Below are 72089 nucleotides of genomic sequence, written 5' to 3'. Positions count from 1 at the left end.
AGCGGTCGAGCCATTTAGGGCGTGCTCGATTTACATGGTATGACCAATACATGTACGTGATGTAGTGATGCATATTGTTACACCTTTATCGACGTAGGTTGACACAGATGGTCTTCCCACACAAACAGACGGTTTCTATGGTATTAACATATGGTACAACACCAATTGACGTCTTAACCCTACAAAAGGTTACCGGGAATTCTTGTCAGATTTACTTTTTGATTTATCATCATCCTTTCGTATTTGTGTAGTAAAACATATAGCACCAGTTATTCATAAGATCCGAAAATATTGATTCAAGTTCTGTTCAAAGTTCGTTTTATTTTTCTCAGACTTAACAAAAACGAAGTCTTTTTTAAAGAGGTGACTTGAAAACTAACCATGCGTGTAAGAGTAAGGTACAGAAAATCTACCCCAGTGTGCCATAAAAACAGAACTGCCCCAGAAAATAAGGTGTAAATTATTCATATCCAATCTACCCTGGACACGGTAATGTTGAAGCTTCATCACTTCGTCTTACTGACATTAACAAGGAAAGCTCCAGTGCCGTGTTGATTTCATTATATACCTTCGGATCTTTTGGGACTGGAACTTTCAGTCTACTCCGGTCCGAATTCTCAGGTAGCCCTATATCTAGTACACGATGTTTCTGGTATAAATAATTAGCGAGAATTCTTTTGTCTAAATAAAGAAAAGAAACGTCAGTTCACCATTGTAACTTTACTTCTCAGCTGTCGGATATAGCAATACATCTTTTTGGTACTGGATTACGTTCGTTATTTGAATCTAAGGGACTGCAACATGGGGCTATAGATTTGCAATTGGTCTGTACTTTTTATGTACATGTATGCACGCAATTCTGTCCATCGTTTTGACATATAGAACTCTTTTGGTACTAAGGACTTTGGAAGTCACGTGATCGGTACCCTCCAATGCTTAGCTTTACGATGAATGTACACTGGAGACATATAAAAATCAAACAACAACAAAAAAAAAAAAAAAAAAAAAAAAAAAAACCAAAAACCAAAAACAAAACAAACATCTATTTATAGATTTTAACCACTGCAACATCCTCCTCCTTTTTGGAAAGCTCGGTGGCCAAGTACATGTAACATTCAAGTAATGTCTATGAAACTTTACCACAAGGATGCCAGTTCTAAGTTTACGCATATTGACAATTAACAGACAAAACAGGTAGTGACTGTAGGTCGGTTGTATTATTTAAGGTACTCCGACTTTCATCCACTTCATATCCCTGAATGTTGGTTGTTTAATTAAGGTACTCCGATATTCCTCCACCTCATATCATTGAGTTGGTTGTTTTAATTAAGGTACTCCGACGTTCAAGTTTCAGGTTTTTTTTATTTTCCAAATGCAATACAGCATATAGGTTTAACAAATACATAAATACACAATACAATAATCATTGTTATGTTTCAAGATGGCGGAGGATAAATCCGATATACTTCATAACAAATTTACCTATATATGGGCATGATATACTACTGCGGATTTATGAGAATTTTACTTTTTTTCTGTTGCTTGGATCAAATATTTCCCCAGCAAATTCGCCCACCTCATAATACTGAGGTCGGTTGTTTTAATTAAGGTACTCTGTCTTTCTTGCACCTCATAATCCTGGCACGTTCTTTTATGACCACGACGGATGATACAACAAAATAAACCCATTCTGTATAATATGATATTTTATAACACGCTGTTGTATAACGTATAGTTAGGAGACATGCCACTAAAGATTTGTAAACAGACTGAATATTTGTAAACAGTGGCCTATCATTTGTAAGATCAATAAATCGTGTACACAGGGTATAAATTATTGATTTATTGTTAGATATCTATGATATATAAATACCGCCAATAGAAGTAACAGGCATAGGTGTCCCCGATGTAATAAACTTAAGATCTCCAATATATCATAATTATTATGTGGGTCCGAAGATCGTAAACAGGGATATATGGTGAAGGGATTCATCAGGCAGCCACGGACTTTGATTACATAAAGATCAGTACACGAATATAAATATCGCGGAGAAATTTGGATTTTATGTATTAAATTGTCTTCTGTTTGATGCACAGGGGGCCAACTCAATGAAAATGGATGTTGTCATACATTTTTTTGTATTTGGAGGATGGACTGATGAGTATATATGACAGTCATGTGATTTTTTAAAAAAAATACGAGATTTGAAAAATTATTAAAAAATCGGGATATTTACTATAAATCAGTAAATATCCCGATTTTTTAATAATTTTTAATAGTATTTTTTCATTATCAAAAACAGGAGCAGACGATTTAGTGTATTTCACACCATTACCACCATTGAAAAGTTTGAGCTTTTAATTCTACGTCAAGTTAAAAATATGAAAAATAATTAATTGCATCCCGAAAAAATTCGAACGTTCTATGTCCTATATGGAATGAAGTACTGATTGCGCATGCACCAAAGGCAAAATGAAAATATTTAAAAAAAAAAAAAAAAAAATGTGTTAATTAGACATACATACACACGATTGAATACCAATTATTGTTCAAATAATGAATATCATTTATGCTGTGTCGGCGGTGGATCATCTTTAAGAAATCGTATGAAATATTACTATGATAAATGTCCTCCATCTCTGGGTTGCGAGTTTAAATCCTATGTGGGGCAGTTTCCATATAGTGACCGCTGGTTAGCGTCTTTTCTCTGGGTATTCCGGCTTTCCTTCACCATCATGACTTGTAATAGCACGTTAATCTAATCAAACCATAAAAAATCGGGACAGGACTATAAAGGTTACATCCGCTATCACAAGGAGATCAACCTCAACGTACTGCATCCTTCCAAAACACAGTTATCTTAACCCATCTAAAGAGAGCCCATTTTAAAACTTACGCTGATTTGTTTAAGCGATAAAGCCTGAATCCAAACCTTGACTAACTTTCAATGAGTACCAGATTCCATGCCTTTGTGTGCTATCTAAACACGTGCAAGTCAGGTCGGGTGGCGCTAGAACCCTAATATTGAATCCCTCTGCGAAACGAGTGAATTATACATACACATTCTACAGCCAATCAACGTAATAACTAAATGGGGCAGTTCTCCATGTTCTGAGTTGAGAGGGTAAATAATTGATTTTCGCGTGTGGTGATGTGATTTCACCAGCCATAAGGCTATGGCTATGTTGAATGATAGTAAGCCATCTGTTACAGAAAGAACCCAATCTGTTACAGCCTTCAGCATGTAAAAATCGAATAACATCAGTTATTAGCGACATTTTTTACGTATATTCTACCTGATGTATGGCTTGTTTCGGAGTGAAGTGAGATATTCGAGTATTTCTATTAAAGGTCGGTTCCTGCTTAGTTGCGCTTAATTTTCATTCCCCGCAAACATTTATCATTTTTGGATATTTTCATGGAATTTAAAAACGGTTAGATTTGCGTTAATACATAATTTACCGAGTGACTTGAAATTTATGTTGCAAAAAGTTGTAACCTCTTCAAATTATTTCAACCCCATAATAGATGCAAAATAATGAATTAATATTTAATTACTTACTGAAAATTACTTTAAAAATTGATAGTAAAACAAAAAAGCTCAAACAATAGACGACTAAGAAAGATACATATATACAAACACATATTTAAAATTTTGAGTGATTGACTAAATAAAAATAGACATGATGTCTTGTGTGTAATGCTAGGCGCCAATCATGACTTCTTTACGATTTCACCTACTCATTAAAATCTCCATAGGCATATATCTCGTTGCATATTAACATTTGATGACTTTCAGCTCATGTATATTCACCTTCATTTCATAAACCCACCGAACAGATGTAACGAAATCGGCCATGCGTATGCATTAACGCCAATTTTAGTTTTCTGAAAACTCTTTATGTGATATTGTTCAGGATCAAACTTTTTCTTTGGCGATATGACCTTTACCTCAACACCATGCTGTGACTTTGGCAGTATGAGGTTTTGCGTTGTCTTTCTGTAATATTCCGTCTCACTATGTGGTATTCTAGGGGTGGATATGACGACAGTGACAGTAACCACTGGACTATCGAGGATGGTTAACATCGTTAAGTGTGTTTAATGAGGTTGCAGTTTATAGTAATGAGTTCATTCGGTGAACAACATGCGCTAGCTTTCTTAAACTACGCGCTTACATTTCATACGAAACTTAATTCATTGACCCTATACCTATGTTGTATGATGTATGACAACAAAACGCAAAACCGTCACCTAGAAAATAACAAATTAGTTGTCCAAAAATATCTATAAAATGATCAGACCTACCTATGTATGTTAAATATTGACCGCTATACATTTAAAAGCCTAATAGACAAGACAACGATTCTTCGACTGAGAGCTCATTTTATCGCGATCTTCGTAAGTTATTCATTAGCAAAAACTACTGTAGCACCTGAGCTATGAAAGGTGTTGTTTGACCCCAACATTGAAGTGAGAGAATGGTAACTAGAGATCTAAGTGATAGCACAACTTTATAAATAAGTTAACACATTCGGCGTTCCTCTACCGGAATCAATGACTTGACGTAATACAGGGTACAGAGATGTTTGTTGTTTGTTTATCAAAAAGTTTACAAGACCAAACATATTTCGAATGTAAAAGGGACATTGAACTATTTTTATTTATTTATTTTCGACAGTTGTAAAACGACACATATCCTTTTGGGATAGGATGAAAATTGAAAAAAAATAACAAGCAGATAAAACAAAACTGATCCGCGTTCCTTGAACGTTACGTTCTCTGCAAATAGTATCCCTCTCTCCGTATGCATTTAAAGTTAACAAACGACGTTATTATTTTTCACAATAACATACCATATTATGTCAGAACCAAGGATATAAGACGAACACTTGTATATAGCAGGCCTGTTTTAGAAAAAAAAAATGATCCTACTTTTGAATTAAACAACATTACGCTGACACATACAATATACGTACCAAATGTAGATAAGCTGTCCTATTAGGTCACGTGATCACGTTGCTTTCGTTACCGTCGCTTTCATCAAAGAGAATGTACAGCATGGTTACCGTGTAAACTTCCGGTATCTTTTATGGCAGGATCTGACTCCGTGTTAAATGGACGCCATGACAGATAAGGATACAAACAAGACTATTATTTATCACTTTGTGTGATCATCTGGGTTGTCTCCCTTCGTTTCACAAGTTTTAACTAGATTGTGTGATGATTGTTTTACTTCACCCCATTCATCCCTAAAGACACATTTGGACTCTTCTTAAATTAAAGCTGGAACAGTTCATTATAATGACATAGGGTTAAGCAAGTTAACAGTTAATATATGCGTACCGTTAAAAGATTACTTTTCCGGTTAAACATTCAAATGTGCTTATAATTTGTAATCTTCGTTACGAAATTAATTTGTTTCGAAATTGACCATGTAGCTTCACAGTTGCGTTTGTAATTTATAGACTAAATGAATGGTATCTGTAGCTTAGCCTAATTGTCCCCGTGATGTCACCAAAAAGATCTAAAGGGAAGTTACAGCGGATAGTCTCGTTGCTATTTGCAAAAGTTACGTAATGGGGATAGACCTTCCGTTGGAAATGGGAGGGGGTACACGCTGGAGGAATGTTAGTGTCCTCTGTGACAGGGTGATGATACAAAGACCGATACGCCAATGTGCATTTAAGTGTGCAAATATTTGGGACCGATCAAGAGCATTTGCAGGCTGAAAAAATAATCTGACGTCTGGTCCAGATGAGACTTGACATATTAGATCGTGAGTTCAGTGTTTGAATATGTAAAAACAGTTTAGTTTGTTTAGTTTATCCATGAGTCACCTCATGTAAACTATCCATAATAGCATCACCTCACGTGAATATTGCAGATATATTTTTATATGTTTTTACATAGCACGTCACCGTCTAATATAGCTGCCCACTCAAACATAAATCTATATTTTACGAGTCGCTATCAAGATAAGAAATGTTTTATCATACAATTATCAATAGAGCTGTCAAATAATAAAATACTCCCTTATGTATTTTAATTCAATATTTGTCTGCACAAAAGACGTTTGATTACATCTGTAACGCTATTTTTGTTGCATCTTATAAGACATAGGTAATTGCAACATCTCATTGAAATTTCCGAAAATTTCTTTAAATATAAATTTTTGAATTTGTTCGAGAGAGGCCTTCCCTCTTTTACACTGTGGTTAACCACGTGTGACATACAGGTTATTTTAAAAGGAGATAAGCCGAAAACTGTACTATATGTGTGAGAGAATACAGCTACGAGGCCCGTTAAGGCCAGATTTTATTTTGTAAATCGACACCTATAAATTCAGTAAAGACCTTTGAGAAACAATACTAAAATGGTAAGATTATATTGTAAAATTAACTTATGTCAACTCATTTACGTCACAAAACTGTACATGTATGTCATCTTCAGAAAATTAGATTATTGAATGCCTGAGTTGATGAGTTGAGTTTGTTTGAAACAAAGAAACATAAAAAATAAAAATAAAAATAATATAAAAAAAAAAAATGAAATAATATATTAATAAGTAAAAAGTGCGACCTGTTTTGAAGGGTACGATGACTCATTGAAAACTCATTGAAAGTTGGCTCTTAACAATTTAAGAACAAAAACCTTAAGACCCTTTCCCAAATCGATTTGTACTTAGAACTACCTACCTCAACCGAGTTCTCCGCAGAACACCATTTATCAGTTTATATAATAAGACAACTCAGTGACACCTGTAGCAGTGATTTTGTCTTTAAATCAACATTTTTTGCCATCTATAACACGTGATTTAAATATTTTAGTCTATACTGTGTTACTGGTACGACAATCAAAGAAAAAAGTAGGTAAGAGATAAACGTTGATTTAACATGTTGACAAAATCCGTTAGCGTATGAATATTTGTCATTTTGAGGTTCAAAAGTTCTGTCTTAATCTGTTTTACGGACTCACTTTACGCTCATATAAGCAGTACTTCAGAATATTGAAGTAACGGTAACCTTTCTGATAGAGGCTATACACTAATCAGTCTTCCTTTCATACAGCATCTAACGTAGTTATGGACTCTGTGCTTACAAATGTATGACCGAATTGTTTGAACTTGATCATGTTTATACGTGAAACGAAAACGTTAAAATGTGTGGGCCATCGCTGATAAAGAGTGTCATTCTAATTGAGTTTTTAAAATAATTTATGTTATAAAAAGAATTTTTATAGTTTATGATTTTATCACTGTTCTTGATACTTTGCTTAACAAATTTACGTGATTGGTAATGGTACGGTGACCTTGTGTCAAATTTGTTTATCCATTACTCTTAGTACAAAATGTACATTTTGAGGACGCAAATTCAAAATAAATTCTGTACGTACGAGTATACTGTCGTCATATTTCTAACATAAGTTTCTGATTAGGAAATTTTCGTTTGTATAGTGACTACGTCCTATTAATGGTTAAGTTCCTAGTAGGAATGATCAGTGTCCAGCAAATGTTACATGCTAGGCGCAAACAAAGTAATACAAAGCTGAATATTTCTTGTAAGCAGAATTTCAGACATTAAGATTAATTTATTAATAGTTCAATTGATTTGGAATCTAAGAGCAGGTTTGAAATGCACATAATTTTGCATGTGTCGATATAGATTTATTCTTCGAAGTACAACACAAACTATATCATCGATATCAAAATAACTCGGAAGAAAATAAGAAAAAAGAAGTTAAAATGAGTTATAAAATATATCAGATATAAAAAAGTTCTTTTAACATGATAAAAGTCGATTTAATACATATTTTTTTATTTGAACATTTGTCTCGTGAAAGTAATCTTTTAATAGTAACCATCTTATTACAAATGTTTCTAAATGTTTAAAAGTTCATTTAACATGATAAAAGAAGATTTAAAACCTATTTTTTATTTGAACGTTAATCTCGTGACAGTAAATAATTTAATAGTTAACGATCTTATTACAAATTTTCTAAATTTAAGTGGCTTTTTCCGTTCTTTAATATGGTTATCTTCATCACAATCTAATTAATCAACATACCATATATCTGATAGGTTGTTTCTTGTATGTTACTTGGGTATAAACAGTACATTTTCCTCACTGATCCATGACTGTCAAAGTTACTATAATTAAAACTAACCGGTATTCTTACCGAAGGTATATATATAGCAATTTTCTTTAAGGTGAAAACGCGTATGGATAAAAGACATTTATTATAGATAAACATATTTCTTTTTTGTTTTGTTCAAAGTCTCGCCCTTTGATAAATTACATTTGCATGTAGTCGACCTATTGTAAATTCCTAACTCTGCGAGGCTATTTCATCAAATATGAATGGGGACTATTTGATTTACTAACATAATGAATTATACATGGAATGACCAAAGAATAACGAAATTATCGCATAACTGAAAAAAAACTGTTACTTCATACACATGTGGTTTGATCGATAAAATCATATATCGTGATAGATAATGTTCACCTAATAAATTATATACTTGATTAGGTTTTAGATTAGCCATGCGTCCTATTAACGATTATGGATAAGGTAGGTTTAGGTGGTGTAGTGAAACCAGAGTTTCCAGAAAAAAAACCTTCCACTAAAGCTATGTTTTAGTTTAGCAATACGTCCTATTCTCAATGATTAGGGACAAGACATGTTTAGATGGTGTAGTGAAACCGGAGTTTCCAGGAAAAAACCCACCTCAGACCTACAACCAATGCTTTATAACGGCTCCCACGTACAGATATTTCGAAACCTTGTACAACCAATGACAAAAAATGCAACAATATTTGTAGTCCGAACTGGGTCAACCTCGATATTCCAGGGGTTCATCTTTCACTGTCGTTATTTTCACCCATGGGCTAGCAAAGATGAAGGCTCTGTGTGCGACAACAAACAGTACTTGTTGGCATATTGATTGCTGTTCTGAAATGCCCTTGCTTTTGCTATGAGATTGTCTAGAGATGAATATAACGACGGTGACCCCTGGAATGTCAATGACATGTATACCGTATCATTAATGATTTATATTATATTGACATGGCACATGTTTCATGGATATAGAGGGAACATATGATCATGATTAAATGGCTATAATTGGTGATTGGATGTTGAATAGTTAAATTATGAATATATACTTACCAATCAAAATATTGTTCTTTTTTCCTTCACTGAAACGGAGACGATATTATAAATTGAATTCTTGAATAGTTAAATTGTAAAAAGACATAATGACCAACCAGCTACATTAATATTTAAAATGCAAAATTAAAAGACTTTTACCAACCAACATATTGCTATTTTCTTCCACAGAAGTTAAAAATCAATTATAAGTTTAGCAATAATGAAACATGTTATTAACCATTACATTTTGAAAACGAATACCACTTCATGTCCTAACAAGTCGTGAAATAATTTATTCTCATCATTGCACTAAACATTGCTATTTTACAATTATTTATAACAACTTTTAGGTTTTTTTTTGGTAAATAAACATTTCCACAATAATTTACCGTCTTTTCATTTCCCATTGAAATCTCTGTATTTTGTAATATGTATTCTGCAATATATGTCAGTCATTCCTGGAAGACCGACTTTTACTTGTATTTTGTATTATACATTATGTACATAGTAAATTTATAACATTGAATTGGCAGCCTTCCCTTTTCAGCATTAGGGCAATTGTATGTATATAATCGTATTATCATATATTGTATTTTTGCAAAAGGTATATGATTAATTATTAATATCAACAAGTACCAATATGTAGAACAAGCTATTGATCAAGCACACTGTACTAACATATACGTTTATGTACTACAATGTAAAATTTATGAATTCATAATTTCTCCCTCTTTTAGTCCATACCAGAGGGGTACATAATTCCATATAGAGCATAGTGCCATGTATTTGTAATATTTTTATCCTGAAGTAAAATAAGAAAAAACTTTTGTCTGCGCCTGTTTTTGATACCATTCGTCAGCGCTGTAGCATCTTTGAATTGTATGATTTAATTTAATTGGGATGCAACAAATACTTTCTACGACATGTTAGTATGTTTAATCTTGTATGCATGCGGAAATTGAAGTTCTCACAGATAAGTACATTCTCAGTAACTGTAACTAATATTCATTTGCTTTGAGATGTGTCTACCATAAATGTACATAGAAGTGTCCCATGCAGATGGGCGTCATTGTTTAATTTGTTTCTAGTGAGTAGGAATCGTGATGAATTTAAGTCATAAATGACTCAGCAATGTATGTATTTCCTTATATATGTTTCGTATTGTCCTTGTTTCCCTTTGAATTTTACCGATCTCATTTTGAATGTCGATAAAAAGTTATATACACTTCCAGTTGATATTTGAATAATTTTCCTACGTTACTTTTATGTGTAAAATACCGATATCATTGTTTTGCACCGTTTGATTTTGTGGCGAAATTTCGTTCAAAAATATTGATTAAAATTACTTGTTGAATTTACCGAACTTCCCTCGAAAACACTACCTTATCAGTATGCCACAATTTTGATCAATCCACAAAAAGGGTAAGGGAAGTTCGAAAAAAATGTGAAAAAATAGAAAAATAAAATAATCATGAAAAACTACAACAGATGTAGGGAAATATATATTGTGACACTCATTTATGACACGATGCTATATATTTTATGCGGTTTAAAGTTTTAACATGAAACCAGAAAAGTCGAGAGATCAAACATCCATTGCTATCATATTCAGTAAAATGATATTTTCCTCGAATCTTCCTCTCTTCTACTTTAAGGATGTACTCCTCTGAGAAGTCAAAATTTTCTTGTATTAAACTTTTTTTCTCATATAGATTTTGGGAAAGAGAAGTTCATACAATGAAAGAAAATGAAAGAAAAACATATGTCCGTGTGCTCGTTTTTGAGCTACTGTCACTCAAAGATACCTAGTTGACAAAATATTGGATTTTATGGGAATTTTGCCGTTTTGACCATATACACAAGAGATTAAAGCCATAATTTCCTCATGAGGTGTTTGATATGCATTAATGTTTGTAGAATTTATTTTCCAGTAGTCTTCTTTTAAAATATACCAGTTTTGATTCATAAGACTAATATGTTTTCTCAGAATAACAACATATGCTACCCCTACCCCTTAATTTTGAGCTACAAAATGCACCATTTTCAGCCATTTTTGCCAAATCTAACCCTTTATAGAAAAAGTTCTGGTATTAAACTTTTGTTTATATTTTGTATATCAATAGGGAAAGGGTTGTTCTTTCAAAATCAGGCAGAAAAATGGGGGGTCCGTGTGCTAACTTTTTTGCCCCACTTGAGTATTTGTTATTTTTCAGTATTTTAGAGTAAAAAATAAAAGTGCTCAAATTACCATTAAATGTAAAAATAAAGTGAAAAAAGTGAATCATTTCACATATTAATGCTCAATATTTTAATTATCACGAACCAAGTAAAGATTTACAGCAAAAATTAGCTCGATACAGCTAAAAAAGCTGGTGCAGTGATGATTTAAGTAAAAAACAATTTCAGTAAAAAATGGTAAAACTTTGGCTCTACTCAAAGCGAAAAAAGACAAAATTTCAAAATGGCCGCCAAATGGGCCATTTCTTAAAATCCCCGTATAAAAAAATCTGCTAAAGTTAGAACTGTAATTTTTTGACAAAATTTGCAACAGGCAACTTGCTACAGATATTGATAAATTGTATTTGAAAATCTCATAACCTCTTTGATTTTTGTCGAAACGAGACTTCAACGGGACTGAAACCTCAGAAGAATACATCCTTAAGATACGAAGGTGAAAGAAACGGGAAGGGCAATTTGTCAGAGTAAATATCGGGAAATGTTTGGATTTCTACTTTTTGCTACTTTTAGCTATAATTATAAAAATGGTTGTGGTGTAAGCGATCTATGTTGGCTGCCTCTGTTTCTAGTTAGTTGTATGTTGCTTCATTATTTGCGAGTTTAATGCTTTGGCGGATCCAGTTATTGCAGATGAAAAGATGATAAATTTATAATTTTGGCTCACTCTAAATTTAGGGCATTGTGGATATGCAGTTTGCGTTAAAATTTGCGTTATTAACAAATTCTAAAATACACTTCAATAACCTGGTTGTGAAACCATATTGGTTTTTGCAAAAATGATAGCTCGCAAAATTTGAAGTGGCTTATAAGGTACATGTAGTATGCTGAGGTATTTATGCGTGTGCCGACTATATCGTGTGTTACCACCTTTTTCTATTCCCAGCCTCCTCGTTACTCGACCATTCAACACTAACACTTGGTGAACAGAGTTTAACCCCGTCTCCCGATCTTTTGAGTGGTATGGCTATTACAGCAATTGTGACAGCTTCCACCCCAGTAGTTAGCTCTATAGACAAGGGAGTCAGTAGCCAGGCTATAGCCGGAACACTAACACCCACTGTAGATACTGTTAATCAGGAATCGTCGACAGCAGTTTCTAACGGAGAAGGGAAAACTGCGAGCATTGATCAGACGTTTTCTCCAAGTGGATTCAATGGAGATGCGACGAGTTCAGTTGGGAATAGTCAACTTTTTCTTTCATCTGATACCATTGTAGGAGGAAGTTCTAAATCAGAGAACAATTTTGTGTCGTCCACAACACGAAGTACTCTTAATAGTAATACTGCTTATCAAGCTGAAACGTCTATAAATGGAGGCGATTCCACATTCATGCTGACTGCGAGTCCAGGAAGTGACGTCATCCTACCTGTGGCGTCCTCTGTCTTCACTGCGTTTTCTTCTAATACTGTTTATGTGACTTTAGATCGTGTAACTCCACCACTGACTACTTTTACTGGCGGGCTTACATCTACTGCTTCTCTCGGGCCTTCATCTCCTGACAGCCAAATGTCGGGTTCATCAGTGTTAACATCTAATTCAAGCTACACTCTCTTGCAATCAAGCTTGACATACATAAGTAGTACCCCAAATATTATAAACTCTGACATACACATGAGCAGTACAATTAATCAACCATCATCAGTTTCGTCTACTATTTCAACGAAAGACTTGCCTTTACAAACAATTGCATCTTCTGAGTATTTGAGCAATTCTTTCATTCAAAGCTCTGCTACTCTTCCATTGTATTCTAGTCACCTTAATTCTGTTTTGACCACAGATCCAGTCATATCTGACGCTGCATCTAGTCTTTTTGTATATAATAGTTTCAGTATTATGCCGTCTTCATCGTATATAATGCAGACGTCAACCCCTATAGTGAGTCAAGGTGTAGCCTCGTCATATATAATGAAGTCATATTCGTCAGTGTTAGATGTGACATCAAATTCGGATGTGACTTCTCTGACTCCGACGATAACAATTAGTCCTACAAAAGCTTCTTCTATAGTACAATCTGGTTTTCAAACAACCGTGCCGATTGTCGTTGGCAGTAGTCGGGTAATGTCTGCTTTATCAAGTAATGCATTTTCGCTGAATATGTCAAGTGATTTCGTTGCTGACTCGAGCAAGTCTTTTTCCACACCTGCTTTCTCACCATCAGTTCTTACCTCGGATTTAACTATGTCAACTTTGCCAGTTTTACCGAATCCAACTTTAAATGTATCTTCTTCAATGGCTTCGACAAAGGTATATGCACCGTCTTCAAACCCCTCGGTTATCTCACATAGGACCACCACTGAAAGTGTATCGTCCAGTTTTGTGTCTAGTTTGATCGCCAGTGTACAATCACCATCAGGGACACAATCCATAATGACTTCAGGTGTCACTTTGGCGACATCTTACAGTCTGCCTCTGCCGTTCTCTCCATCCGTCGTAAGAACTTCTACATATTCGTCCTCGTCCTTATTTGTACCGTTAACCAACTTTACTGCTTCGCTATCTGTGTCCTTGCCTGGAACGATCGCTCCAACGATGACTTCAGCGATGACGAATTTAATTTCGGTATATAGTAGCGGCTCTATGGTGACAACTGTACCAAATTTGAATGCTACCGAGGGATCTACTGCTATGACGTCAATGTTGTCCTCACTTTACATGTCATCTCCTGGCCTAAACATCAGTACAGTTTCCGCAACACGTCCTAGCGACGTGCTGACGCCGACGTTATATCCGACACCAACGCCAGTTATGTCTCAACAATCACCAAGCATATCGTTACCAGTAATGCCGATAAGAAGCAGCATGAATATGCACTCTGTATATTCTACTATTCAAACCTCGTCAATCGTCAGTTTCTATACTCCAAGACCATCATTTGCAACCTCTGGCAATATGTCAGCAGCGATTACGCCAGCGTCTGTGATAGTTAGTAAAAGCGCGTCTTCAATGATGACAAGTGATTTTACGACGGCTGTGTCCTCAACAACTAACTACTACATGACACCGGTTTTGAATATTTCTTCTAGCTTTTCTAGTGTGCCACACAGTACTAACTTTTCGCCTATGCCTTTGCCTTCTACTAATGTAACTGGGTCATTGTCGACCATTAAAAGCAGTGTGATTTATCCTAGCTTTGCATATAGTACTGATGTATACCCTTCCACTACTTCGACAGCCTTGCTAGTTTCACAAACAACCCACAGTGCTATGATTAACCTGACACAAAGAGTGTCGTCAATAACTGGAACGATTTTACCTTCTGTACCATATTACACCTCCTCTCTGGATGCAAGCCTCAATACTAACTCATTCAACGCTACCATGACATTAACAAGTGATAATAGCATGAACTTGGCTTCAATGACTATCATGACATCATCACCAGTTCTGAATAGTAGTGTATTATTACCAACAGCGGTACAATCTACACCCACTGGGATACAGCCTTCGCCTACAGCGACACAACCTACGCCTACAGCGACACAACTTACGCCTACTTCAATACAGCCTTCGCCTACAGCGACACAACCTACGCCTACTTCAATACAGCCTTCGACCACCACAGAACCACTGACAAGCCTGAACTCTTCTACTGCTGTGAGCCCTTCCTCCGTGGTCATGGCCAATGCGTCTAGCGTCCTTGTTTCGAGTAGCAGCACGAGTGAAATGGCGCCTTCTATGACGTCACGAGTGGTTCCAGACCTTACATCTTCTTTTAGTCCGTCAGTGTCGTCTACTATATCCAATCAGACACAACCGTCATCAGTACCAGTGGTTACAGAACCAACGATGTTTACCACTCTTTTGTCAACGACTAGTATATCCATTTCGTTAAATATGACGTCGCCATCCATGTCATTGTCTTCATCTGAATATTTGCCCTCCGTCTTGCCAACCTCGAGTGATATTTCCTCACCAAATACTACTGCAATAATTTCGCCAACAAGTGCACATCTGATGTCATCATCTATGCCAATTAATGCGACGTCAACCACGTCGGCGCCAATCATGACGTCATTAGCAAATCAGACATTACCTTCTACTGTTACCATGCCGACCACGTCAGACACAACAATGCCGACGTCAGTAAGTGTCACTCCGACTCCAGCGTTGAATGTTACGACACAACCATCAATATCGACAACGCCACCTACAGTAGAGAATATTACGTCATCCAGTATGACGTTAGACAATGTTACCACCGTGAACGGGACCGACACTATGTCCGCGAATGCCACCACTGTGATGCCGACCAATGCCACAGATTCGATGTCTACGTCAGTGGCTCCGGTGACAACAACCACTGAACCTACCACCACCCAAACTACCACCACCCCTACTACCACTGAGCCACCCTCAACCACCAACTCATTCATGGTCACCTACTGGACTGTAACAGGTAAGTTAGGACACAGGTGTGTTATGTATTTGTTTTGCGCCCTTTTTGCTTTTCTGAAACCTACCAGCTAGCGTGTCGAGGAAATATACACGAATTTTTTGTAGAGAACTTAAGATTTTTAGGCATTATAAATGATATGATTAAGTATATTTTCTCCAAAAATTATTAATTCCATCGGCTTTAAATCGGGAATGTGAAAGCATTTCTTCCTGTTCTACGCGTGTGTTATTGCTCAGTTGGTAAACAAATGTTTGTGTTTTTTTTTTTTTTTTTTACTCGTGTGACCTAAACAATCCAGCACGCGGACGCAAAACAAATGAATCACAAAAGCGGCCTTTTCGTTTAAATCTTGCATCGATTTCACTATCAGTCTTAAATATTGTAAATGTGCATAACTAAATCAAGACGTCGTTTGAGTTAAACTTCCGTTACACTTGCCATCACTGGACATACTATGATTGATTGGCGAACAATTTCATATCGTGTTTCGGAAATGTAGTGTGACTTCCTGTACAGTACTGTACTGTCCAATAAATAACAAATAACACCGCAAAATTTAAGAATACAATTCAATTTAATCAACTATTTCATACATAAAGTAATATTTCTAAATTCGTAAGATTTCTTAAAATCAGAAAAAATGATATTTCCAATCGACTTGCAATAACTGAATTAAGATGTGTAACATCCATTTACTTATATTGATATGTATATGGAATACTTAAGCATCAATTCGAACATGTAAGTGTATTCCATTGACAAGATGATTGATATCGTGTAAGGGGAAGTAACCTGAACACGTTTTCCTTCTAATAATAACATTCACTCAGCTTCGAAAGTGTGTAACAGTCTCTAATATCATCGTTTTACTTCCTTTCAGTCATAAGAGTCCCCGTTGCGACAAACGTGAGTGGGGATGATTTTGTTACCGCAATGGAAACAGGTCTGGCAAAGCTGTACCTCATCGCGTACTCCAGGATAAGTGATATCGACGCTGGGTCCTTCGACAGTCGAAAGAAGCGAAAGAGGAGGAAACGTGCTGTTACGGATGGAGATATTACAGTCACGGTATGTGCTGCTGGAATAGTTTTTTTGTTTGGTGTTTTGGTTTTCGTATGAATATAAAACAACAGCAAAAAATTAATAAATAAAAAATAGGAAGTAAAAACTAAATAAACAAACCGATATTTTTTACATAAATGAATTATGGATATATCTACCATATGTTTTTAATAAACACAAAAGAAAGTCCCCACGAATTATATAAGGATGTGTATGAATTTTGAAGTAAAGTCAGGTTTTATAAAGTTAACAGTACCTGCTATAGCAACAAGTAAATATATAGCATGGCTATTTGATAAATAACAGCAAAAGATTCCGAACCCTATGGATTTTGTTCTGCAATATATAATTGGTTCGCATAATTTGCTAAAATTTAAAAGTTACACAACAATTTACAAGTCGACAGTAATACCTAAGTTTATCCGTGATGCTTACACACTTTTGACCAACTAGGTCAACGGCGCCTCAGAAATAATTTATACAGATAATAAAAATACCGCTTGTTTAACCAAGCGCTCGCTTTATAGCGCAAAAGAGCTGTACTGAAGTACAGTGTATATATTATTGCAGATATAGATTAATGCAATTCGGTGGTTAATACCGGATATAGCCTATGATACAATTTAGCACTGTACATTAATTAGTGCTTCAAAGACCGCGTGATAAGCGCTAAAATAAAACTACCACTAAAAAGGAAGTTTATAATATAATGAATACTTAATGATGATGTCTCACCTTTCTGATTGTTTCTCATCGACACAGATGCAGAATGTGAAACGTGACGAATCTGACCCGGAGTCTGTATCCATGATATATACTGTAGAAAAGGCAGAACAACCTGTTCCATCGGCTGCAAACGCAGAAAACATCAACTTAGTAAGCGACCAAGAAATGGCCATACAGCTACAGCACGTAGTCACGCAGAAGGCAAAACGTAAGTAATACTCTCATATCGCTCGAAGAAATAATCTTGGCAAACTGCTGTTTGAACGTATAATTTCAATACTTCAAACTAGGAAGATTCTTTCATTGCTTATGAATTTGAGATTCAGTTTTGATAAAGTTCACAGATAACACCTTTCGCGGATTCATAATGAATTGAATTACATTGCATCTTTCAATATTACAATATTAAGTAGTGATTCGCAGAGAGTAATTTTAAGATGGAGAATTGGTGCGTCGTTAAGATAGGAATACGCATTTGGTAGAGAAAACAATACAATGACACCGCTATCAGTCAACCATAACTAAATGAATATTTCACCTGGTGTCGGGAAGACTCAAGAACTGATGCTTTAGATATATAAGAATATATAATTATTTTTATTTTTATCTTTGAAACGACAAACTGGTTATTTTTAGCGTTGAATTGGGTTGCACCCGTCACGACAACAACTGTGGCGACTACAGCGCCAGTTGAGGAAAACAATACACAGGTATGGCTCATCGCTGTCGTCGCCGGAGGGGTGGCTATCCTCATCGTCATCGCTATCGTTGGACTGTGTATTGCAACAAAGAATAAGAAATCTGGTGTAGATGAAGAGGCAGAACCACGGTTGATGAACCTTAAAAATGCCCCATTGGATGATGTAAGTGGTACAGTCAATCATATCATGTTCTATCTGTAATACACAGAAAACTTATGTCATTTCTTTTTTATTCCATTATAATTGTGTTTTGTCGGGAAGTTTTATTAATATTTCTGATAATGTTTCAGAACAATTGTACAATGGTTAGCTTACAAGGGAACCCTATTGCAGCTGATTTACTATTTTTATCACTCACTGTTTCAAATTCCTTCTAAAATTAATAACATAATATGACTTTCAAGAGACGTAATATAATCCATTTACCAAAGAATACCCTTTATGTATGAATGAAAAACAACGAAAATAAAATAAATATGCTCTAAAATTCACGTTCGATGTATGTCCATATGGACCCCTCTGAAACATTTTTAATATTAAAACAGTGATGATTATTGATTTACTTATTTTGCTGATTGAGTACCGTATTTTGCACCATAAGTCGTGGGGGTGTTTCAGGTATTTAAAATAAAGCAGATGCAAAGAATATATATAGACATAAACTTGTTTTGAAATATACAATATACGATGTATCAAGACGTGTTAGGAGTAATATATATCATTTCATACAATGTACATCGTACAAAATGTGAATGCGAAAAAAAATAATATTGCATAATTATTTAAAGATTTAAATCCATAATTGAAAAAAAACCCTGCTGGACGTCCATTGGTTAATACGTGATAAATACTAGTAGATTATAAATCAGATACTGTAAGAGTTATCCCTCATTGACTACAATGTCAAACTATATTTCCTGAACAAGGGGAAATAACTCTTTTAGCTATACTCAATTCTGCAGGACACGGTTATCACAATTAACTTAAATTATTGTAGTAATAATTACGCATAGTTCTGTTCTCCAATCAGTTTTAAAATAATTTGAATTCGTTTTCTATTTCAATTCAATAACGATATTTTATATTTAGTCAAAGCGCACTTTAATAGCTTCATTAAGACTGTTTTTTTACTAAAATACCCAAATGCATTTGGTGAAAATAGCTGGTAGTCCCTTTTTCATAACAATTTTGCATGTAATTATTTGATGATTTCAGCTATGTCTGCAACAGGTACTCCAGTTGGGCTAATCAGACCTAACCGTACAGCGGCAAGTTGAGGCAATGCTATTCAAATCGATTTGAACCAGTGAAAAGTTTTGTAGGTGTTTAGAACATGCAATAGGTTGTCCGTAGTGGTGTCATCTGATCGATATTATAATAATCTAGTACCCAATTTCCATGTTCAATTCATTTTCGACTCTAGGACGAAGAGGACGTGGTTCGTAGTAATTCCAAATACTCTAGTATGGCAGACCAAGGTAGCTCATCAAACCTCAAGGTTCAGTCACCGAAAAAACAATCTTATGAGATCAATTCTGATACACGAAGTAAAGAGGAAGACGAACACCTATATGCTGAAGTAAAAAAGCCGAAGAAGCCGGATTTGGCCTCAAAGATAGGGAAATCAAAAGGGTAAGTCTAATATTTTAATTTAATTGTTTTTCATGCTTCAATACATGAATCAATGGCATTTTAGCATAGTTAACCGGTGATTCATTAAATTCGTCGTTTCTGTAGTTCTGTATAAATCACTTAAAGCTGACAATGCAAGTTAAAAAGCATGCATTTGAAATAAAAAAATAATGACTGACCTCGATAAACGATTCTTGAAATACAAGTATGCTTAATTTTTTTAATCTGAATTTAAAACGTTTTATCTCGCATTATCAGATTTAAAGATCTTCTCTGCTGAGATGTAAAACAACCCTATGACTACTGTAATCCTTATACGATTTGTTGAAATGGGTGTGATTTAAATCTTTTATACGTTGTAGGTAAGGGATATAATATTCAATAAAGTAATAGCCTTTTGCAAGATTTTGCTTCACTATCGGTAATTGTAGCTCTAAAATGATATGTTGTTAAGTCTTTAGAATCGATTTTGCATATTACGGACATGGACATATTGTAACCAAATATATCAACTGACAGTTTTTCAATGAACATTTCGTCATTAAATGTTTAAACCTAATGGAGACGTGTCAACCGAATGATATTACGGGGTAAGCGGGGTTTTTTTGCTTTATGGTGATTTAAAGTAGAATTCATCATTGAAAACAATTTGTTGATGTTAAATGAAATTAAATCAGATTGTTCTGTTGTTGCAGTTAATATTGACGATGACAAAAATGACCTTTACGATGAAAATCTTGACAATGAAAGCAATAATGGTGATGACGTTGAGGACAATGATAACGACGACAACGATATAGAGGTTATGTATGTATGCAGATTTCAAGTCATTTATTATCAAGTTATAACCACCAAGTATGTTTTACAGATTTTCACAAGATGGATTAGACTCTGAAAATATGGCTGAGGACGTGGAGTTAATAGGATCCCCGAAAAAGAAAAAGGGAGACAAGAGTAGACGTAAACATAAACGAAAAGGTAGGTTTGACGTTATATAATGACATTTCAGATTGTATATCAAGCTCTGTTGCTCCTCTAAAATGAATATAAAGATATCTTGTTAGTCAATCCTAATTATCGTGACCAACCACAAAGAGTAGTTTACAGAGGCGATTAGGTTGAAAGGGAAAGTAAAATCAAAGTTAACCATGAAAATATCCATGAATACTGTAAACCAACTCGTTTTCGCGCGAACCTAATTTCGCGTTGTCAAGCAAAACGTCTTTTTCGCGACAATTAAAATTCGCACACGAGGCCTCTTTGATTCTACTTTACCTGTACTAATTTTTATGACGACAATTAAAGTTCGCGATCGAGACCTCATTGATTCTACTTTACTTTATTTGATTTCTTTATGACGACAAATACAGTTCGAGATGGAGGCCTCTTTGATTCTACTTAACCTGTATTTGATTTGTTTTTACGACAATTAAAAATTCGCGATGGAGACCTGTATTTTTCAATGATTTCCTTTTTGACGACAATTTTAGTTCGCGATGGGGACCTTATTGATTTTACTTTACCTTTATTTGAAACTGTTTCTCGTAGATTTATTTTCGCGATTCTTCATTGTCCGTGATAAACGCGTAATTAAATCGCACGCGAAAATCAATTTGTTTACAGTATGTACATGTAATTATTAATAACCGCACACAAAAATCACTAAACATATCGCCTTATAGCTGTTGGGGTAAACCCTTATGGTTTCTGTATAATGATATAAATAAACGTTACTGGGAACCTTTAAATGGGAAAATGATATTTAAAGATGCCCCACCTCCGATAGAACTTAAGTACCTTATTCCATGTAGTACTACATTGTGCCACGGAATTTTTTCGAGATGCATTTTTAAAAAAATATTTTTATCTTGAAGTTAAAATAAAAGCTCGAACATTTCAATGGTGGTAATGATGTAGATAAGAACTTTTGTGTCTGAAGAAAAATACTTATTCGTCTACTCTTGCTTAAAAGAAAAAGAAAAAAAAACCGTTTGTCATCGACGGAGCATCTTTAAAATGATTTGTTTCTACAAAATCATCAATAAAATATTCACGTCAATTTTTACAGTTCTCCGTCGTGGTTTCGATGGTTGAACATTGATATTATTTTGTCTATGGAAACACTAACGAATCCTAGAAAAGCCTAGCTGATTTATATTTTTTGTAATATTCTGTATACTACATATATATGACTGTTAAGCACTTGTTCCTATAGATGGAGATATGGAGGATGACGAAGTGATTACAAAGACCATTCATCCTGCTAGTTTACTAGTTCCTCAATCACAACCGCTAACAGAAAATGCTTATTACTCCGCAGAGGTAAGGTACAATTACTATTACTAGTAAATAATGTCTTAACCGCAAGGCTTCTACACGATCTAAAATCTAATGTCTTTGGGATATTTCAATAGAGCTTGAGCTTAGTGTTTCTCAACAGTCAAATATGAGTGTATTGTCATGGAAATTAGGAGTGCAAAATCACTTACGTGTCTAGTCCATGGTAATAAAAAGTGTGAGAATTGAAAAAGATACACTAGAGCTAATAATTCATGAATATTATAAGTACAAAACATTTCAAAACGTTTATTGGAGTCCACAAAAAGAATGTTGCTGTAACATACAGCTGTTTTATGAGTCATTCCATAACCTGAATTTATACTAAAGATAATGTAGAAGGCTGAAAAAACATTACAAAGTATGCGTTTAAAAAGGGGGGCTAAGTTTCAAACAATTTCAAAGTTGTGTATCTTAATATCACGATAACGCAAACCATAAGAGTATTTTTAAATCATTAAACGTTCCAATTATAGTGTAATTTGCGGTGTGGTATTTATTTTATCATCACTGAAATTGTGTATGATGCGTGTAATTTTAGTTACAAACCATTTTGACGACTAAATTATCCAATGACTTGATGTAAAAAGAGGAAAGCACAGTGCAATTTTAGATTAATTCATTTAAATCAGAAGAGTTATTTGATTTGAAAATAGAACAGGATGGACAATATATTATGGCTTGTAAATCTCAATGTATATAAATGCTGTTTTGTTCCTCTTCCAGATACACTTGCAACGTGCGTTTTTGCTAAAAATCTGTTCGTATATTGTGAGCAATAATGAGCGCTATATATGAATTAGCGATTTAAAAACAGCGCGAAAAGCGCTAAAATAAACCTACCTCTAAAATAAGCGCGTTCACAATATGTATATCTGGAGAGAAATGTATGTTTATTTGTCTGTGTGTGTTATTGAATTATACATGTATATATTGTCTAAATATAGGAAGAAGATGAACTCAAAAAACGGAAAGCAGCAGAAAGAAAGAAAAATAAACAACGAATTCGCGAAAAGAAAAAGAAAGAAAAGCATAATGGTGAGATATAGAATTTTAACCGTTTGCTTATATAAGTTTTGAGCATTACGCAGTCACCACTGTTAGTTAATATCAAGAAATTAAATCGATCTGATAAAAAACGAGACATTAAAAGCGAAAAATTATATCGCCGTATGATAAGATGATACAGTGTAGATGGATTTTAAGCTGACGGACATATTTCATGTAATCTGTATTTCATTTACAGATAAAAGTGCTGATCAATTGATGGTGGAGTATTTAGCTGCTCAGGAGGAAATTGATGATGTGTTGGAAGCTCCGTCAAACAATAAGGATCTTCCTGATGTGTTCGTCCACAAGAAAAAGAGAGGGTGAGTAAACACTGATAGAACATATGCGTGTTAAAGGTGTAACAATGAGGAATTTAAGTTTGGGCAATTAAGAGCGAAATGATTGTTAAAGCAATAATAAGAAAAAAAAATAAAAGAAACGATGGGAAATATATTTTCAACAAGGATTACCTGAAAACATACGAAGGGAACAGGACAAAGTGGCAGGAAGTGGTAAGAGCCATTATTTCACAAGCATACAGATGCATATATATGTCAAATCCTAGCTAGTAGTGCGGCGACCGGACTGCCAATACGTTTAAATATTCAAATAAATATGATTGACGACATTCATACGCATGTTATCAGTAAATGACCGATATAAGTTATAATTAAAAGTTGTTATTTTACAGTTTCATCTGCATAGTGTAACGTTGTTGTTTCAGAAATATATAGAAAAAGGTTTATAACGAGTATATATTGCATATAAAAATGTGTTGCACACGAGTGAGTTATTTTAAAAATGACAGAAAACACTAGCTTTAGCGAGTTTCGTTTGCAACTTTTAAAAAATAACTTAAAAGGATTTTCTTAAAAATATCTCGAATGTGACATTGATTCCATATTTGAAACCCTCAAGTTGTGTGACATGTTTCTACCACAAAAACTATCTACAGGAAGGCCACATTCACATAAACTGTATTTGTCGACATATGCAAAGAGATGTAGTGATATCTTATTATAAAGCCAATATGCGAGATGCTAAGTACTGCCGTAGGTAGATGATGTTGTCTCTTGAACTCTGGCTGCTTTTTCTCTCACTTACTCTAGCTAGAATTGTGCCGAAAAAAATATGGTTTTCTCAATCAGAACCTGACTTGTGTATTATCAACCTTAAAGCAGGAGGTAAAAAACAAAGCCAAATCAAACATAATGATAACAAAATTAGTTGTTGACTGCTGAGAGTCGCTGGACCTGTTTGTATCAGTATTGATTTGGTTGTAGAGACTAGAAGGAACTATGTGAGAGATAAGGTGTCATTTAATACCTTTTTCCTATAAATCGTGTTTAATTATTCATCGCTACAGCTATCATTGTTTTTCTTTTATCCGGAAAAAATCAATTGTTTGTATCTTGTTTTTTCAGATCAAAGAGTAATTTGGAGGGCCATGACGTGAGTAACCAATACAAATAAGTTCATTAGTCATAAGATTCCTTAAAGTTCTGTATATGACAAATACATTTTGCATTTAGGCAATTTTCTGACAAATAAAAGCAAAAGCAAGCCTACGTTGGCCACTGTTTTGTCTTGACATAATAAGTTGATTGTAACACTTGTTTGTGTGGTACAATATGTTTGTAATTGTGATACATTTTTTTAATCCAGACTTAAAACCTAAATACTTGTATTTATTGTATAAACCAGTTTCGAAGTATATATGAAGGATAATCCAACCAGATGTATTAGTCCTCTGTCGTTGAAACCGAGTGGGGATAGTTTAAATATGTTGATAATCAAAACATAATGAATACATTTGAATGTAAAGGTAATCAGGTCGAGGTCACTATTGCTATTTAAAAAAACCATTGACAGCGCTCTTACAGATTCATTTTGTCATGAATTTTACCAAACGTTATATATGAGTAGATAATGAAAATACTTAGGGTAAATGTACATTTTCATGGTCATCGGTTTAAGCTACTCATTCTTTATAAAAGTATCTATGTTTAAAGTGTACACGGAACGGAAAATAATATTTAGATATGTTATTCTGTTTGATCTCCTGACAAGAATGTTGAAAACCGCATCAAAATCGGCCGCTTCAGTACCGAGATACAGCCCTCCGAAATGCTCGATTTTTACCTGTATATCGACTGCTAATCAGTGAATCGGCCGCTCACGCTGATTTGGGGAATAACCGGATGTGACGTCACGAGACAACGGCAGTGAGGTGTTTTGTAGTGGGGTTATAACACAAAGGGGGACGTATATATATTCCTGAAATCAGAGATTTAAATATAATATAATAAATATACTATTTAAATCTCTGCTGAAATGGGATTACGATAATTTTACAAATATATATATTAAGTATACAGTTATTATGACGATTTAATTATATATATGATGGGAAATATTGCAACTGAAATCAGGCTAAATTCGTAGATTAGCGGAAACATGTATAAGTTATTTATGTTTCTGGTATAAGCCAGATGTACCTTGTGTAAAACATTTAACTAGAGGTCTTATCTCAGTTTTAACAGCTTACTAAATTATCAAACCTTGAAATATTCAATTTTCATAATGTGATCTAAAAAGAGACGAGTTCGAAAAATGATGGTCTTATAATTATCCATTTGAATATGTTTCTATATAAAAAAAATTCTCTCTAGGCCTATGAGTTTCTACAGAAATATATATGTATATATGTTTCTGATTTCAAGATCCAGCATTACGAAAAGAAAATGTTTTAAATGTATTTCATAGTTCAATACACGTAGATATCATAGACATAAATTAGGAGGGGGAGTTAAAAAGATGGATATCCGAAATCTAACAACTACAGTGTATCAGAAATATGAAAATTCTGACAATGAGCATTATATTTGCATTGTTCTTTCTCGACATGCCATTTGTAAATAATTTTGTTGTTTTTGTTATAAAACTACATTTACGTGTAACCAGAACATATATACATGCAAAGACAAATGTATAATGAGTCTTTCTGAAATATATACTGTACATCTACTGATTGATACACTTGTTAAATGTTATGTTGAAACGGTATATTTTACTGTAAACCAGGGAATTATAAGTGTAAACAAATATTACATTATACAACAATTACATGATGGTCCATCGCTAACTTACCTGTGATCTTACTTTTGACACCTCACGCGAGCTAATCAACAAAGCGTGACAGGTCACTAAACACCTTTCTTACGTAATCTGGTTAGCCCCCCTCATTAGTCACGGTTGACCACGCGGTTTAGGTACTGCAGTATACCGGTTAGAGATTAACGCAGCACGACATTTGCTATTCGGAATTACAGTTCTGTTTTTGTTCCGAACTTGATATCTGCTACTTGGATTAGACTTGTCACATAGACATCTCCAGTCTCATTGTTTTTGTCTAACCCGTGCATGGTTTATTTTTCAATTAAAGACACTAATGAATGAACTTGAGCGAAATATCAACAAGTCGTCGAGTGTACTGTACGTGTATTATATGAAAGCTGAATGTATTTCGTAAAAAAAACAAATGGATTGATTTCAGATATAACGCAATTAGTAGATGCATTTACATATATAAAAAAATCTGTTTGGAATAATACCTTAATTCGTATGGGCAGGTTTTATAAAAAAAAAGTCAGAAATTTCTTAAGCGGGTTTGACCAGTAGACATTCAAAGACCCGAGTCGGGTTTTGGATAACATAATCAAGAATCCTTGATATAATATTCACATTATATGTGGTTCCAACCACCGCAGATATACAACGTACGTGGATTATTATGAACATTTTATTGTGTATAATTATGCAGTAATCACGTAGAGATGTTCATTTATCTAAGACAGGTACATCAATATACATGTATGCATGGTATATAAATCCCTGTTTTCAAGCGTTTTTCAAACTCATATCTGTGATTAAGGATAATATTAAATAGGTATCGGACATGAACACAGGTATTTGTGTCTCCAAAATCGATATTTACAAACAGATAGTTTATATTAGATAGCAGACATTAAAAATCGCCTCTCTATCTTATACGAGTAGAATAAGGTCCCGTTGTCCTCGTGACGTCACAGGTCAGGGGTCCCGAATCGGGGTCAATGGCTTGGGGCTTCAGGTGTGTTCTAGAGAAAAGTCGCATTATCTCTAATACCGAAATCGCTATGAAACTCGTACTTTCTCCATTCCAAATGTTATCCAAAGACGCATTTATCAAGCCTTATATACCAAACCATTCCGTGTACACTTTAACTCAGTCTATAAATGATTGGTTATTGTATGAATGAAAAATATACCGGCAGGGTTTATTATTATCACGTTTAAATTTTGGGCAGTTTCTGAAAATTGCAAATGCAAAAATAACATTCCATTTTATATTAAATGCAAATATATTTATTAAATTGTATGGATGTAATAACCTATTTTATGTTTCACATAGTACAGTATATGTAATATATATATATATATATTGATTATATTGATAAGCTAATGTTTTAATGATGGCCAATAATGAACAACTTTAATACATCCTATTTGATGCCTGCTTTAAATTTCTATAATTGATAAATTTTCCTACAGAATATGGCCTTGACTGCAAAGGAATCCTTAAACGTTGCACGCAGTAGAATGCACGAGCTTCTTGACGACGCTTTTTCGTTGATATCGCCATCCCAAACTAGTGTAATCCAAAATCAACCACCAGAGGATGAAGGGTAAGCTTATTTTCATTCATATATATTGATGTGTAGTGTCTATCTTACGTTACAATAGAATAAGAAGTTAAGACAATGGAAATTTACAATGTAGCAGAAAGCATGTGTTCATCGGGATATAAAGGGCATGTATTCAAGGATCGCCTACTGGTTAAAATTGCAGTTTTATTGTTAACGACTTCGGATTTTGTCTAATTAGGAACACTGTCTGCTCCGACTTATTTATATGATATTTTCCTTCATAGGTTATAACAATTAAAACGTGTATAATACGGAACCTGTCTACACCGGTCAAATATGCTGGGCCATGTGGACACTTGTTTATACATTATGTTAACGTTTAGTTAAGAAAAGACTGTTCGATTGTATTAACGAGTAAATCACGGTTGTAACAAACCTCTGGGGACAACAAAATTACTTTATTATGTATAGTTCGTTATATAAATATTACATATATCTTATATGAATTTCTGACGTGGAACTTACGACGCTATAACCATTAACGCGCTTTAAGCATGTTCGTTATAAACGTGTTTTTCTGTATTATTTCATGTATTGTGAAAAAAGATATTATTTCCATGCAGTTTTCATTCCCCAAGAACGAGTCCAAGGTCAAGATCACAATTGATGCTACTGAACCAAAGGTATACCCACAAGTATTGGGTTCAAGTTGCAATGCTTGCATGTTAGCTTAGAGGTGTCGCCCCATCCTATGCCTTGCACTAAGGAACTTAATGCCTTTAATTTGTTTTGTTAGATTCATTGATGAAATACTTCACGGGGTTAAAGCATTGGATGTCGAGTTTTCAAAGATGGAGCACTGAGAATGCAATATTTTCCTCCTGCTTTTGAAGTTGGTGCAGATATAAAAAATGCATGTTTGTTCTATCTTAAAATGTTTCTTCTTTCTTTCTAAATGTTACAATCATTACATACAGTACTTTGTTTGATGGATGGTGTTTTGATGTTGTGAGTTATGTTGCTTTCCATATTTTATTTATTTTCATTTATTTTATTAGCTTAGATGTACACAGCTAATTCAACAGATATTTGAAGCATGGTCCTCTTAAACCACAGATTTACTTTCAAAGTCTTTGATATGAAACTGTATACCGATTTTTTCTAATGTGAAATATTAATTTACATTCACGAAATTGACGATAGATAAGATCAGCGAATGCTCATTCTTATCAATATTTAAATGTAATTTTTATAATCGTCACGAGCTTGTTGAGACAGAAATCGCAAAAGAAATTTGATGTTACAGTATTGTATACAGTTTCTTTTTTTCAACACTTTGATAAAGGCAAATTCATTTTAGTTTTGCTTCTCGTACTTCTGGTATCAGAGTATCCATTTTCTTTGTCTCTTTTTCTGACTTAACTATTACTTTATATGACTTCAAGCAATGCTATTTCATTTTAATATTATGCAGTCGTACATTTAAATACTGTACGCATGTCTCTTTTTCTGACTTTACTATTATTTTATATGACTTCAAGCAATGCTATTTCATTTTAATATTATGCAGTCGTACATTTAAATACTGTACGCATGTCTCTTTTTCTGACTTTACTATTATTTTATATGACTTCAAGCAATGCTATTTCATTTTAATATTATGCAGTCGTACATTTAAATACTGTACGCATGTCTCTTTTTCTGACTTTACTATTATTTTATATGACTTCAAGCAATGCTTTTTTATTTTAATATTATGCTGTCGTACATTTAAATACTATACGCATGGGAATGTGAGCGAGAGAACAATACAATAATTACGAAGTTTATCGTAAATACTATATCCTTAATCATAATATACGGAATGAAATACCCACACTGTTATAATAATCATGGGATTTTCTAACCTTTCCAGTATAGTATTTTCGGCGAAGATATCGAAATTGATCTTTCTTTGACTTGTTATTTCCAAGTGTTGATGTATGTTGATGTATGTTTCAATATGCATCTTTAATGTTTAGATTAATTTTCAGTAATTCTCGTAGTGCATTACGTCTTGTATCGAAAAGAACATGAAAATAAAATAAACTATTCTTTTAAACTAAGATAATACCTTTTCTTGTCACAGGAACGCGAACAAAGTATATCCTGCTGATATCGACGCATTGACTATAGGGTAATCTGATTCTGTCCATTTCCCATGGGAAATTAATTCATCTTGAATTCAATTCAAAAACTTCAATATATATATTTTTTGAATACCTATAAATAACTAAAGGTTTCAATGTCTTCTGATCAATGTCTTACTGTTTTCATATTTTCACAAAAGAACATTATTATGTAAAGTATTTAGAATTCATTCAAAATCCATGATATTTTACATTTATTAGAGAGAGATACAACATCGACTTTTATAAGTATGGATTATGAATAAATCATTCGTGGTCTATTTATATATTTAAATCTTTTATATTCAACTTTGAATCAAGTCTCAGTATCATTTCTGTCTTTCAATGCCTTTTCACTATCTAACTTCTCAGGGACAAACAAGAGGATTTCGATTTATACGGGTAACTCTTGCATGACCCATCATTGCATGTGATGTTGTATCTACAAATGCATATAAGGAATTTTGTAATCTGGCAGCTATATATATATCAGTGACAAAATCATATGCATGATTGGATGAGTTGTCTTTTTATAAGAGTTGAGAGTAAAATGACACTGAATATTGCAAGGATTTTTTTAAATCAAAAGAAGATAATTTACATACTTTTAATTCATTCGAATAGTACTTTATCGATATTGATATATAATTGCATTTTCACATTTTTCACCCTAAAGAAATATGTGATTTTAAGGAAAAAAAAAGTAGTATTCCGTAAACTTAAAACCGGTATCCTGTTTTCCTCTTTACAAGACCCCACTCTGTCTATTGTACACAAATCACTATAATTGTTGTTTATTGTGTCCATTCATTCACCGTTAGTATACATACATTGTAAAATCTTTATTTTTATCTCAAATTCATATCTTTAAAAGAAACACTGCTAGTATATGATTTTACAATTAATGATATCATCACTTAGAATTTATAAAGGAGTGTTACCAAAACCCTAAACCTACAAAGTAAAATACGTCTTTGTATGCTTTGTTCACCAATGTCACTTTTCCATTATGAACTGAGTGTTATTTGATATCTTAAAACTTTTATATATTTTCATCTTTTTATTTGATATTTTCATATCATATATAAAACCTTTATATAAAGTCATATTGATTTTTCATTCGCATTACTTTATGTAAACCGACCACCTGTTTAATACGACCAGACAATTCGACTTATTTATACAGACTACATAGTCATATACGTCATTCGGGCGGTCGTTATAGCCAGGTTTCACTGTTGGTAGGTCATTTACATTTGAAAAAAGATAATTATGGTAAAATAAATAATTAGTAATGTAAAACATATTGTTACTATCTATTGTGCTATAATATGATTGCTCATTTGTTATTGTAAGCTTGATATCGGCGTTTGTGTACAGGTCACGAGGGGCTCATGTTTATAACGCCTGTTCCTGAGGTGCTACTTAACGAAACTTATGTTTGCTCTCACCAATGTATCATACTGGTTTCAGGTCTGAAGTCATACTTGTAGACTCGAGGGCACCAACACCTTATTCAGGGTAAACTCATCTATTCCCCAAATCAATTCACTCCTATTATAAGTTTCAGTTTGCACGTCGTACATGTATGTTCAAAATTTAGCAAAATCTGAATAATGTATTTGCGAATTTTCCATGGATGCAACTAGTTCAATTATATATATGACGATATTTTCGTCGTTCTTTATCTTTCTTATTCGCACATTAGCATTTAACACCAGCAAATATGTTTTATTTTTCGCAACTGCAAATCTTCCTTGATTTATAAAAATCATTTTTGTCATTGCATCAGGTAAATTCCATTTTGCTTGAAACCCATATTTTGCTGATGTAGATAGGTATCTATCAACGAAAACAAACTAATAATACGGGTATACAAATCAGCTAAGCTTCATGTATTGTTTGTGTAACCAACTATATCTATGCATATATCTTTCCGAATTTTGTAACTTTTCCACATGAACTAGTTTACATTTTTATCATAACAGTGTACTGTATGTTTTAAGCATGAACCTATAAAACTTACATCTACTCAGATTACGTGTATCTCTGTTTGCGTTTTCGATTACTCATTGTATTGCCTTATTTGGTGTTGTAACGCATTTTACGCAAATATCTTTCTTAAAGAAATGTTTTCTTGAAAAGGGGCATTTTTAGGTCACCTGAGACGAAGTCTCAAGTGACCTATTCTAATCACCTTTTGTCCGTCGTCGTCCGTCGTCCGTCGTGCGTCGTGCGTCGTCCGTCGTATGTCCGTAAACAATTTACATTTTCGACTTCTTCTCCAAAACTGCTGAAGCAATTTCAATGAAATTTTGCACAAACATTCTAAGGCATAAGGCCTATCAAAATTGTGAATTATATGGTCCCCACCCCCCAGGGGGCTGCCGGAGGGGCCAAAAAGGGTAAAATTTAGTAAAATTTCAAAAATCTTCTTCTCTACTCACAGATGTGGTAGAATCAAATACTATTCATAGATAGAAAGGTATTAAGGTCCTTTACAAAAATTGTGAATTATATGACCCTGGGGTCTCTAGTTTCCCCCTGGGGAGGGGGTTAAGTTTACTATAGTTTATATTGGGAAAACACATTTTTGTGCATTATTTGGTCATTTGTGATAGGAAATGAGTCAAATGTTGTCAGAATTATCAGTATGAGATGGCCATTTAATCCTATTAACAAATTTTCTATGACTGACCCCCAGGGGCCTTAGGGGTGGGGTCAAAAGGGGTCAAATAGGCTAAAACTTCAAAAATCTTCTTCTGAAATTCTGGAAATGGTAGAATCAAATTCTTTTCATAGATAGAAAGGTCTTAAGGTCCTTTACAAAAATTGTGAATTATATGACCCTGGGGTCTCTAGTTTCCCCCTGGGGAGGGGGTTAAGTTTACTATAGTTTATATAGGGAAAACACATTTTTGAGCATTATTTGGTCATTTGTAATAGGAAATGAGTCAAATGTTGTCAGAATTGTCAGTATGAGATGGCCATTAAATCCTATTAACAAATTTTCTATGACTGACCCCCAGGGGCCTTAGGGGCGGGGTCAAAAGGGGTTAAATAGGCTAAAACTTCAAAAATCTTCTTCTGAAATTCTGGAAAAGGTAGAATCAAATTCTTTTCATAGATAGAAAGGTCTTAAGGTCCTTTACAAAAATTGTGAATTATATGACCCTGGGGTATCACGTTTCCCCCTGGCCTGCGGAGGGGGTCAAGTTTACTATAGTTTATATAGGGAAAACACATTTATGAGCATTTTTTGCTCAATTTTCATTGGAAACGAGTCAAACTTGGTTTGAATTATTAGCCTGAGATAGCATTTTAACATCATATCCATATTGGTTCAGGCCGACCCCCTGGGGGCAGAGGGGCGGGGCCAAAAAAGGTCAAATAGGCTAAAACTTCAAAAAATATCCTTCTAAAATTCTGGAAATGGTAGAATCAAATACACGTTATAGATGAAAAGGTCTTAAAGTTTGTTTCGTAAAAATAGTAAATTATATGACCCTGGGGTCTCATGTTTCCCCTTGGGGAGGGGGTCAAGTTTACTATACCGGTATATGTCTTTAATTTGTTTCATTATTTGTTTCATTATATATTCTAACTCGGGTGACCGTTAAGGCCCATGGGCCTCTTGTTAAAAATAAAACTTCTTTGACTTTTGTCTTTAATTCTATCTTCCTTTTGGATCCGCGTAACAGGCACGACATCTTTCTAGCTCGATCATCGTCTCCCGTCTCTAGGTAAATAAATATTGATGTTGTGTTATGATTCACAAGTTCAAACCATATTCACACATTCACAATAAGTTATCTGCTATAATAAATTAAAAGAGATAATCCGAGAAAAATTATACAGAAAGGTTAGAAAACTGTGTAAAATGAAAAACTAATTTTTAGCATAATCAAATTATTACATGGCGATGCTTATAATGAGGATACCTCTGTTCTTTAGGCGATAAATAACGGCAGCCAAAAATGAAAATCAATCTTAAAGATGCTCCACCGCCGACAGACCATAAATGATATTCATTATTTGAACAATAATGTTTGTTTTATCGTGTATATATATGTCTAATCAACAAAAAATGATATAAAGTAATTGATTTTGCCTTTGGTGCATGCGCAATCAGTACTTTATTCCATATAGGATTTAGTGCCACGGAATTTTTTTCGGGATGCAATTAATTATTTTTCATATTTTTAACTTGAAGTAAAATTAGAAGCTCAAACTTTTCAATGTTGGTAACGGTGTGAGGAAGTAACTTTTGTAACTGAAGAAAAATACTAAATCGTCTGCTCCTAATTGTGATAGTGAAAAAATACGATTTGTCGGCGGTGTATATCATAATTAAGAATAAAGCATTTTTATGATAAGATCAATTCAGATACCTTAATCAAGCATAATTTGTATAACTACCTTGTTGTATGAATGAGATCAATTTCTTATTTACTCACCTTTTGCCTAATACGAAAAGTTACTTCTTACGAAAACTCATTTATTTCTAAAACCTGCTTATTTCTCGTTATTAGCACATACAACAGACAAAAATGTTGCCAACACATGTATGAATTGAAAAGATATCTCAGATATTATCCATGGGTACATTTCAATGCATGTAAATGAGACCGATAACTTACCTATTGCTTAGGCTTATTTACCAAAACTTCATCTATATGCACATGACGGTTGCCTTACATTGATGTAACCCACACCTAACTCCGTCTATCTTTTACATATATATGTGTCACATGTCACCTTAAACATCTACATCATGTTTTATCATATGCCTGTTATGATAAAGAGACTGTTCACATTCATGTTAACCAGAAAAGGAGCAATGTTTCCTGATACTACACATTTTACAATCTTCTTTCATAAAACGGATTCACGACATCACGAAACCATTATAATGCTCTCACTGTACATCTTATAACGTATGTATCTACTTGTATATTCATTCTTTGCTTTAGCTGTTGTGTGTCACCCATACATTTCTGCGTACCCTTCCTATTCACAGCTCCGAGTCCATCTCTGTTCCTGAAGACAATACTTCGATTGGGTAACATATTTATCTTCGCCCGGAATGAATTGTTCACTTAAAAATACGTAAAGCTGGCCATTTTCGCTGGAATAATATTTTTTGTGATTTCGCGGGACATTGCTTTTTGTTTGCTTAGGCGGGGAAAAATCTTCCACGAATTAATGAAATATCGTAAAGTCATACGTACTCGCCATATAGTGAATACGTTTATATACGTTTAATTAGTTTAGTTTTCAAATTTTAAACATGAAAATCCCGAAATTAAATCATGAAACTGCGAAAATATCCAGCGATGAGGTATCACTTATAAAAGACACAATTCTGTGGGAATGAAAGTGTAAAAGATTGAAATTTTATCACTGACACACATATTTGTTTCTCCTTTTAATTTTTTTCTGTTTATTGTTTTTAGATATTGTCTTATGTTTCAAAGTATCGATACCCTAATCAGAGAAACAACCGTTTTACAATTTTATGCTTTTAGTCCGTCAGGTGCACAAATTGTGAGGTTTCTACTCTATCAAAGGGAGACAACTCTCTTTTTAATCCGTCAATGTAAAAATGGTGTCGGTCCCCTCTATCATTGTGACCCTCTCTAATGTATACGACATATCACTGTTTCCTTGTATGAATAACAATAATTATCCATCATTACTTACATACACTGTACCTTTGTTATGAGCCAGGCAAAAGACGATACCGCAATACAGGGGTTTCGATATCGTAAAAATTACGCCATTCCGATGAATGTGACATCACGTTTAGGCTGGACTGAATGACGTTTCATTCACCTAAATGTTCGGGGTGAAGTTAAAAAACGGATTAGGCAATTCGTAGTAATCCATCAGTATGTCAGTAGTTGCAGGATAAAAGGATATAAACGTATCGCGTTTACGATTACATTGTAAATTATCTTTTAACATATAAAACACTTTTAAATCAGAAAAAAGTCTATATATGCCTTCTACGATTGGTATAATATTGCATCTATGTATATTAATGCAAACGAAAAGTAATTAAACGTCCGTATTTTATCGCATTTTACAACCCAAGCTTTGCGTAAATTCATAATTCTACATGTCTTGTCTATCTATGTTATTTTAACTTTATCAAAGCCTAAAATATAACATGCTTAAGAGTCGAGGAATAACGGAATGCTGCAAGTTGTTGGCAGTTACATTTAAAAAAGTGTTTGAAATTCCATCAAAAAAGCAAGTTGATGTGAGTGTTTACTCATGTTTTGTCTATCTGGCGATTATGATTGTTAATTTTAAGGACATGATCGATCAAAGTGGAACTTTATGACGCTTCTTTCTTTCAGATTCCAGACACGATACCGGTATTTAAACTTAATTTGCAATATATCGGCATCGGCATCATCTTGGCCGTGAGAGTCATGATAGTCGTTTCTAAATCTGATTTTCGTAATACTATATGTACCTGAGAATAACGTAGATTTCAAATGAATTACCAGTTAACATTGTTTTGTTTATTTTACAGTGGATGCCTATGCAATCAAGCATGTTATTTTTACAATTATTGAAATATATGCTTATCACAACTAACCATTTAATTGATTTATAGTATACTGTTAACTAGCTTTCGTTTGAATTAAGATCGCAGAGACAATCTTTCGCGAAATAAAAAATTGTATATTCACGAATACCTCGCACAAAGATGAATTCTGGTTTGCAGTACCATTAGGAATATGTATGAATAATTCAATTTTGCTTGTTACGAGTATTTTCATTGGCTTAAAAATTACTTTATTAGCCCATAAAGGAAAAAAAAATGACGTCGCCGTTTGTGACGTTGCTTCTGATTGGCCGAGATGACGGCGTTATGATTTCATAGACAGAAGAGTCCCGAAATGAATTTTGAGTATTAAAGAGATTATCTAAATCGAAAAATTGAATTATTAGGATTAATTTGAATAGATTTTTTATGTTATGGAGATATAACACAAAAATATGAGTGTACTCTCACATAAACCACTTCGCGATTTATTCAGAGTATACTAAATTTTTTGTGTTATATCTCCATAACATAAAAAATATATTCAAGTTAATCCTTAAGTTGGATTAGTGGGATGAATAAATGAAAAAAAAAAACAAAAAAAAAAAAAAACATTTACTCTATTGTATGACTCATTTGTTTTATTTGTTTTCAGCTTGGAACACATTGATACATTAAGGTCCTGGGTTTGTTTTTAGTTAGTTAATTGCAACCTGTCTTTGTATTCAGCTGAAATTAATGTTATTCAAGGCTTTGATATTTTTTCTAATAATATGATCATACAGTAAAACTAATGTGCTTTCCTTTTTTTCATTTCAGATCGTACGATGTCCGGGGTTCAAGTAAGTTAATATACCTTACTTGCACATACATTCAATATTTTAAAGAAAGATATGACTCAAATGGCATAATGTCTTAAATCCATAACATAATCAATTATAACTTTACTGTGGGGAAAAGTTATTAAAATTATCACAAAACGTATTATAATCAATAATGTCAGTACAATGTAATGATAAAAAACAATCCTTGAACTGTTATTTTTGTCATAGCTGTTCATTCGTATTAATAGATATATTATGGTTGGTTTGGAAATGAAAACATAAATATATAATGTATTTTATTGCGTTTCAGGTACAATGAAACACAGCCCTCTAAAGATGGAGTCATATAAGGGCGAACCCATACTACAGACGTGGAGCCCGTACCGCGCGGCCGACCAAGTAGCTCTGATATCTATGCCAAATAAGATGGTAAGTTGATAAGATAGTTTCAATAAGATAACTCACAAAAGGCGAATACTTTTACTGTGATGGATTAAGTGGGTTTATTAACGGAAAAGTGTTATATTAAAAATAATATGTACGATATAATCTTTTATACTTGTTGCGGACTCAATTTAGTAAGATAATATCTTAGCGATTTTTAAAATTGAAACACTTATAAAATTGACATTCTGTTAAGGATAGGAAGAAACAATTTAGTTCTAGGAGAATGGATCTTAGTTTATTCGTATCGGCGCAGTAAACTAATACACCAAGAGATGAAACCGATTATATTATTGGCTTACATTTAAATAATATAGAGAACCTGTTTTCGTTCAATATTATTTTGTTATATAAGGTGTGTTTGATCTGGTACAAAACAGTTAAGTTTTTCTGAGCAGAAGCCAACATCTGCTTAAATCGTTTATGCTGATAAATCTCGGAGTTACAGTGCCTTTGTGAGCTCATTAGCAATGCTAAGTTATTATATTATAAAATGCTAAAATGCTATGTGTATTGAAAAGTTTTAGCTCGGTGTAGGAGAAAAAAGACACGCATAAATGGTCTATACTTAATGGATTGTTTCCGACGTGATAATTATATTTATTATTACGGAAAAATTCATTGTTCCTTTATTGTATTGTAGCAAACAAACATTGGAAGAACTCCAAGCGGTAGAACTAAACGCCCAACTGCTGATTTAGTGGGTAAAAAATCCAAAGACAGTATTCCAAAGCCCGCATTCTTAAAATCTAGGGACCTAATGTCTACCAAAGGGAGCACAGTAGATCTGTCCTCAACCAAATCTCAAAACGGAGATTTGGCTAGTAGAGCAGGAAAGGGCAAATCTACATTATCAGAAGATGGCGATCAGGCTGCAGAAGAAACGACAGAGATCTTGCAACCGAACGATCAATTCGAGGACACAGAAATAAGCAGAGAAAACTCAATGTTGCCATCTATACGAGATAGGAAATTGGCGAAAGCAGCAAAGAAACGTGCCAAAAATGGTGGCGGCGGTGGGATGGAGATGAAAACATTGAACGGAAAGGTTGGACAGAAACATAAAGAACCTTTCAAGTCGGTGCCAAATGGTGAGGATGAAATGGACATTATCACGAGGAGTGTTCAAAGTGCCGTGACGCCTGCCTCTACTGTGAATTCTATAAGGAACGAACTCAAATCAGGGCTGCCTGATAAAAACGTAGTGACTAGTTTTAGTGGACCAGGCCGAAATAGTCGAGCGTCAGGATCATTAGTGGATATAGCTTAATGAAGATTATTTTTGGCCAGACGAAAACAATCGAGCGTTATTTGTAGAGTACATATTGCATAGAATTTCAGCCATGTTTTTATAATCTATTCCATGTTTTCAAAAAAGGAAAACATTATTTATACAAGAGACTACATTTATAGTTCACCAATATTGCATGTAACGATGTTTAAATGTGATGTATTGCAATCAATGACGTTCATACGTATGAGTTGTGAATATATTCGTCGAGTTAATATATATAACGTTCATAAATTCGAGTCTTAACCTCGTTCACTCGATATCATCGGGGCATGATAACACTCCATTTATTCGGGTATTTGAATTTACTTATATAAAATATCGATTATGTTCAGTTTAACGTGAAAAGTACAAGTTTGGACCAAACAAGAAATATTTATTTAATTATATATTAAATTCGAGTACGCGAGGTTCAACTATATCCATGGTAGGTGCCTATGTTAAAGATACTGGGTCGTCTATATTTTGGCCAATTATTTTTACAATACTATAATGATAATCAATTTGGTAGATAACATTTTACATATGTAACATACTTACAAGTCAGCTCAAGACAATTTGAAACAAACTTTAGGTATTTATGCAAGTGTTATTATGCAAGTGTTATTATCTTTTAACTTGCACTTAGGGAAGAAGAAATCAAATAAGTACATTTTTTTTTGTTTAGAGACTTTGTTTAAGTTTATCTATTTAATGTTTATATTAGTAATGTTAAAAGTAAACACATGCCATTTATCAAATCTGCTTGACGATGATCTAATCCCTTATCAAGACACAAAATAAACAAATAAAACATGTTATGAACAGTCACAAATGTAGTAAGACGTGAACAAATAAAAACGATATGGATAAACTATGGCAATATCGTAACGTATTGTTTTAATCCTCGGCTAAGATGAATATATTCATATATAGTTGTATTATTTTTATTGAAATAGCTAGATATACCTGTATGATTCTGTGATAATATTCTATTTTGTCAATACATAAATCAACGAACAAATCTTTGATATACAATTGTTACGATTAATATGTGTTTTCCTCCGCGATGCTTTGTTATACAAAACCAATTTTATGAATCAAACTTTTCAATGAAAGGAATACTTCTTGCCAGATTTAATTTTAAAATTATATGTAGTAAGATAAGGACGATATCCTAAAAAATCAGTATTAAATATTACGGTAATAAAACATGAAATGAGATAACTAGCACATTGGCAAATGGAGCCTTTGATATGTAACTGTTTAATTTCAAATTGTCTTAGCATATGTTGCTTTGGTTTATCACAAAACAATGTAATAAGATGTGTCACGGATTTTTATTCGGGACGCAATTGATTATTTTTAATATATTTATCATGAAGTAAAATTAGAAGCTCAAACTTTTCAATGGTGTAATGGTGTAAAGTAAATAACTTTTGTAACTGAAGAATAATACTACTTCGTCTGCACCTGTTTTTTAAAGAGACAAATACCATCTGTCAGCGGTGGAATATCATTAACTCCTAAATTAATGAAGTGCATCCATGTGTGATATCCGTTTCACAAAGTACTTTTTCCTTTTGTATCGATTACCTTTGGGTGATTTTCTGTTAGACGTAAAATATATTGCTCATTTAAATCATTGTTATACTACTATTGTTATACAATATTCCATGACAATTCCGTACTTGTTAATTAGTCGTTTTTGCATATTACAAAGTATTCATTGTGACGTCATTGTTTTGTGAGCGAAACTCGCATCGTTTTCTCTGAAAAGTATGACGTCGCGGTCGAAAACACATGACGTAACAATCAATGCTTACTTGTAAGGGCAGATTACTCTGCAATATGCAAGGAAAGAATACATTGTTATCGATGATAAGTTTGTGTTGTTACATTAGATATGTTCATAGCATGGTTACTTTGTTAAACGAAGTTTGTATGCGACATATTGAGCAATCAATTACAGACGTATCTAACCCTTGTATGTAGTTGTACAATCAATAACTGTAATTACAAATGTTAATTTATTCTAATTTATTGATATACTACAGTGTAACTTGTCTAAACTGGATGCCATCGGAGCAAGTATATTTGGCCGGTATATGCAGGTATCTGAATTGTATGGGTTTATATACTACAATTAAGAAGGGATGCGATGCATTATGAAGCTGATATTGACAGTGATCCGGATTAGACATTGACGGGTATTGGCAGGTTACACTGTAAATACCGTTATGCCACAAATCTTTATTTATTTGTGTATTTATTTTCTCGCAAATATTATAAATCCTTGCTGTTTTTGTAAACATGTAAACAACAATAACATTCTCAAAGTGCCGTTATTTTTAATGATTACTTTAAATTTCTTAAACGAGAGCTACAAAACAATTGTCCCATAACAATATGGCAAGACTCTATATATAGGAAAGATTTGAGCCTACTGATATGGCAAGACTTTATATATAGGAAAGATTTGAGCCTACTGAGCATGTAAGGCATTTTTCGTAATAAACGTCAAATACAAGTCTCGTTTACGGAAACTGCTGGTGATTTTCTTGAATCAAACAACGGTTAGATCTATAAATAAGCAAGTTTCTTGCCTAAAACGTTTCATTAACGTATGAAATAAGCTCAAAATTTAAAACATTTTGAAGACAGAAATTCTACAGAAAATTAAAAGGAACGTGTTAACATATCGCTCCATGATAAACCTTAAGAAACCACTAAAATAAGAAAACGCCAAAAGTATGAAAGTTTGAAAATGTTAATTAACGACGAATTTGTAAAATAATCATTTCAATGTCCATTATTATTTAATTTTGATGTTTATGCTCGATAATATTATTATTTATAGCCAATCATGATATTATGATAATTTGTTGATCATCTATAAGCATTACTTTTCTGTTTTCATTATGTAAGCATGATTTCACACAATGTTGTTAAATATGTCCATGGTTATAATTGACACATTTACTGAATGTTTTTTTTTCTACACAATATCTGAAGACAAGGCGGTACTTCTCGATATAAGTCAATATTTCAAATAAATCACAATTAACATAAAATTTGAGTTTGGATTTTATGTTACTTAATGATGGTCACCTTTTATGCTAAGAACACCACATGATGAACAATGGCCTATTAACTCATCAGCATAATAAAAACTCTATTGAATATAATGTAAAATTTCTCATGAAAGCATTTTTAAAATTTTGACCATTCATACATGACTAATAAATTCATAATATATATATATATAGAGGATCTTAAATGAGTGTTTCATATGACCTTTTTTGAAACGAGTCTAAGAAATATTTATTTATGTGAGCCTTTGCGAGACGAATTTTATAAAATCTTATGTGATATTAAAACAAATTTAAGATTTTTTTATCGAATAACTACAGCAAATTATATTTCAAAGAATCTTAATTTCAAAATTTGTTTAAGGTACCGACACCCTCGAAAGCTGACGTCACGTAATTTTTTAATGACGTCAAGTATGACGTCACAAGGAATTTCCAGCCAATGACAATCCCACCAGGGTATATTACTCGAGACAGGTGCATCCATGTTTCGCGGATTAAGTTACTAGCTAACAGGCGCATTATGTGATAAATACAAATGGGATAAATAAGAATTCGGCTTATTATTTTTATTAACAAAAAACAGCCCATCTAATGAGACTGTACATACTATCCTATGTCTTTGTTTTTAAATAATAAGAAAATAGGTAACAACGTATTGTAAACGAATCTTATTTTGTAACTGGTTTTAATAAAATTAAGAAATACTGGTAAGGGGACCATTCGATGATGCAAATATTTTCTCATTACCATGAAGCAAATTTCCCATAAAAGTATTATTGTACATTCCTTATGAAAAGTGAAATGCGTTATTGTTAAGAATCTTGATTGATAACATTGGAATCCCTGATCGTCTAGCTATACGATTAACTAGGTCGGATGTATACGCTATACCGATGATAGAGTCGGCTCCGGTAAGATTCGCAAATGCAACAGATATAGCTGCATGCAATTATATTGCTAGTTATATCTCCTTTGTAAACAAAAAGTACTTTTCAAACATCATCGTACAACTAAAAAGATAAAATATACCAGAGTGATTGGAATAGTTCTAGCCAGACAAACGGTACTTTACTTTCGCATATTCCGGTTCGGCCTACAATGTAACCCCAACAATGTGTAATGGCGGAGAGCGAGCTAGATTTCGTGTCGTGTACACTTATCACTGAAGTGGACATTTCACAGTGATAACACCTACAAAAACATTCATTGTATCAGATTAATCGATCGAGATACCAATTTTCTTCATGACCTAACTGTCCCTGTAAGAATTAAATAAAAAAAGGATATATTATAGATAAAAATTAGTTCAGCATTAAAATGCGACAAACAGTTGCTTGCGTCCACTATAACTTGTCAGAATACTATGGACAGAAACTTAGGCAGTAATGCTATACTACATAATGATGTGCGACTACTGTGTTTCTGACTGTGAATTGTATACAATATTAACAGCTGTAACACGTGTTCATCTAACTAATATATAACAAACAAGATCAGTTTTTTCTGACAAGACTATATTTCTAACAAGAGGCGCAAGGGCCTTAACGGTCATCTGAATATCATGGCAACAGTCATATAGGAAATTAATAAGATATGGTGTGATGGGGCCATCTTGGATTTCGGATCAACCCGAAAAATCAACATTAACAACACTTTATCGGGACCATGTCACGATAATTTCAGGCAAATTTTAGCGTATTGCACAAACAGAACTGGAGAAGAAGTTCAAAATGTGTTTTCAAGAAGGCGGTTGTGGCGGCCATCTCGGATTTCGGCTCGACCCGAAAAATAACAACACTTTGTCGGGACCATGTCGGGATAATTTCAGGCAAGTTTCAGCCAATTCGCACTAGTATAACTCACTACAGTAAGAGCGATTTTTGTACTTTTAGATACAAGTTGCTTTAATTCCCGTATGCCAGGGTTCGGCATACGAGATGTTGACCACTATTGTGTAAAGGCGGCCAGGTAGGGAGTTTGTAAAATTTCTCACAACGTTACCGTAGTGAACTTTAACAATAATTACAGATACTCAAACTTATATTATAACTTGTTTGACACTAATTTATGTGCAAATGCTAATGCAGTCTGACAATAAATTGTCCCTTTAAAATATTTTAATCAAATATAGATGAAAATACTTATAAATATCGTAGATATCATATAACATTTGACAAAAAAATATGGGAACTAATCTAAAACTTCTTCTATGAAATAAAGCATTTTGAGTTGAGAATCATTTTGAATTGAGAATCATTTTGAAATGAGAATCCTTTTTAAATGAGAAGCGTTTTACTATACAAAACGAATGTTCGGTCATAAACAAAATATCTCAACAGAAAAATATCGATTTAACTTACAAAATTAATATAATTGATTTTTGTGAATAATTACCTATCTGAAAATAAAATATACTGGTGAATCAATGACGTTGAAAATTCTACTAAATGCGCATCAAGTTCATTTCACGGAACAGCTCCATGACATTCACAAACACCCCTTATCATAATACTTATGATCTAGAAAGAAAGAGTGCGATCACGTTGACTATGTAGGTAAAATGTTAAACATACTACTACTAACCTTTCAAATCTAGGTCACAAAGGCTGATGTCCACTTAGGTCAGTTGCCGTAGTACATGCTCTGACCTTAGTCGGTGATCTTCTTCATGGGGCTTTGGTTCACAAAATAACTGAAACTAGCCACAATCAACAGACCTGTTCACAAAAACAACCCAATCCCTAAGAAAAGCCCAACCTTGTTTATACATTAATATGCAAATTGTATTAAGCAACCATGTCATATCTTAGCACAACTATGTCTATCAGTTTCTTATCAGTTATAGATACCTAACGCGAAGGCATATTGTGAACGTTAATTGGCACCTGTTAGCTTCCAGTAAAGAGAGAGACACAGACTTCTGCAGTGATTACTAAACATATAAGTAAGTATAGCTTTCCTTAACACCTTTACTCGAAATATATCGTGATATTATAAGGAGGCTTACTTTAAGTGGATTTTGTTTTGACCAAAATCATTGAAGTTATGATTAACCAAGTTCCTTTCGCGTGCAATTTAGTTTCGCTAATTTCGCGATCCAAGTAAATTCGCGAATATGTATCGCCTAATTTGCATCTTCACTAGTTATATTGATATGAATTTCCATTCAAACTTCGAATTAGGGAATGTCAATCTTCACGAACTTTTGAAATATAACTTGGGGAACCGCGAAATGTAGTAGCACAGAAAGAGTGTCGGTATACATTAGATGCATATCCCTATGAAATAATTTGGGCCTTTGTCCAAGGAACACTAGTGTCTACATGGAAAATACGATCCCGTTCCCAATCATATCGTCAGTGTAGCTATTCTAGTATACTATGAGCTGTAAGTTATGTAGGTTTTGTAATTAATAAGTATTATGTGAGAACAACTTATGTTATCGTGTGATTATGATTGTGAAAGTTGTGATTGTGATCGTATTTTGTACGACCGCTGCAGGATTATTAGAATGTTGTATATGTTTTTCGAATGTTAAATTTTGGATGCTGGGTGAAATATTTGTAATTATTGTATCCTATAAGAATGAAACCTTACGAAATAAAGGTTGAATTTAATTGAACATGGAAAACGTAGTAAAAATGACAAAAAGTTCATCATCATTACAATATATCATATAGTATTTGTACAACAATGATGACACTAAACTGGGAAATAAACAATTAATTACAAGAGTTCTGTTATCACTTAGTCAATAAGTCAACACGAATTAAAACCCTACTGCAACTGTTGGTCATTAACAATGAAACGAGATATATTTACAAAGATGAGATTATAAATTAACTATCAGTGGGTTTTTAAGTCATATTTGATAAATCAAATTCATACATTAATTGCATGTCTAAATGTTATAAAGACATATAAATATAACATTAATAATGCTTTCGATGGGAGCATGTGTGATGCTGGAAATTATTTCAAAATTGTGTTGTGTACTGTAACCGCCATTTGTATCTCAGTACCATACAAAAAGAAACTTGTGCTTGTTAGAACAGTATCCTGTGCTGTCATATATTCTAGCTAGCATACCGTTGAAAATATTTTATCAATACATAGCTTTATCTTTTGCTAATCGTTACAAGCAACTTGTAAATAATTAAGGCATTGTTTCAATATACGGTTAAAAACTTAAATTAAAACAATTCAATGAATAGTAGTTGAAGGTATACAGGTATATACATGTAAGATATACTTTTGAATATTATGAATATAGACAACACACATCGATCAGTTTGACATACTATATAGCTGCTATTGTTCGCGGTTGATTTAATTTGCGATCAATCAGCGAGAAATTTTCTAACAACGATTAAGTCTAAATATTGTTGCAGTTCGTATATGATGAAGCGTAAAATTTTATACATGCGAATAAATTCCGTTTACAAAACCGCGAAAATGTTCACCAGCGAAATTAAACTACTATACCGTATAAGGTTATTCTGAGGAATACTGAATTCAGAGAGTGGAACTTTCAACTATTTGGCTGGAATCATTCACTTTACATTTGGTTATGTTTAAATTTCAATTAGTCCATCTAAAACGTGCACTATTTAAGTGAAAATTAATAAAAACAACTGCTTTGATTGGTTTGGGATTATATCAAAAAGATAATGCTGAAATAAATAAGACGTTTTAGCTCAACCATAATTCATTCAATAACAAGAAGCATCGATTTTTTTCTTTCGTTATTTAAATGCGTTTCTGGAGATTATTTCTATATTTTCTGTATTTTAAATTGACGACCGTGTAAACATAATTTATTTTCGTTTATTTTATTGAGAAAAAATATTAAATGTTTTATTTAATTTATTTATATTTTATACGACGATATAATCATGTTTACTCCCTGGTTATACTGATTTAAATTTAAATTTTTTTTTCAGAAATGAAGGTCTGTGTACTTATCTTAATCCTAGCAGCTACAACAGGCAAAGGTGGTATTTTCATTTTGCTACTCAAACAAGGAAACTAGCAATTGTTTAAATGTAACATGGAAAAAAGTCACTATCTAGTTCTAAAATTGATCTTGCTTGACTCTAAAAGATGTAAAAGAGTTTTTTTTAAAAAATCTACTCTGGAAGATTGAAAACAACAGTTTTTGTAACAGAAGTAAGTTTCAAATGGTTTCGAGTACGATTTTGGAAAGAAAAATGATACTTATATACTATTGAAATAAATTGCATTTCCAGTTTTGAATGTCTGATTTTCGAAAACAGTAAAATTGCTTATTTTCATGCTTTCAACATATCAAACCATGATATAATGTTTAAACTTTGTATCAATGCAAAATATAATGTCTAAAAGAATACACTTAAAAGTAGTTAGCCAATGGAAAATGCCTATAAACTGCCGTCAACAAAGACAAAGAAGGAGTTTCCGATCACTACGTCTATATGTTTCTGATTTCAAACAATTTGATATTTTTCCAGTAGCATAATTTGTTCAAAGTGGATTGTACCACACCTCTGTTTCACGATATGAAGAAATAATTCAGTCAATCAGTACATATAAATAACACTTGCCGTCGGGCGGTGGTTTTCTCTTGTGTACTCTTTAACCAGCATGATTATCGTAAATAACCGGAAAACGTTTACTTTTATTAAAACAAGACTAAACAAAAATATCGCTATCCTTACTAAAAAGGTAAATAAAGTGAGATAAGAAACCATGTACTATACATAGCATTATGGCTCGTTGAACGACCTACATATTTCTAAATAATATACATAGATGAAATCTGTTTACTATATATATGTTGATGTTCAAATATTGTTACAAGGTATTGTGAGCTGAAGGCGTGTATGCCCAACTAATATATTGTTATTGTAGAAATGGCATGTCTTGCCACAACTGTCACGTATGACACGACGACGGTGCCTGGGTCTCCCACCGGATCAGTCAGTGACAAACCCGACACGACACCAGGCGGTTGTGTTGATGTATTCCATAACTGTGAAGCGTTAGGGAATGCCTCCTGTGATGCTGATCACCAGACATGGGCTAAAAAATACTGCGCCAAATATTGTAATCTTTGTGGTGAGTTGATATGCTAATAAATAGAGAATGCATGGCTAATATATTATAATACAGGGGTTATTTTACTGCGAGACTTAGGAAAACCGAGATGACGAGGCTTTGGCGAGTCATCTCGACTTTCCGTGTAGAGTACCAAGGGACTGAATGACGTTTCATTCACCGGAAGGTTCAAGTTCTGGGTCAAGTTAGAAAAAGTTCCGTCCAATCTGGAACAAATTCAGGGTCGTAGGAAGGGAGGGGGGGGGGGGCAACTGCCCCCCGTTCCCCAGGACGGGGGGGCAAACATGTCTTTTTGCCCCCCCCCCCCCCATTTTCGCCGACTGAAATTTTCTAAAAATGTTTATTTGAAAGAAAAAAGGGTCCTCCTGCACATTTTTCGTACTTCATTCTAGAAAATTTTCCGCTGCGCGGCGCATTTCCTAAAACGTTCAAGCACATAATGTCAAACCTTAAATAGTAAAAATTCAATACACACGAACTAGACTAAAAATGTCCATCAAGGGATTCTATGTACTATTTAAAAAAATATCTCTTAAAAGATCAATTTGTTTATATGTCTTATCGAGACAATTAATTCATTTTTTATGTTACATAACAATGTGCCGATGGTGTGAAGCCGGTATATTCAGATCGAGTAGGGTTGCATAATGTTATGGCGACACAATTATCATTTCTAAATGCAGGTAGCTTTAAATCGAAAAATTACCATGTTAAGAACGCTTTATAATCATTAAAATACATGGTAAAACTCATCTCAGCCATTCTAAATCGTATTTTTTTTCCCGGGGGAGACCCCCGGACCCCCTAACACCTAATTCTCGCGCCTTTGGGCGCTCACAAATTCATCAAAATGCATCGTAAAACTCATCTAAGCCATTCTAAATCATGATTTTTTTCCGGGGCAGACCCCCGGAACCCCCATCCCCACCCCCAAACACCAAAATCTCGCGCTTTCGGGCGCTCGCAAAATCATCAAACAATTTGCGTATTGGTTAATTTCCTTTTAGTGACCCCACTGTCTATAAATGTGTACAAGGATTAAATTAAATAATATATGAAAAATGTACATAAAGGATATATGGTTGGGAGTTGAATTAATCTCCTCCTGTAGGTGCGGCGGCGGGAGGGGGGGTTTACAAAATATTGAGGACCTTTGCCCCCCCATTACGTTTCATCTTCCTACGCCACTGAAATTTACATGAGCGTACTGACGGAGGAAGCATTTCGTATTGACGGAGTAAGCACAATTTTATCCGACAGTAGTTATCGGTCAATATATCGGGCAGTTGCAGGATGAAGTCTCACATAGAGTCTTCATTCAATGAACACCGTTACAACATTGCGAAATATTTCCATTTTCAATTTGATCCGCTTCAATGAAACTAGTAAAGTCCGATCACTTCATTTCCCAATGAAGATGCATGGTCACACGATGACCTCTGACCGATGTGAGAATATATTGTTTACATTGTGACCTAGTTTTACGCCTTTTTAATTTTTAATGCACTTTCAGCGATGAGGCCAACTAGATTCCATGAATATACGCTCAAATCATAAACAGGCTGATTTCATTGACATTTTTATCGTATATACTTTGTAGATGATCAATGTGTTGATGTAGAATCCAACTGTGAATCCTATGGATTAGCTGTTTGTCAGTCGTCTTTCTCATCCTGGGCGTCAAAGAACTGCGCTCGCTTCTGTGGTATATGTGGTGAGTTGTAACAAAAATATAGTGAAACCTCGTTATCTCTTTTTATTCTTTTTTTAAATCACTGATGATAAGAAGAAACTTAGTAAAATCAGTAAAGATTCGCACAAGCATTAAAAAAAAAAACCTATCACAATCGGCAATCTTCAGATCCAGAACCGTTCTAAACTGTGTAGTCTTTGATTCATCATTTCATCAAAAAAAAAATATTTATAGAAATGATTAGCCACATATGTACAAAGTGATACTGATAATGATGGCGATACTGGTTTTGACGGCGAGGACGAAGATTGTGATAACGACGACGACAACAACGACGATGCTAATGACGACGACGACGATGGTGATTATGAAGATGATGATGACAGAAACGACGACGATGATGATGATGACAATGACGACGACGATGATGATAATGACGACGAAGACGATGATGACCACAACGACGACGACGACGACGACGATGATGACGATATTGATGACGACGATGATGATGATTATGTTGATACAAAATATTCCCCTTTTCTATGTTGTAGGTGACGGAATACCTACACCCCCAGTACCAATCCTACCATCGAAGGCGGGCTGTCATGATACAATAGACTGCTCAGCCTATTCCAAGGACGTGTGCACAAGATACGAAATCTGGGCTCGTCAACATTGTGCGTCTTTCTGTGGACGTTGTGGTATGTATTCTCCCGTCTCATTTCTTCTGTATTGTTATCATCCCCCGTTATAGCTATGTATCTTAAATATAGAAGAGGTATTAATCGTTTGGCTTCACATCTTCTGTCAAAACACAACATTCATATTGGCACTTAGCATTTCTCAAGAAATCATTATAATAACTTGGAATAATAGGTTTATTTGGAATACCCTGCCTCTACTGCGAAATTGAGTAAGCAATACCATGCTCTTTAAAATTGTACGGCAAATTTCTCCTTTACACTATTTCTGTTAAGATATATAGCAAGACTTTTTATAAATACATTTCGACTGGTAACGAGATTAATTTAGCTATAGGTTGCAAACTGTTAAAACGTCTTGCTGTTGACATATAATGTGCCCAGCCGCTTGTAAATTATGATAAAATATGCTAAATATTCATTTATGTTATTAGGATAAAACGTTCAGCTCTTTAGATCTTACACCATATACCGTATCATAATTCTATCTAATATTCTGATTTGATTGAATACTCACTGTTTTGTACCTGCATATTGCAGAAATGTCTAAACTTGTGGGTAGATATTGATTGTGACGTCATCACTATTCGAGCGTAACGTCACGAAAGAATGACGTCAGAATGGATATATGTAAACTTTATTTATTTCACATCGATTACGAAATATGTTAGATAACCGATACAAATTACTTTCAATGACCTGGATGTAAGCGTCTTAATTTCGGAATCAATTTCGTCATACGTACACAAGTCATATGCATTTTTGATTGGTGTCTTATTAAATCCTTTTATATTAATATTCGTTTTATTTTTAATATGTTTGGTTATGTTACAGGTTGAACTTAGGGCAGAAAGGACGCCACTGCAACAAAAACAACATTTGCATACACATTCAGTTTGACGTCGATTTTGACCTCATTTTACAGAATCTAAAAAACTATCATCGCAAATTCATTTGTTTTTTGTTTGTATTGTATTTGTATTTATACATTGTATATATTGTATTGATTTATATTAATCTCAGGTTAATCTCAATTATAATTGGGAATGTCGGAGGCAGTGGCAATCATGTGTCCGTATTACACAAAATACTTCCATCTCCATTATGACGTGATCGATTTTTGAGATGAGAAAGCTTAGTATGGGTAATAGTGTAAAACGTAACCTGATTACAGACATAATTGAAAACGACCAGCATATTAAACTGCCTAAACACCATGTTGATTAGAGTTTGTATGTAATATATGTCCATGTGTTAATTCTAGAATTCGGTCATCATACATAAGGCGCGAATGTCTGTAGAAACATTGGTCATAAATAAGACAGTTGCATAGCTTTATTTCTGTATGATGCATTTTGAAATGTTTTGGTAAGAAACTGCTTAGCTCAGTCTTCTCTTTTCTGCTGCTGGTCCACAGAAGCAGTCACCAACCGGCAGATGGAAGCAGTATGAATGTAGTGCTGAAGCTTTATGATGATGCAAATGATCAAAACACATAGGACACCCGATCAAACGATGGTCTATAAGTGTAATCTTCTGTGTGCGATCCCCTGAATCAGCTGATAGTATATCTTCATTTCCACCTTCTGCCATGCTTGGATTGCAGAGCACAGCTACAAATATATAGAAAAAAAATTATTAAAATTTACATTTGAGTCGCTTGAAATTGCTTCGTTACCGATAATTTGACAATAATCAGTATAAACTTGTTACATTGAAATATGGAAATATAGAAAAGTGGGTCATACTTCCTGAAAATAACACTTTATATTATCATGGTTACATTGTTCTTAACACTTTTAAAATCAATTCCATTAAGAAAATATCATTTCAAAACTTGAAATTCTTAATTTGAATAATTAGGATTGTGTAATCATGTTATGTTTTGTTTTTGGAGACTCATAACACTGAAGAGCTCAACATGTCATATTATGCTGATAACAGACAAACCAGTCTTCCCACTCGTTTAAGTTACTAAATCATTAGATTTACATAGATTTCTTAAGGTTTTTGACTTCCTACGAACGTTTTAATACCTGAAATTAGAAAGTTTTCAAAATTACAACATTTAATTTGAACTATTGGCAATGTTTATCAACGTTAAAATATCGCTAAACACAACAAGAAATTGTATCTGTCGGCATTGACTGTTTACAACGGAAAGAACCGAGTGCATCTTTGAGTTCGAAATCGAGGTCGCTGAAAATCTCATCCGGCTAATGGATATAGATGTAATAACACCACTAAGAGGCAACTTATAATTTATCGGTTACATTGGCCTGATTAAGCGTAATAGCCGATATATTTACAGCGTATCTCAGTGGCGTAGGAAGATGGAGGGGGGGGGGGGGCAAATGTCATCAAAAATATATACTTTATAAACTTTTTTTCATATATCGTTAAGTAGAATCCTAGTACACATTTATAGACAGTGGCGTCGATAAAAGGAAACTAATGAATACGCAAATTGCCATGCGAGCGTCGAAGGTGCGATATTTTGGTGTTTGGGGGGCCGAGAATCTCCCACGAGAAAAAATATTACGATTTAGATTGGCTAAGATGAGTTTTACGATGCATTTTGATGAATTTGCGAGCGCCGAAGACGCGAGAAATTGGTGTTTGAGGGGTCCGAGGGTCTCCCCTGGGAAAAATATTACGATTTAGAATTTTACGATGCATTTTGATGAATGTGGGAGCGCCTGAAGGCGCGAGATTTGGGTGTTTGGAGGGTCGAGAATCTCCTACGAGAAAAAAATATTACGATTTAGAATGGCTAATATGAGTTTAACGATGCATTTAGATGAATTTTCGAGCGCCGAAGACGCGATAATTTGGTGTTTGAGGGGTCCGAGGGTCTCCCCCGGGAAAACTATTACGATTTAGAATTTTACGATGCATTTTGATGAATGTGGGAACGCCTGAAGGCGCGAGATTTGGGTGTTTGAGGGGGTCCGGGGGTCTCCCCCGGGTAAAGATATTACTATTTAGAATGGCTGTGATGAGTTTTACGATGCATTTTAATGATTTTAAAGCGTTCTTAACATGATTTTTTTTTTTTAATTTAAAGTTACCTGCATTTAGAAATGATAATTGTGAATGCCGTCATATTATTATGCAACTCTGCTCGATCTGAACATACCGGCTTCACACCATCGGCACATTGTTGTTTAACACAAAATAATAATGAATTAATTGTCTTGCTAAGTCATATAAACAAATGAATATTTTAAGAGAAATTTTTTAAAATAGTACGTAGAATCCCTTGATTGACAAGTTTAGTCTAGTTCACGAAAATGTGCAGGAGGACCCTTTTTTCTTTCAAATGTGCAATTATAAAACATTTCAGTCGACGAAAATGGGGGGGGGAGACATGTTTGCCCCCGTCCTGGGAAACGGGAAGGCAAATGCCCCCCCCCCCCTCCGACCCCCGCTTCCTACGCCCCTGTATCTACATTGCCAAGTATAACAGCATACGTTCTATGAAGCTCTAGAGTATTTGATCGAAATATGACAAGAAGTGAGAGGTATTTTCACCCGTTAATTATTTATATATCATAGGTCTACAATGTATATGAAAGGTATATTTTTGCTTTGAAAACGTAAAAGTACACATAAAATTTAGATATATAGTTCGGCTGATTTTTTTATATAAGTTAAAAGTTATATAACTAGTGACATGTAGGGGAATGTCCATTAGACGGATAGACACTATAACTAAGGATACATAGGAAATTTCCATTAGACGCATATATATTATAGCTAGGGCTATATAAGGAATGTCCATTAGACGGATAAAGACTATAACTAGATATATATAGCGAATGTCCATTAGACGGATAGACATTATAACTAAGGATATACAATGTATAGGGAATGTCAAATATTGATATAATGATAAAAGGAATACACGTACTATTTAGTCCGCTAAACATGCCTATATTATTATTTTTTTCCCCATTTTTTCCCTTGTTATAAAGTCTATATGTTAGGCCATTTCTTAAAAACCCTAACAATATTGGCAGGTTTAGTGGACTAGTACCTAATATCTTGACAAATGAAACTAAAAAAATGGTAGAAGCAAGCATAAAACCATATAATATAATGAAAAATCTTCTTTATGGCTGTAAAAACCTGTACAGTATAGGATTATTTACACTTAGAAACTCTTCACAAAACTTCTGCATACGTTTCAACGTTTATTAAATTAACACAGTAATCAAGAACCTGTAGTCGACAAATTTGGGTTTTCAGTCAATAGCAGATATGTCCATTAGACAGATTAGATTTCCTTCGATCGAATGTTTTGAATGTTCACGCGTCGCGCATGCACATAGGGGTTGTTTACACTCGCCGAAAGATAATAATATGAAATAGTGACTAGATCGTTTCTATTTATTTTCACTTTTTCTCCATTCTGAACAAAATTGTTATACAAACTTTTAAATTTTGTTATTAACACAAAGTACACAACGTTTACAATTATTTTTAGTTCTATAAATCTTTTTATCTTTTATTACATGATTTTTTAACGATTTAGTCCCTTTAAGATGAACAATGAATATTATAGACCATTTATGAATTTCAGCAAAAGACAGAGACCCGATCCTTCTCGAATAAATCGCAAAACAAGAGATAGTGACATTTATCAATCTGCGAAGAATCTCGGCAAAGCCTTGGAAACCTGAAGCTAGATAAACCTTAATATCTTAAACTTCGAATTCAGGAATTCGAGTAGGGCTTTACTACAAATTACATTTCAGAATAATAAGACTGCCATTTCTGTCATTCGAGAATTATTTTAACATCCCTAACATAATTGTTGGATTGGACAAAGGGAAGCAACTCGAATAGGTAAGCAACAATGCACAAATACCAATATCATTTATTCTCAAATCACGATAGTATTTTAAGCCAAAATAAATAGGGGCTGTAGCTTGTTTCTTAATGAATAATATATTCCAAATAGTGGGCGAAAACTTTTATATTTCCCACGAGTGCAAAAAGCAAACATGAATATAGTTTATTGCACTTTCGCGTTAGGACATGTATGTCTATATCAGATGTAAATTTTGTGTATTTGTCACTATATGACCCAATAATTACATCGTTCGTAAAGATACGGGAATAAAATAAGACAGATAATTATATTGAGATCTGATGTAGGTGTCTCAGTGTATATTGTAGAATAATTGTAATGGCATATTTAACTTACTACATCTGTATGTATCGTTGACATTGATATTATATAGAAAATGAACACAGCTGCTAGAGGAAACTTTTATAACGTACATTGTCACCTTAATACATATAATATTTACTGACGATTAATGCTGCTACGTCACAGCTATGTTGTCCATTATTATTTTGTGAAAACACAATAGTAACAAAAGTAATTGTATGCATATATAATTTATTTTGTAACATAAGATATTGACTGATACAATTATTTATATTTATAATTTGAACATTGAAAGATCCATGCCATGACTATAGACACGTTAAAAGACATATATCACGGTGGTCATTTTCTAATATCATATCATGCACAACAAAAGCAAGCTAAATTGTTATGTACAGTGTACCTCCCTGGCATTAAATACCGTATTCAAGGTTATGTGACTTCGGTTATGTAAATCTGGATGAATAAAGAAAATGATACATATCAACAGCTTGGCTTACATTAATTATTGATGGCGGTGGATGTCTGTAATACTACAGTAATACGGTCATAGTCCCATGCAGTGAAAAACTTATAACGAAATCATAATAAAATAACGCATTAAAAGGTATACTGTAAAACTAATTTTTATTCGTGTGTAATTTACTCTAGCAAATTTGCAATCCAAGTTTTATATCCGTGAATTAATATCTACATCTTCTATATTGATATGAATAGTCTTTAAAGTGATACATTCGCGAATAATTATCTTCGCGAACTTGTTTTGAAATGGAAATCGGGAAATTGACAGTATAGGTCCTTAAAATGTATTATATATCAGCTAATGTTTTGTCATTTTTGACTATAACAAAACAGTACGATTTTTAAAAGCCTTTTAAACTTTCTGAACTTATATACAATATACGATTTATGCTGATATGATGATTTATTACATGTGTATTTCAGTCTTGGTTCCATTGACATGGCATACCTTTATGAATTTATATTTCGATATGTTTGATTTATTAATCAACAAGTATGACAGCTTTGATAGAAATCCGATTGTATACATACCCAAATGAAAGCATGTAACGGTACCGATCACACACTTGGCCCACATACAATTATAATATGTGTACTTTTCAAAAGGCCACCACAGCTATCAATGTACAATCATACAAAGCTATGTGACAGCTTTAATAAAGATAACGAAATTTAAACCTACCCGAATAGAGGCGTGCACTGAACAAATAATTGCCATACTTAAAAGGCCGCGGCGATCGGTGTACTGTTACACATGTACGTAGATAAGTGTAAACTCGCCAGTAAACAGTAGACGTGGAGGTTAATACAGTGAACCTAGAGGGTTAATAATTGGAGAATACCCAGTGTCATATCTGAGGTAAGTGGAAATTTGTTTATGTATAGGTTATATCAAGAAATTATAGATCGAAACATCGAACTTATGATACATTTTAAGACTGGAAATGAACATATAATCATAATATTGAATACCAGGAAGTAAAACTCAGTTCACATATGTACTGTGTACGTGATCTACAAATCTGGATTTATTAATAGACATATGTCATTAACCATTCTATACCATGAACAACATTAAACAGACACACATCAGTATCACAATACAGTATACTGTAATACATTACAAATAAATAAATAAAATTTAGGCGCGGTAAACATATTGGTTATACCCAATCGCGATTATTCAGCATCATATCTGAATGGAATTAAAATAGTTTAATTATGTAAACGACTTGACTGACGATTGGAACATAATGCATCGTTTACACTAACGTTATAATAACTGTACAAAACTTGTTAACACACAACTTAGGTAACCAGGAAATTAATAAGACTCGGTAAACATGCGCGTGTACAGGTATCTGACCTACAAACGTATTTCAATAGACATGATAAACCATTCGATGTCTTAAAGATCAATCTTAAACTACATTTTACTAGATTTATTTTTATAACTTACTCTTATTTGTCATGGAATTTTTAGCGTGGTTCCATAAACAACTGTCGATCATAACCAATGCGATATGTTTTAGGACAGGGCCGGTAAACAATGATGCGTAATTGATATTCAATTTGCAACTAAATGAAATAATTTAAAAAAACTGCATTAACTAGATAAAATATGGGCAAACCAAGACAAGCATGCAAATTTATTTTAAACGAGTTTTTTATGATACGAACATTAGGTGTTTCACTTTTGAAAGACAGTAAAAAGAAGTATTGATACCATAATGATATCTAATTTGTATATAATTTCAGTAGCAAATAAACACGAGCCCTTATTGATATTCACAATCCATCAATATATATAAATAAAAAAGATCAAATAGTAATAACAATTCATTGATATCACATTTGTAGAAAAAAACAACATATAAATAACTATAGAATTACGCATTTAGCATCTTATCTGATTTCAGTAAACAACTAACTACTTTAGTTTGTACTATATATAGACATTAGTACAGATTGATGTAATAATCTTTCCATGACAAAACAATAAAATCAATGGTTTAGGTTACAGTTCGGTGTTTGTTCCTATGTTCCATCCAAACTCTCTCTCTGTAGGGAAAAGCCAACTAAATGAAAAAATGGACCTTCGTAATGGACCTTGTTTACAGAAGATTGATCCAAGAATGGAACTTTCACCCGGCCATTGATTGGTTGGTTAATTATCATGAAATGTTTTCGGACAGGTAGATTATTTTTAAGAAACATTGATATGTAATTTGAAATCCAGATTGAAATTAAGGTTCAAAATATTAATTTTGATAAGGATACAGTTTACATGAGTTTAATCAGAAATTTAATATGCGTACAGATTTTCTTGCATGATATCAAGATGTAATCAATGTCATTAAAAAACACTTTCTCATCAGATGGAATTTCCAATTGGATTTTAAATTACCCTAAAAATCATCCCATCCCGGAACCTGTCTCTGTGACTTTCTTTTAAAGTCATGATACTACAGATATGCAAATGTCTTAACAACAACGTACTTTAAAGATTTCATATAAAAGAACACAAGAAAAATTCACACCATTAAAAAAAAACACGATCCCACGGGCATGTTCTGTCCTCACATTGCACCCGTGGTGCTGAAACTTAAGACTCCTTTCTGGTTTGCACTGTGTTGCAGTGAATTAACGTCGACGCGAAAAGTAATAAACTTTATTTACTTACATCGATGAAAATAATTTTTCAACTGATATAAAATCACTCACAATGGCCGGATGTATAGCATTCGTGGGGTCTTAGTGTTGGACGAAACCTGAGTGCCCGATTTAAACCAACGTTATAGGTCAGGTGACCCCTGACCTTTTCACATCCGTGCCGGTATCGAACCCCTGCAGGCTAGATGAAAGGTGAACTTCTTAAAACTTCTACCCACCCGATCACCCTTTGATATAACCTACTATCAAGATTTTATTGTTCAATCTTGATTGCCACGGCCATCGAAAGTTATATTATTAGAAACTGTATATTGATTTTGGAAAGTGTTACCAGAAGTTTATTCAATTGGTTGTGGCTAATACTATATTTACATCTACACTGGAAGTGGTTTAAACCATTAATCACTAATCCATGTGTTTATTATATCTTTATGCAAATGTTAAATCTGCTTTACACACGCACTATTGCATTAACTCATTGGGACATGAATCAAGTAGCCATGTAAGTTTGAGTAAAATACATCTTTTATTGACAAATACCTTTCATAATTTGAATATAATTTTGTGAATTTTCGAAAAACTGTCTTTATTTTGAAACGGCCCGATAGAGATTTGAGTTGATAAAAGTAGAAATGACCTTTTGAAATTTTGGAATACACAATTGTACTACACAAATTAATTCGGATAAAGGGAAGTATAAATACTGATCGCTGCAATGTAAGAGATAGAATGAACTGTCAATTTTATACCTGATGTACAATTACAATGCAATTAGGTTCAATAACTTCCCTTCACGCTGCCTGTATCGACTTACGAATTAAAACGTTCGTTTACTTTCGATTTGATATTATTGTAACGCTAAATAAAACAATTGTTTTGTAACGGAAATTAACAAATATGGCTCACACTTCATATGTCCATGATCGTTAATTTAAATAACTTCAAGAATATGGAAAAAATTTTTTTTTTCATTATAACCTCCTTTTTTATAAGCAATGTTTTGTGTTTCCAAAAAAACAACAATAAGATCTATCTTTCATTTTTTTTGTGTTATTCCCTACGTTTTCCTGGCGTTTAGATAATCAATAATTGTAATGAAATCAACAAGCTTACAGTAAGTGTTGCAAGTTGATACATACCGAATGCCCGCCAATACATTTTCTAATCTATGGCAAGTTTTTCTTAGTAATGCTAATCATTGTATGAAGTTTCAAATAATGAATGTGTTCTCAAGCGATCGATGCAGAAATGAAAATTTGTGAAAAAGGACATTAAAAGGTATTTACAGTCAATACCGTTTATTCTTTGTAGTTGACCATTGGAATGCAAATTTGCAATCCCAAACTATGCTATCTCCAATCTAAAATCTTATGACATCTTCTTGAGCAAATTCCGTTGATCTATTCTCAAGTTATCATTTCGAATAGCCAAAAGTTTGAAATGGAAAAAAACTTGAAACAATATATTTTTAACAACAGTGATCGTTGTTGTTGACCACTTTTGACCCAAAATTCAATCTCAAGAATTATCTTTCTTGAATATGCCTACCATTGGGTGAAATTTTTTTACATCTGATCACTATCCGTTGATTTTTGCTCAAATTATCGTCTGGAAACGATTTTTTATACAATCTATTTTTAGTAACATTGATCTGTGAAGTTGACCTTTTGACCCCAAATTAAATCCGAAGCTGTATTTTTTTCCAAATATTACCAGTGTGTGAAGTTTGATCAAAATCCGTTGATTTTTTCTCAAGTTATCATTTTAAAATGATTTGTTCAACAATCTATTTTTGGTAACAGTGATTTGTGTAGTTGAGCTTTTGAAAATTTAAATCATGAACGATTTTTGACAAAATCCTGATAGTTCCTTTTCAATTTATCGTCTGGAAACGATTTTTTTTCAATAATCTATTTTTGGTAAAAGTGATATTTGTAGTAGACGTTTTGACTTCAAATTCAATCCAAAGATGTATTTTTCCATATTTTATCATTTTGTGAAGTTTGTTTGAAATGCGTTAACGTTTTCTTAAGATATCGTCTGGAACTTATATTTTTTATAAAACAAACTATTTTTAATAGCAATGACCATTGTAGTTGACACTAACCAAAGTCAATCCCAGGTATGTTATTTTTTTAATATTACTATTATGGAAGTTTGAACAGATTTCGTTGATGATTAATTCTCAAGACATCGCAGTGGAAACTTACATTTAAAACAATCTATTTTAGCAACAGTAGACCTTTGTAGTTGACCTTTTGACCCCAAATTCAATCTCAAGCTGTATTTTCCCATACCAATCCATTGTGTGCAGATTGATCAAAATCCGTTTGATTTTTTTTTACTGGAAACGAAAATTCGTGAACAATCTATTTTAGTACGGTGACCATTTGACCCCGAATTCAATCCCTAGCTTATGTTTCAATTTTACCATTGTGCGAAGCTTTATCAAAATATATCCATTAGTGCTCAAGCTATCATCTGGAATCAAAATCCGGACAGACAGACAGTGGACGGAAGGACGGGGACATCATACTATAGTCCCCTCGTGGTTTCACCGACAGGGGACTAATAAATACCATGAAAATCATATCGATATCTTAGATACGGATTTTTATTTAATTATTTTGGGTTCATGTCCTTTCCGTCGTCTGTATACTTTTTTATTCGAACAACATCTTTCAACAACTGAGATACCTAGATTAGATAGTGCGACTAAACAATGTTGCTGAGATTATACTACCAAATTTGATGGAAAACGAATGACCGTGATATTCATTCTCTGTTACATGTGAAAAAAATAGGTTATTTTATAAACCAGCCTTCATGTGAATATTTAAGAAGATTAGATACCTGGTAATTGGCTTGTAGATTCGCTGTGATAAGATACCATCAAGAGTTTAATTGAATGACATTGCCATTTTTTTTGTCACAGGGATTGAATACAATCGTTCATATTGTATGAACGATTTGCAAATAATTAGTAAACATTAGCAATCGGTAGGTATAATATATGTTACTAACCTCGTTCAAAATGAATAACTTTGACGTTCAACGTGCTCATTGATCAAACAGCGCTAATTTATTAAAGTCTTTTATGTATAACTGATCGCGAGAGACCCGTAATTCGACATAGTAAATGCTGATAACCCATTAATTTGTTCAATTGGGAGCAATGCCCTTTCTGCTTCACCAGGCGTGAAGAACAGACAAACCTTTTCATTCGATTTCCACTTTAATTCCATGCAATTTTATGGTCATTCATTGAGAAATGGTGTACTTTTTTGCCAGAATTTTGTATTGAAACGACCACTGTTTCTAGATATTCTAATAGAATTCAAAGGTAAACCTTTTATTAAATTTCTAGCAATCAATGTATCTTAACGATTATCGACGATGAACTAATCATGGAATGACTTCATCGGATTCATTAAAACTTCATGAGAAATACATTTGATGAATCATTTCATTACATGCCATTGATGTCGTTCATGATACGAACTCGCCACGGGTAATATCTATCATTCCCCTTTCGTCCTTGTCCTCTGCGACTTGTGGTAGTTGGTACTGTCCCCTTCCAAAAGTCCCAATCGGGTTCCGTATTTGGTCCATTACGCTGGATAATCTTGGTCAATTTGTAGATCCTTGTATGGAAACTAATAGTTAAAGATGATTCTTTTAATATAATTCACATAATTGAACACCTTTATTTTGCAGTTGCGTACATAGTAAACGTAATAGTAATTAGTGTATTGTTCTATAGTGTTTCTGGGTCGCTCGTTGGGATCGATAGAACGGGTTTAGCACTAATTAATCGAAGCAATACAACTCAATAAATATTAGGGTGTGTTCTACAATGTAGGTGTGTACCCTAGCTAGACTAATACTGTATATGTGGAAGCAATAATATTACTTAAAGCTCACAAACTTTTATGGTTTCTTACACATTACTTATATCGAAGCTCGTCAGATTGAACTCTTGATGTGGTTTTACGCAGTTCAAACATTAACGAAATAACGAGACTTTGACAAGTACATGCACAACGTGTCCACCGGTAGGTTAGTTTACCTTTTTTTTGGTCCAGAATAGTTCTTAAATGTACAGGTGTATCAAGGGTAATGTACTTGTTTTCCAATCTCACGATGACATTTATCACTTGTTATCCATTCAGGAAATATTGTCTAGAGTGAATCGGGACATCCTGAACCTTTTATGATTGTAGACTACCCTTTAGTAGTCCATAACATTTGCATTTAAAGCATCAATATTACTGGCGATGTTAGAAAAGATAAATTCATATATTGATAATAGATTACTGTTGATGGGGAATCAAGACATTTTTATTAAGATGTATCTAATTCTTATGACTGAGTTCTGTTTTCTCTTGTATATACAGATTTAGACAATAGTATGGCTAAAGCAAAGGCCAAGTGTCCACCTGGGACTCCGCCTGTCTAAGTTCAGCATTTCGACGTGGATGCCATCGTTCCAATCAGTCTTGAAGTCGGATGTAATGAAGGCCTGTCTGTAAATGATGCCATACAAATACTGGTGATCGCACTTCATACATGACAGTGACTTTAATTGACTCGATCATCAGTTGAATACATTAAAAATACACGAATAATAGACTGCTTAAGTGGAACCACTCCCCAGACATAAAGGTGCCGTTTCCCTTTAGGACAGAGGCCCAAGAAGGTTGAAGACAGAACTAAAGGAATCCGATCCATTATACAGCAACTTTGATATATAATCCATTCAAGGACGAAGGCGTGAAAATTATAAATAAGACGCAATAACAGTTGGTTATCCGATTTCAACCCAAAATGTCACCAGAAAATTAGAAAGGTCCACATCGGCAGGGATTGGAAACAATTACCAAACAAAGGTAATTCTGGCATGGAACTACACGAGGTTGAGGGCAGCTGTCCTGACTAGCAAATCGAGAGTCTGTATGTCCACAGGATAATTGCAATGACGGACGCAATGGCAATTGTAGCTACATACAGGCATTATCGAAGACAGTATGAAGACGTCGAATAACCCAGCTAACATCCAGGAGGTGTCATTACAAGCAAGTGAGATAAGGCTCTAATATGTCTGGAAAGTGTCTTCTCGGGCGACTTTCAAATCGCGAGATGAGATGAGATTAATATGTATGTCCACTGCGCGAAGGGATTGGAACAATACCACACAAAGGCACTTCTGGCATAGGATAACCGTGGTTGAGGCTGACGCCTGACTGCTCTAGAGAGTTGTCTAAAGTTAATTGACATCCTCGTACATAATCTGGATTATCGAAGCAGTAGAAGTCGTCTTTCATGCTCATACAGGAGGTGTCCAGTGAGAAGGCTCTAAATGATACTGGAAAGTCTGCTCTCGGGACTCTTCAAATCGAGAAGAGAGAAGGATAATAGGTATGTATCATTTTACAATAGAACAATGTATTTAATATGTTGAATTATGTTAAAATCTTTGTAATGAGTTGATAGGTTATCTCTGACCCGAAGGTATGGGTGACCTTTAGTCTTCATGTTCCGTCCGTCGACTCCTTTTTAATAACCGAAAGTAATGGGATTGTGAAATTTCGACTGTATGATGCCAAAGAGGATGGGCTACCAAGTTTTTTTTTTATATAAAATGACCATTGACCTTCATACATGTTTTAACAATAATCAAAAGGCTAAAATCTTTCAAACGACACTTCTTGTCAATAAAAGAGAAATTTGCAAACCTGAAAATTGGATTCTGTCGCATGTTGGTTTTACGTGTTAATTCACAAATTTAATCAGGAGCTCACAGCGTCAAGTAAAACTAATCGTTTAGATATCATGAAACCTCTTGTTTATCTTTATATATTTAAGTTTGAAATCATTTAGATTTTGAAATGAATTTTCTTATATTGATAGAATGTTAACATCAAAATACATCACCATACAGATTGTACACATGTGGTTCAAGTGAAAATGTACATATATGACAAATGTATACATTTCTGTATATGTTTACACCTTGTTATACAATTGCACAAACTATCCAAAAAGTTCCAATATGATGGTTACTTATTAATAATGGTCTTTATATAAAGTCATCTGCTTAGAAATTTGTTTCTACTGAAATAAAATATATGTCACAATAACTACTTGATTATATATTTTTATTACATCCTCCTCTTACTTTGAAAGTTTTAATGTAAGACAGTTTACACCGGTGGCTGTGTTAATAATGGATATTCTATGATTATCTAATATTCTTATATTGTGTATGCGAAGATGATCACGTAATGTTCGATATATTATAAGGATCATATACTCCGATGTGTCAACATTGCGCTTGTGAATGAATGTACAAATGTTGCCTATCATCTGACCCCATTGGTTTCCTATGAATTACACACATACATTCAGATAATTAATTTTTGCCATTTGTTAAGAAACATAATATCTAATATAAAAGATAAGGGCCTTTTGATTCGGTCCATATGGTGTTGTACCGTCCTGGTTATGACGCCTTGCTACACCCGCGCGTACACAATTGCAATAATTTCAAAGACCCATAAAATATGGACCCACACAGAGGTATATATGTTAAGTTAAAATCACCTGTGAGCTTTTAGAAGACAAGATTTAATATGTATAACATTAATCAACTTATAATAACAAATAATATATCTTCATTACAAACAATTTGAAAATAAATGGCATACACGTTTGGTAATATACATGATGTGTTCATGGCAGATCAAATAATCAAGACAGAGATACCTCTTCATTATATCTAACACTCATTTCATCAATGTTCTCATGTCCAACGCATTGCACATCTAGACAATTAAAATTCAACGATGTCACATTGGAGAGGTTATACATGGAGCAATAATTAAGTTTGAAGGTATTTTTTTGCTGTTTTCATTTCACGGATTTCATATGCCCCTGTATAGTCAATGGGACGGGATTTGCGTTTAAATTAGCGTAAATCGCAATGACGTATGAATACAAACGCACTGCAGGTTCGGACTACTTCTGGTTCACGCTTCGATAAGATTTTGCATCATAAGTTGAGTCTTGGCGGATTTCAAAATAACAAGAAACAGTTTCTATTAGATCCAATTAAATATATGTATTTGACACCAAAAAAAATATTGTTTAAAGCATTGTAACGATAATTAAACAACAAAATGAATCGCTGGTCGGGGCTACAACCGAGGGGCTTCCTCAGGAATGTTCGGGGAAATTCCATACAGTAGTTACGTCATTATGTGTCTGTACGGTCACTCATATCACCTAAATATACAGAACATCTGATTGTCGGCGAACAATTCTGGGATGGTCTAAGGGAACAATAGGTTAAAAGGTCATGTACTGGCTTTCAGAAGAAAAAAATGACATTACAGGCAATACCCTATCCGAAATAGTATCATCAGCTTTACCCCCCCGTCTTTGCATCAAAATGGCCTACACACACCATGCAAACAGTTGTCTATACTCAGTACAATAAAATAAAAGTCATGACTATAACGAATTTAGTCTATATCGCATTCGTAGACCGACACATACATGACAAACATTCAGCAGCTCAAATGGGTAATACCATCAATAGGCTATATCACGAGTAACTTTCAAGTTCCTCGGTTGAAAATCAAATATGACGGCTCGCTCAACTTCGGACCGCATCACTACCCTGACAACGATAAATACCGGTAGTGGTTTCACCTCGATTATTTCAATTTTTATTCGAAATGGACATTATTGACATATTATCAAATTGAAAAAAAAAACACACGTATAATTAAAAATGATTTAAAGGTGTCATTTTAAAATTTAAAATCAAACTGTAGCTATAACATTCAATAACAATCGGAACTATATCTTCTGCCATCCTGACTACCGTTAGATAACCCAACTTAGCAACCATCACCGTTTTAAATTTGACGTAAAAGTATACTTTTTTATGTAAATATAAAGATTGAACAGTGTTTTGATTGCGTTAAAGGTGCTATGAACGCAATGGGATATAGACATATTCTACATGTAGCGCTAACGCAACGCATATTACTTTTTTTCATTTTTTTTTTTCAATTTCAAATTCAAATGTAATCACTCATGTACGGGCTACAGATGGTAATTTTATGTGAAGAATTAGGACAAAATCTTATATATAAAATTGATGTACAGGCTTATCAACAATAAAGGTAGTGCCCCCGATGTTGTGCTGATGGAATTTAATAGTTCAAACGTATTATGTATTATTCTAGGGTCAGAGCATTGGGAACTAAACGTACAGATGCCACAGGCAGAAGCAAGGTTCCAGCTAGAAGGTGAGCCACACATATATAAACAGTTTTATTAAACGTTTATAAAACCAACAATACGAACATCTGTAATTACAATAGTCGTATAAATATACACATACCTTCTCTATCATTGTATTAAGATATATGAGAGGTTTGTGTAGATGAACAAGTAATTTCATTCCTCAAAACATAAGCATTAATGGTTTGTTTAAACTTGATACCTCGAACTGCTATATCGCGATCATTACTACGGCCGATATATTTTCTATGTGTCAGTTTACACATTAGTCATGTCCCAATAGATGCATAGTTAGATACCAAGTTTACCTAATAACACTTGATTTTTTATCAAGAATAAACAGCTAGCTCACATTTACTGATGTTTTAATTCTCTATATCTTCATACAAAAAGCAATGAACAATACCTATATGCCAGTGATTATGGTGTAAGAATATCGTAGATATTTAATTAATCATTAATCATTATCTGTCGTGTATATACGGTCGTCATATTTCGTGAGTCGTCCCAAAAGTCTGATCGAGAGGTTGATAAAATGCGTGATACTGACAAAGAATAAGTCTTAAAAAATTAAAATCTAATTCTATATAATTGGAAATACAAATAATCTTTAAAATTTCGAGAATCAAGAGACAACATTATTACATTCAAAGAATGTAAGTTAATGTTCATCTAGTAATAAGGGTTTCCAAAACAAAGTTGTCATTTAAGACCAATGTTGAAATAAAATTGTCCAACTTCACATCAGTTTGAAATTAAAACAACAGTTAATATTTTAAATGCTCCTGTGTGTGGACAAAATACCCAATGCTGGAACATTGTACCAAGTTGTTTCATGTGGAAGGGAGAAGATAATGTTGATGAGAAACTGGTTTTTAACCAATTTTCTAATACACTTTAACAGTTACGATTGTTCAAGCTATACCCTTTTTATAACAGCTTACATAGAAATGCATGTCCTTTCGGGCTTCGTCCTATATGAAAGCTCTTTGGAAAATCTAAACATATAAATTTGATCTACGCCAGTTCAAAAGACATTATCCACTGAAAGAATATCAATTAACTTAAGACGACAATGAAATTGGTCCTAATTTAAATGCGTTTTTTTTAACGTTACTGTGTCGGTATTGTCAGTTATAATAATAAACATTATCATGACCGTCCGTTCGTAAACAAATAAATTGACATCTTCAAATCACTAGAATCAATTCATCTTGATCTATAAAAAAACATGTTTACACATTTTTTTACCATTGTAACCTAGACTTCATAGATTGTTATTATGTAATGGAAATCGGCTGTACGTGTATAACAATTACTGAATAAACTGTATTTCGGTCAATTGGCTTACTCTGTTTGGCGGAAAAAAAATATAGATAATATTACGTTTATTATCATTGCAGAAGTATGCCGCAGCGGGATACTCGGCCACAGGTAGGCCCTATTATAATAATGAAATACATGTTTGGTTTAACATTTCTTTAATGGTGGAAATTCTATTGAAATCAATATATAAGAGGTGTTTACAAACTTAAAAAAATCACTGTTATATTGGTTTAATTTGCTTTATTGTTGTACGTTAATCGAAAACTGCCCTTGAATACAGAATGCAATTAAATATTAAAAAACTTGAAAAAAATGAGTTTTGTCTTATGAACTGTCGTTTATGATTGTTAAAAATAAAATTATTATAGTCATCGGATTCAGTTAACTCACTTATTAAATTTCATAAAGATGTTTCATTTATGTTCTAATGTCGAGTTTGCAATATGAGTCGTAACATGTGTGCTATGCAAATTTAGATATTGTAATTTATCCAGTTTCCATGTTAATCATTTTCAACAATTGACCCAATATGACCATATATCGATACATGATACACAATACATATGTTAACTGAAAAGATGATTTGGTTTGGGTTGTGAGTAAGTAAACGGATAATGGAATAGTATATATACCAAATAAATGTCTGACCCAGATAGTTATTGATAATTATATCAAACATTATAAACTTTTGATACCATTGGTGCCTTAACCAACATAATATAGAAAAAAAAAATCTGGAAAAATTCACCTTGTGCTCACAATTAATATAATTTCAATTTAAACCTATGTTCATGTGTAAGTAGAGGACTACCCTGTTTGAAATGTGGATTGTTTATTCAGAAAAAATTATAATTGACACATTTCTACTTTACAGCCACCAGCTAGTTGCCAGGTGAGTTTTATGTTGAATGTTATGTATTTATGACGAGATCAAGAATGTCAATTTATAGATTAGAGAAAATATATCTAAATGGAATGGGATACATTATTCAATTCCATAATATCGCCAGATTCATTTTTTATTATTAATTTGATTGATCTCTAAATTAATACAATTATCTTACCTAGTAAATACAATTGCTTTAAGAATACTCAAGTGGATATATACGTACCTCTGTTCTTGATGCAGTTTAGGTAGCTATGTTTATCATTACTTCTTTATTTTTCATATTTGTAATTTCGAAAAGACGTGCGGACAAACCAGGTTGTTGAATTGGTGTGAGTTATGTTTTCTTTCTTTTCATCCTTAAAACTTTAAGTAATGAGACATTAAGGGGTTGATACTTATTCCCCGTCTTATTTTTGGAGTAGTATGGTGACTATGTGATACCACATCTGATTTATTGTTGCTTTAAGCTTAAAAATTATCAAAAATCGCTATTTTTTCATGCATGCGTGTGCAATGATCTTCCAGACAATCTGGATATTTGTCAAATCAATGACATTATTGGACGTCTTACGATTCCAATCAGAGAGTTTTAGTTAGTACACATGTCCTCACGTGGGCACGTGAGCATTGCTAGCGACTATATCAGCAGTTGGTCGGTAACTAGGTCCAGAACACACCACTTTTCGTATTCATATCGTGATCGAACTCAAAAACGTCCAATCCCAGCTATGATGACGATTGACATTAAAATGGAAACCTATCAGCGCAACCTGTTGTTTCTCACTATATACGTTTGGTGTTTTTTTCATGTCTTATTTTTACGAAGGATAAGCGATTAAAACAACGAAAAACAAATGCATGAATCCGTGTTTGAAAGTTCAGACACATCGCAGAACCGTAATCAGTGTGGTGTCATCGGAATGTGGCAATTATTACATGGTATACCAATTATAACAACTTATAACTTGCACGAATATACTAATGACAAAGAAAGGAAATGCAATATTAAGCCATATACGAGTCAAAAAAGTAATTTTTTTCCTATTGTATGAATGCAACTGTGATTTTCATGTTCTATGACGAAAAATGTTTTTTACGATTTTACAATTTGATACATATTCGCATGTATGTATTGTTTAATGAAATACCTATTTTGTGTTATTTTTTTTATCACATCGATAATATGTATCCAACTATGATAAATTTATCAGGTCAACGGTCCTAATTCAGAACATATTATAATGACTTAAATCATTTAATAATGATTTCACACTACACCTGCTTATGACATTATAATCTTATATATCAAATCGACTTTGATACCATGTGTAAGACATTTGAAACCGCAAATAGTGATTTCAAATATTAAAGTTTGCGTTTTGATATGGAGAGCATCAATTTGCCACGCGCATATTCTAATTGCAATATTTGTTATTTTTTTAAGTTTGATTTCAATTGATAACCACAATGCATTCATATTGTCGATTTATTTAACTCTTTTATTTAATACGAATTCGTGATATTCATGTAACGCCTTTTTAGTATTAAGGAATTTATTCATAATTTTACCTAATTGCATAACCTGCATTACATTTGGTACACTAAATTATTATTCATATCCGTATATATAATGACTAAAAGAGAGGCTTTAAAAATTGATAACCAAGCTATTAACAAAACGCTTCTGAACGAGTTTTTGTGAGGAGAGATAACGCGTTAAGTATGAAAGAAATGCAAAACTATAATGTTGATTACTTTTTCTTTTGGGAAAGGAAACAAAAATCATTTTTTGGTCAAAATATCCCAGTAAATGGTTATGTTTAAGGCACAAACACGGATAGTTGATGACATCAAATGTTTATCTATTGTGATTTATTATTGCACTGATCAAAAGAATTCAAATTAATCCATCATTCAAATTTTGTGAACTCTTCTCCATAAGATAAAACCCTAATGGTACAGGCTTGTGTGTATATATATGCACATTACTTACATATTTCATAATATGCGTCGATTATGATATATTTAGAACTGCGATGAGCTCGAAAACATGCATATTAAACTAATATTTTACAATAAATTGCCAATCGTATATAGTATCATATTGCTATAATAATTCCGTAACGTTAAGCCGTCGAGTACTAGATACTAGCCCAGTGCAGTTTCTAGCGTTTTATCATTGAGTTTGTTCTCATAGTATCCAGTTTCCTTTTCCTTCCAACAAAGTGGTACGCTTTGCTGATTATGTGCAATAACTAATGGGATGTGGATCAAATAATTTACGGATTGTGAGTTAATATAAAGCGATGACCAAGCAGTGATTAACGAGGCTCACCTAGACGAGTCTTTG

The 72089-nt window shown here is 33.6% G+C and overlaps 3 protein-coding genes across 7 annotated transcripts in view; all 3 read left to right on the top strand.

Annotated features, from left to right (window-relative positions):
• Window positions 1-11839: 11839 nt before the first annotated feature.
• On the top strand, window positions 11840-41545 carry LOC138330092 (uncharacterized). 5 transcript variants are annotated; one of them, XM_069277463.1, is made up of 20 exons: window positions 11840-15788; window positions 16669-16856; window positions 17613-17784; window positions 18213-18439; window positions 19701-19909; window positions 20778-20887; window positions 22125-22231; window positions 23194-23284; window positions 23493-23616; window positions 24721-24748; window positions 27890-28023; window positions 28608-28667; window positions 30113-30160; window positions 30525-30554; window positions 31626-31673; window positions 33854-33895; window positions 35173-35214; window positions 37531-37553; window positions 37846-37964; window positions 38623-41545. In XM_069277463.1, the coding sequence occupies exons 1-20, from the start codon at window positions 12353-12355 to the stop codon at window positions 39247-39249; spliced, it is 5865 nt and encodes a 1954-aa protein (XP_069133564.1). In that variant the 5' UTR covers window positions 11840-12352; the 3' UTR covers window positions 39250-41545. The 5 variants fall into 5 exon arrangements, with proteins under 5 accessions (XP_069133564.1, XP_069133565.1, XP_069133566.1 ...); XM_069277464.1 differs by lacking the exons at window positions 33854-33895; window positions 35173-35214 and having other exon boundaries at window positions 11841-15788; XM_069277465.1 differs by lacking the exons at window positions 31626-31673; window positions 33854-33895; window positions 35173-35214 and having other exon boundaries at window positions 11841-15788.
• A 3434-nt stretch (window positions 41546-44979) lies between these two features.
• On the top strand, window positions 44980-51786 carry LOC138330093 (uncharacterized). Its single transcript, XM_069277468.1, has 6 exons — window positions 44980-45288; window positions 47288-47338; window positions 48234-48440; window positions 50041-50154; window positions 50688-50837; window positions 51672-51786. Exons 2-6 carry the CDS (start codon window positions 47290-47292, stop codon window positions 51674-51676), a joined length of 525 nt encoding a protein of 174 aa, XP_069133569.1. The 5' UTR covers window positions 44980-45288; window positions 47288-47289; the 3' UTR covers window positions 51677-51786.
• Window positions 51787-57276: 5490 nt separating this feature from the next.
• The window catches only part of LOC138329840 (uncharacterized), a 97585-nt gene continuing 82772 nt past the window's right edge, over window positions 57277-72089 (top strand). Inside the window, exon 1 of the mRNA XM_069277128.1 lies at window positions 57277-57397. The gene's annotated coding sequence lies outside the window, so the exon portion shown is untranslated. The remainder of the gene's footprint in view (window positions 57398-72089) is intronic.

Source organism: Argopecten irradians, chromosome 8, assembly GCF_041381155.1.
Source record: "Argopecten irradians isolate NY chromosome 8, Ai_NY, whole genome shotgun sequence".
NCBI classification, from domain to species: domain Eukaryota; kingdom Metazoa; phylum Mollusca; class Bivalvia; order Pectinida; family Pectinidae; genus Argopecten; species Argopecten irradians.
The sequence above is the reverse complement of the archived record's forward strand: the minus strand, read 5'-3'. Positions and strand labels throughout refer to the sequence as shown.

What these genes read in the sequence shown, in the direction of transcription:
- LOC138330092 (XM_069277463.1), top strand. Translation starts at nt 12,353, where the DNA reads ATGGCTATTACAGCAATTGTGACAGCTTCCACCCCAGTAGTTAGCTCT. An exon ending in GAAGACAATACTTCGATTGG is followed by an intron (nt 35,215 to 37,530) that starts GTAACATATTTA and finishes TTTTCATTTCAG; the next exon opens with ATCGTACGATGTCCGGGGTT. An exon ending in TATCTATGCCAAATAAGATG is followed by an intron (nt 37,965 to 38,622) that starts GTAAGTTGATAA and finishes ATTGTATTGTAG; the next exon opens with CAAACAAACATTGGAAGAAC.
- LOC138330093 (XM_069277468.1), top strand. Translation starts at nt 47,290, where the DNA reads ATGAAGGTCTGTGTACTTATCTTAATCCTAGCAGCTACAACAGGCAAA. An exon ending in AGCAGCTACAACAGGCAAAG is followed by an intron (nt 47,339 to 48,233) that starts GTGGTATTTTCA and finishes TTGTTATTGTAG; the next exon opens with AAATGGCATGTCTTGCCACA. An exon ending in TCGCTTCTGTGGTATATGTG is followed by an intron (nt 50,155 to 50,687) that starts GTGAGTTGTAAC and finishes TCTATGTTGTAG; the next exon opens with GTGACGGAATACCTACACCC.